Below are 72,089 nucleotides of genomic sequence, written 5' to 3' on the forward strand. Positions count from 1 at the left end.
GCGGGGTACACCCTGAACTGGTCGCCAGCCAATCACAGGGCACATATAGACAAACTCACATTCATACCTATGGACAATTTGGAGTCGCCAATTAACCTAGCATGTTTTTGGAATGTGGGAGGAAACCGGAGTACCCGGAGAAAACCCACGCATGCACGGGGAGAACATGCAAACTCCACACAGAGATGCCTGAGGGTGGGATTGAACCCTGGTCTCCTAGCTGTGAGGTCTGTGCGCTAACCCCTAGACCACCGTGCCACACATTAAAATACAACATCCATACATTCATTCAGAAGCATATGAATTTATGTTTTTCTTTACCTAATTATGCATTTTTGGCCTTGTGCGACTTATACTCCGATTTATAGTCCAGAAAATATGGTAAAATTACCATTATTATATAATATCTAATAATAATAATAATACTTTTTATTTGTATAGCGCTTTTCAGAGTACTCAACGACACGCGTCTCGTTACAGTAAAGAAAAAAATAGAGTTGAGTAAAAATGCATTAAAATATAACATCCATACATTCATTCAGAAGCATATGAATTCATGTTTTTCTTTACCTAATTATGCATTTTTGGCCTTGCGTGACTTATACTCCGGAGCGACTTATAGTCCAGATGATACAGTATAATATATTTCCTTTATTATATAATTTCTAATAATAATAATAATACATTTTATTTGTATAGCGCTTTTCAATATGAATTTATGTTTTTCTTTACCTAATTATGCATTCTTGGCCTTGTGCAACTACTCCGGAGCGATTTATAATCCAGAAATATAATATTCTATATAATACAATATCTAATAATAATATAATAATAATAATATAATATCTAATAATAATACATTTTATTAATAAATATATTAATAATATATTGTTGTTAATATAATATATTAAATTTATTAATAAATGTTATAAATTTTTAATAAATTGTATTTGTATAGCGCTTTTCATAGTACTCAAAGACGCTTTACAGTGAAGAAAAAAATAGAGTTGAGTAAAAAATGTAAATGCATATGAATTTACATTATACATTCGTGCGGTTGTTTTTTCGTGTTTCTAATTGGACACAATGCACATACCAGCCAGTCTATGTATGTTTATGTGGACAGACATTTTTTTTTAAACAGTCGAAGAAAGAAGAGACTGAAACAACAACGTTGATGCCAGCTTGCTAAACGGCTGCTTAGTACATCACAGAACAAAACGTATTAATTCCCACCGCTGATGTACATCCAGTTGTTAACCTGTTGTGTAATTCCTCTGATGTAACACCTCATGAAAAAGAAATTGAGTCGCTCCCGACACTTTCATAACATTCCCGCCTCAGAATAAATGGGCTCCTTTATGAGAAAAGACACTCGGTTGTTAATGATTTTATAAGCAGAGAGCCCACCTGACATCCTTTTTCTATTACAGCGCGTTATTCAATTGTGGGACGCGCTGCAGGTGACCTAACCTATAAAAGGCCACTCCAGATGAAATTATCAGGGCTCCTTGAAATTTTATAAATACAGAATTGGCCTCAGAGGGGGGTGGCGTACACGGCGCTGATGCCTTCACCTTTAGCTTTGCATAAATCAATCTCGCCAAAGGTTAGAACACATCATGCGTCATACATCAATGCGGTTTTGAACGTCCTAACAATCATCAGCAAAAACACAACAAGAAGCATATGAGGTCGCAAGTAGGAAAAACACACAAAGTAAACAATGTAGCACACTTAAGATCATTTAATCTAATGAGGTCTTCCTAATAACGATGCTCGACCTGCCTACCAACAGCCAGCATACCGCTGATATCAACGAGTATCGATATACCAATATACCGATATTGTCCAGTACTTCATTGCAAATACTGATTGACAACCGCTTCCAATATTTTCAGCACTGCATTTCTGATATTGATATGAACCAATATCAGATATACAGATATCTTTTCCAGTACTTCATTATCAATACTAAGATCAACCAATTCCGACATTCCCAGCACTTCATTTCCGATATTGATGTTCAGAAATTGTAATTATACATGACTTATTTACCGATAGCAATATAAACCAATACCAATGCACCGTTTTTGTGCAGCACTTCATTACCAATAGCTATATCAACCAATATCGATATTTCCCAAATATAATTTTCGATACTGCTGTGAACCAATAGCGATATAATAAAATTGTCCAGCACTTCATTGCCAATACTGGTATCAACTGATACCGATTTTTAAATAATTCAATTTCTAATACTAATGTGCACTAATACAAATATATGGATATGGATATATGAACCAATACCAATACACAGACATCTTCTATAACAATACTGATATCAAATGATACCAATATTCCCAGGACTTCATTTACCGATACTGATATAAACCAATACCAATGTATTATATATTATATTGTCAAGCACATAATGACAGATGCCAACTGATGCTGGTATTTCCAGCACTTCATTTCCAATAGCAATCAAACCATAATGATATAGGCAAGAGCCAATATCGGAAAAGTACCATATACACCACCAGTCAAAAGTTTGGGATCACTTTTTGGGCCAGTCTGAGATATGGCTTTTTCTTGGCAGTCCTGCTATGGTGATGGCGTTTTTCTGTCCTTGTTAGACCCAGTTTGTGCTGCTCTCTGAAGGGAGTAGTTAACAGCATGGTAAGAGATTTTAGTTTTAGTTAGGATTTTTAGATGGCTTTTCTAATCATCTATTAGCCTTATAAAATGATGAACTTGGATTAGCAGCCATACCAGGAGATTGATGCAGAGGACTGACAGTTGTTGATAGTAGGCCTCTATGCAAAAATGTACATCCTTCTTTGAAAACCATCTCATTCATTTTCATTGTTTGTGAAATGGATACAAATGTTTGTGAAAAGGAAAAAAAAATTTTGTGAAATCCATGAAAATGTGTTTTTCTTTGGTAAACAAAAAAATTTGCACGTGATCCCAAACTTTTGAGCGGTAGTGTATATTTGAAACATGTTGATTTCAACAAAGTAGTCATTCAAAATTCCTGACCAATAGCCAACTAAAGTAACAAAATTCAAATCCAGGTAAATAACACTGGCAACAATACAAGACAAATAAAAATACATAATTTTAAGACATAATTAGTATCATTGGCTGACAAGGCCTTAGTCTTATCTCATATGACCATGTATACTTCAAGCCTTATTCATGTTTGTGTTTGGTGCTGCCTTAAAATTGGCATTGTCACAGCAATAGAATCGTGTTTACCCTTGAAAGAGCACAAGCTGTGTCCGTCGTGACATTTTGTTCCAGTGGGTTAACTAACAAGAGGTGGGAGGTATAAAAAAAGCCCCAATCAGTAAGACTTGTTGCTCTTTGCTGTGAACTTGGCCGGCAAAAAGCTCAGGAATATGGATTGGCTCATTCAAGTGTGTTCAATCCTGGTCGGGACAAATGCCTTCATAAGGCATTCAAGCATGACCTAAATGCATCTATGTATCGCATCCCATCTTTTGATAAATGGCTGTCTTGCAAATTTCAGTCTGTACATGTAGACGTGACTGAGAAATTATATTTTGGCTGTACTATGTATTCGATTTTCAGTTTTTTAAAGGCAATAGAACCTGGATTTTTTTTTTCCAAAATGTTTGTCCCTTTACTCTGTGGATAAAAAGGTTTGATATATAGTATTACTTTAACTCTTGCGACAAAAAATAATAATATTCTGATATTCTGTACCAGTTTTTTTTGTTTTTACTGTGAACTTTTTTGATATATTACTGGTAATAGAAAGTATTCCTTAAACCAAAACATGAAATCTCATCTAAGCAGGCTTGACCATCTTGCTTTCTTCATATTGCTTATTATCCTTATGAGCCGTAAGTGAGCTAGGATGGAATTATTTTGAATCCAACCAGAATATGTAAGGGTCAACCACTGGCAAGTAAGACAGTATTAAGATTGTTGTGGTTTTACGGTATATTAAATATTATCATGACACCTATAGATTCTGTCCGATAGCTCAGTTGAATAGCTTCTCATAGAAGGGCGTCGTGACACACACACTCACACAGCACAATCAGAGTGGTACATATATACTGGAAGAAGCAGACACACAATAGATGCATTGTTCCCACTCTCACACACAAATGTAACCTTCACTTTCAACTGCTTTATATAGAAACTCTGTATACTTTCATTGTGGGCTCTTTTGTCAAGCTTTCTTCTGGATGTTCAAGTCCAACGCTGTCACAGTATTTGATAACCTTTTTACTTGTGTGATCATCGACTACTTCTCCGATAGCAAGTCTTCCCAAGAACCGGGAAGAAAAAAGCTAACGGTCGAGAGAAACAATAGCCTTTACAGGTATGACAAGATAATTCCCTTGCTTGCTTTTTCACAACATTTTTCAACATTTTGTCTTGTTCAAAGCTGGGCAAATAAAAATGAATAATTAGTTCTAATAATTGGTTATAATTACTTCAAACCAGTTCATCAGCCGGCCCATTTAATTGGCCAATTATAGGCATGAGAGAATAATTGGACCAATAAAGACTGGACACAGATATTAAAACTTATTGGTTGGGGCATAGTTAATACTTAATACTCTACAACTCCCGGATTGTCAGCAGAGCTCAGCATCATCCTGGACTCTTGTCCCCCCGCCTCACAGTTGTTTCAGCGACTACTTTCTGGGAGGTGATACAGGGTACGGACAAACAGACTAAAAAACAGTTTCTTTCCTGCAGCCATCATCTCCCTCAACAATTTGTAACCAAGGCAACCAATCCTCTATTTATTATTTATTCTTCTAATTCTTATATTTTGTACTGTCATACTGTCTTGCACTGAAAATTGAGTTTTGCAATTTCATTCATTCATTAATTTTCTACCGCTTATCCTCACAGGGGTTGTGGGGGATGTCCAACCATGTCCAACCATTCACACTCACATTCATACCTATGGAAAATTTGGAGTCTCCAATTAACCTTGCATGTTTTTGGAATGTGGGAGGAAACCGGGGGAGAACATGCAAACTCCACACAGAGATGGCCAAGGGTGGGATTGAACTTGGGTCTTCTAGTTGTGAGGTCTGCACACTAACCACTCGATCGCCGTGCAGCCCTGCTGCAATTTCGTTCTACTATATGTAATATGACAATAAGGGGCATTCTGATTCTGATTTAATTTCCCCAAAAGTGACCAAAAACCTTAGAGGAAAAAAATTGGGATGAAGATTAACCCAGGTACTCCCAAAATGATTCCAAATTGAGGCTTCCTGGAAGTAGAACCGCTGCTCTTCAGTATTGAGAGGAGCCAGATGAGGTGGCATGTCCAACTGGTAGAAGACCTCAGGGACGTCCCAGGACATGTTGGACTATGTCTCTCAGCTGGTCTGGGAACGCCTTGGGATCCACTGGGAGGAACTGGACGAGGGAAGTCCCAGCTTAGACTCCTGTTCCTGCGACCCGATCTCGAATAAGCAGAAGATGGCAGATGGAAGGATTGTGGGGCCAGGTGTATCTGCTTTGAGACCAGCTGGTCTTGCAACCCAAAAAAAAAAATGTAAGTTCACTTTTCAACCCTTCCCTGTTGGACCATCTGTAGCCCAGCAAAGAGTCTTCCCATCAGGATGAACAAAAGCCAACATCATGTGTGTCAAAACAGATCAAAACAGAATTCCCAATGAAGACTCTGCTCAACTCTCATAGCTACCAAACTAGCACCAACAGCAGCCAAAGTGCCGAACAAAATTCTCCCACTTCTGAGTCTTAATTTCCATATCAATAAGCCGGGGACGCAAAAGAGAAACATTGCCAGAAGACCGTTGACGCAGTTTGTGATTTTTTTCCCCTGCTCAGGTGCCTTTTTTCTCAATACAAAGTACAGCAAATAAAGCTCCTGTGAGAGCTTTTACAAACCAATGAGAGAGCTCCCCCAAACGAAAGAAGCAGAGTAGGAAGGGTGCAATCAGTCCAGGTTTGTTCGAGTCAACATTACTTCCTTCCTTACAGTTTTTCGGAGAGACTCAGAGTGAGACATTCAGATGTTTTTCACCCAGCTCTTTCCCAGGACAGTCATGCCGAGCAATTCTAACAGTGTCATTCAAAGCAGCTGCCTCTCTCAGCAAACTGTACGCCTTGCCTCAGCAATTCAAACCGCCTCCACAGACTGCAATAAAGTCAACAAAGAAGGGAGCCTATTCATCAATGAATGTGTTTGTCGGCAAAAAGTCGGTTCTGAAAGGACCTCAGTGACACCTGAATGATGACTTGTTTTTTTGTTTTTTTTTTAGTTCACATTTCAATTCACCTGTTTCCCAACTTCCTCCAAGTAAACAAAACCTTGAAACAACATTTGGGAGCATTCGTATTCATAGGCCTGGCGTATGTGAATGCAAGGGCATGTATTTCAATTTGGCCAATAGCTTGACGAGTCTTAAAACTGATGAGTGTACTATTTAGAAGTAGTCTGCTCATTTCCTTCACAGAAAACATTTTAGTCAAGTTATGCCCCTTACCTTGAAACGTTCAGGGTGCATAGTATCCACATCTGGTTCAATTGCACAACAGGACTATTTCCACATTAAAACATTGGAAAAACACAACAATGACAAAACACAGCATAGAGAAACTGTCTCTGTTCATTTGAATTAATAACCTGGGAAAACTTGCTTAGGAACTGGTCCAAAGCACTCTATGTTGCAGAAGTACTTTTATAATCTGATATTTTACACAGCAGTCGATTACTTTGTTTGTATTTCGAGCCATTACAACAACATTGACGTTAATCACATTTAAATGGTGCAACAGCAAGCATGTAATAATAAGTGCAAAGTAAACAACAGCAAGAAGTATAGGGATTTTTAGGCAGTTGACCTAGTAGTTGGCAACAGACAGAATAAATTGAGGGACAAATACAACACTTGCATCATGTCGGCGCTAAACGAGCAACATGTGTGGGGTACGCAGTGGCGGAAATTGTACTTTCCACCACAACATCCAGACACATTTCTGTTGGTGTCTGCACGTAGATGACCTTTCGTCTTCACCGCAGTCCCACTGAGAACTCTGCAGACAATGACCCGCTCTATTCACATGTGGACTCCATTATACAGCAATCCAGTACAAGCATTTTGTTGAAGGCTTTTTCTTTCAATACTTTCTTTCGCTCCACCCCCCACCCCCCCAAACCCAACTACCATTGTTCATTTGCATTTACATTTTAAATTTTAAATATAAAACTTGTATACACTACCGCTCAAAAGTTTGGGATCACTTGCAAATTTCTTTGTTTTTCAAAGAAAAACACATTTTCATGCATTTCACAAACAATGTTTTCCATTTCACAACCAATTTAAAAAAATGAGATGATTTTCAAAGAAGGATCTACATTTTTTTATAGAGGCCTATTATCAACAAAGACCTGAATAAAAAAGTCTGTAGAAGGGGGACTTACACTATCGCTCAAAAGTTTGGAATCACTTGCAAATTTCTTTGTTTTCCAAAGAAAAACACATTTTCCTGCATTTCCCAAACATTTTTTTTCCATTTCACAAACATTTGTATCCATTTCACAAACAATGCAAATGAATGAGATGATTTTCAAAGAAGGATGTAAATTTTTGCATAGAGGCCTACTATCAACAACTGTCAGTCCTCTGCATCAATCTCCTGGTATGGCTGCTAATCCAAGTTCATCATTTTAGAAGGCTAATAGATGATTAGAAAAGCCATCTAAAAATTGGAAATAAAACTAAAATCTCTTACCATGCTGTTAACTACTCCCTTCAGAGAGCAGCACAAACTGGGTCTAACAAGGACAGAAAAACACTGCACAACTGTGCAAGAAGACAAATATCTGAGAGTGCGTAGTTTAAGACAAAGAGGCCTCACAGGTCGTCACCTGGCACCTGCACTAAATAGTAGCCGTCAAACACCAGTGTCAGTATCAACAGTGAAGCGGCGACTTCAGGATGCTGGACTTCATAGCAGGACTGCCAAGAAAAAGTCATATCTCAGACTGGCCCAAAAACATTTCCAAGTGATCCCAAACTTTTGAGCGGTAGTGTACGTACCCAGTTGTAATTAATGTTAACGTAAGTTGATGTATGTGCCCTGTGATTGGCTGGCGACCAGTCCAGAGTGTACCCCGCCTCTTGCCCGAAGACAGCTGGGATAGGCTCCAGCACCCCTCGTGAGGATAAGCGTTAGAAAATCAATGAATCTGCTAAGTTTCACTTTGCCTCATGTAACTATGGTGCGTTCAATGCACATGTCATTGCTTGGGGAAAACTTTTTTTTATTCATCGATTATTTGACAAAGTTAATTTGCAGGATCACAAATACCAAATGGATCTAGTAATAGCAACTGAGTGGTCAGATTATTGGCTGGAGGACCAGACTCGATATCCCGGTGGGCCTTATGTTGATTCAGGAGATGATTAAAAGATTGTCTAATATGTGCTAATTCCCCTTCTACTTCATTTAGCTATAATTCAGGTATAAGATACCACACAAGTTATTTACAGAAGGGAGGAGGTCATCCCTCCAAATATAAAGTGACTTGTTCTGTTCTTAGTGAAAAGCCTTGCAGGACAATGGGGACAAGAGGTTTTCTAAAGGTCACAAGCAACAGGAAGCTAGAAGCTCAATTCCATATACAGTACTATACGTTGCTAATCATTCCATATCATTGGTGTAACAACACTAACACTTTGTAGTGAGTATTCGGTGACCAAGTGGGTTGTGTTGCAAGTGTTTTTGTAAGCAGCAGATTAAAGATCGAGACAGGAAGGGCCAGGTTTAAGGAAACAGGAAAAGTGATGCAAGGAAATGAACTACGTCAGCAGCCAGCCCATTCCAGCCTGCTAAAAGCAAAATTCGGTACCAGCGCAATTATGGAGTGGTTGCTCGGGGCACCAATGAAACTCGTACTTTTGACAGGTATGTGAGTTCGCTTCACAGTCTCTAGCATCTTTACATGTTTTAATGTTGTTGTCTACAATACATTTTTCCTTAACATTAACACTGAGGCATAACAACAGTAATTAACCTGTTTAGTAGAAAATATTATAATGTAATTACAGCGACTTGAGTTGAATGTGTTTAGGTCACCTACAGTACAGCCATGAAAGCTTTTATATATATATATATATATATATATATATATATATATATATATATATATATATATATATATATATATATATATATATATATATATATATATATATATATATATATATATATATATATATATATATATATATATATATATATATATATATATATGTATATATATACTAAATCACAAAATGGTGTATTTTAAGACATACAGACGCGTGTTATGTGTTTGTGTTGGTGCAGCATGGCTCTCCAGTCTGATGGACCCCTGCCGATTGTCTGACATTTGTGAGTCTTGCCACAAACTTGCAACATGTAAGGCTTTCAACGGCTCCAACGAGGCTTGTTTTTGTAACAATGGATATACTGGAGATGGAACTACGTTTTGCAATGGTAAATATCAACCTACTTGTACCATTGTCTTCATGTTGAAGTGCATGTTTAAATGAGTGAGCCTCATTGTAAGATTTTACTTTTATTTTACTTTTATTTAACTATGTATCGCTGTCTACATCTGTAGGTTATATAGGCGGTATTTTGTTTAAGACTTTAAATTGTCACACATAGAATATGATGCTGTAAAATTAATGTTAACGCTTCTGGGGTAAGACGTTTTAAATTCGGAGGCCATATTCATAATAGGTGAATGAATGTTCCACACATTAGTATACATGTGAAATTACTATTACACCTAAAGTCACTCATTGGCTTGACATAATAAAGACAAATTATACATTTTTATTATACATAATTATATCATGGATAATTGGTTCCAGACGCAAAGTGAATTAACACCAAGTAGGATTCCTTATTTATGAATAGAGGGCAGAGAAATCCTCTTTATAGAGCCCTCCAGACATGAAATAACACCCCTATAGTCACTTGCATTACCAATATAGTAGACATAAGAGAAAATAATAATATATACTGACACATGTTAGCATTGGAGGAGTTCTTTGCTGTTTTTCATTCTTCCTGTTTCTGGACATTACTTCCTGCTGTGGCTATTGTCTCATTACTGTAACAATTACTGACACCTTGTGACCAGTGTAGAATGCTACAAATCATCACGTCTTTGAATGCATCTTCTCAATGCTTTATATTAATATTTTCATTCATTTAGCCATTTTTTTAAAGGTTTAATTTATTTATTTTTTTCATGTGGTTGAGTGAAGGCTGCATGGCGGACATGTGGTTGGCACGCAGGCCTCACAGCAAGGAGACCAGGGTTCAATTCCACCCTCTGCCATCTCTGTGTGGAGTTTGAATAAGAAATGCCTGTAATTTGACCATGAAACAGTGATGATTTATTATTTTCTTATTTATTATTATTCATAACAATAAATAAAATTTAAAAAATTAAAATAAAATAAAATTATTTATAATATTATATAATAATAATAATAATAATAATAATAATAATAATAATAATAATAATAATAATATTCATTATAATATATATTCATATTAGTATTATTAATAATAATAAGATTAATTATAATATATTATATAATAATAATAATAATAATAATATTCATTATAATATATATTCTTCTTCTTATTAATAATAATAAGATTCATTATAATATATTATTATTATTATTATTATTATTAGTAGTAGTAGTAGTAGTAGTAGTAGTATGTGAAGCCGAGAAATTTGAAAGGCAAAGTGTACAGTGTACCTATCAATATGTTTGTAGCGTTTATGAATCTATCTTTGGGAGTTTAAAATTGGAGGTACCGCTGAAGAGAGATACCGTCAGTTTTGTGCATCTTCTCGCTTCTGGAGTTTTGCACGTGTTTCCTGACGAAATGTAAACCCAACTGTAGCCACATAAACACTGGCAGATGATTTCTAGCATGAAGGGGGTTGAATAAAGTTCAGCGTAAAGTCTGTAACACCACCATCATAATTTCATGCTGCTAGCTGCCTTTGCTGTATAAACAGAGAAAAGAGACATTTTTTTGTGCTGATAACGCAGATGAAACATGAAAGTGAGCACGCAGGAGCGATTGCTTGGGCATGACCGACTGCTAAAGCATCCTGTGCATGCTGTTAGGTATTTCCCTTTTGTATCCTAGTCACCTATCATGAGGAGGCAGGATATCCCCTCTTGGACAACCTTTGTGCACAAAGTACAGATGAGAGTGTTTGTCATGCAGAAACACAAAAACAACAGTGGACGTTCAAGCCAGGTCACTTCCAGTAAAAGGTGAGGACAGAGACGGGTCACACGTCCACAAGGGACCCTCCCAGTCTTTGGACGGAACACAGATGAACAACAAAATCCCTAAAACATTCTGACTGTCATCAACACATAGACAAATCATTTACAACCCGGGGGGGACATTTCATGTTAAATATTTGCATGAACATGCCTTAGAGCCAAAACAAAAAGTGTTTTGTTAGAGACTGAAGACGTCCCATGCTACCACCGTTTCAGTTTTTGTATTTTTATCTTTAGCTTGCTACAAACAGCAAATCCCTCAAACTTTACAGACAAGAGAAAGGAAATAATCACAGCATATTACAAGAATGCCTTGCAAGTAGAGATGTGTGACTCAAAACATAGTTTTTTTTTTGTGGAAATAGTAAAAAAATCAAATCAACTCTCCTTTCTCCCTTCGCGACAAAGCTGCATCACGGGTATAATATAATTTTCACTGATTCACGGAAGCTCAACGAAGACTCGTCCTTCACTGACTCACGGGTACTGGACCAAGACTCGAGTTTCACTGATTCATGGGTGCTTGATGGAGACTCAGGTTTCATTGACATACTTGACAACGACAAAAGTGCTGGGTGTTGATTTACAGGATCTCGATGAAGACTCAAGTTTCACTGTCACACAGCGTAATATAGGGACTCAATTTTCACTGACTCACGGCTACTCGACCGAGACTTGAGTGTTACTGATTCACGGGTGTTTTACCAGGACTCGATTTTCACTGACTCACAGCTACTTGACCAAGACTTGAGTTTTACTGATTCACGGGTGTTTTACCGGGACTCTAGTTTCACTGACTCACGGCTACTCGACTAAGACTAGAGTTTTACTGATTCATGGGTGGTTTATTGGGACTCGAGTTTCATTGACTCACTGCTACTTGACCAAGACTCGAGTTTCACTGATTCATGGGTACTTGACGAAAATTCAAGTATCACCGACACATGGATACTCGATGGAGATTTGAGTTTCATTGACTCCATGAGTGCTCGACGGAGACATGACTCACGTTTCACTGGCATACAGGTGCCGGACAAAGACTCGAGTTTCACTGACTTACGGGTACTTGACAAAGACACAAGTGCTGGGTGCTTATTTACAGGATCTCGATGAAGACTCAAGTTTCACTGTCACACAGTGTTTTACAGGGACTCGATTTTCACTGACTCACAGCTACTTGACCAAGACTTGAGTTTTACTGATTCACGGGTGTTTTACCGGGACTCTAGTTTCACTGACTCACGGCTACTCGACCAAGACTTGAGTTTTACTGATTCACGGGTGTTTTACCGGGACTCGATTTCCACTGACTCACGGCTACTCGACCAAGACTCGAGTTTCACTGATTCGTGGGTGCTTGATGAAAATTTGAGTATCACCGACACATGGATACTCGATGGAGAATCGGGTTTCATTGACTCCATGGGTGCTCGACAGATAAATGATTCACAGGAGCTCAACGAAGACTCAAGTTTCACTGGCACACAGGTGCTGGACTGAGACTCAGTTTTCACTGACTCACGGGTACTCGATGAAGACTTGAGTTTTACAGACCAAGACTTGATTTTTACTGATTCACAGGTGTTTTACCGGGACTCGATTTTCACTGACTCACAGCTACTCGACCAAGACTTTCACTGATTCGTGGGTGCTTGATGAAAATTCGAGTATCACCGACACATGGATACTCAATGGATTACGAGTATTTGACAAAGACACTAGTGCTGGGTGCTGATTTACAGGATCTCGATGAAGACTCAAGTTTCATACACGTACTCGATTTTCAATGACTCACGGGTACTCGACCAAGACTTGAATTTTACTGATTCACGGGTGTTTTACCGGGACTCAAGTTTCATTGACTCACAGCTACTCAACCAAGACCTGACTTTTACTGATTCATGGGTGTTTTTCCAGTACTCAGTTATCACTGACTAATGGCTAGTCGACCAAGACTTGACTTTTACTGATTCATGGGTGTTTTACCGGGACCCGAGTTTCATTGACTCACAGGAACTCCACAAAGACTTGAGTTTGACTGACTCATGGGTACTTGATGAAGACTCAAATTTCTCGGACTCGCTGGTGCTTGACAAAGACTTGAGTTTTACCGACTCACAGGTACTTCACAAAGAATCAAGTTTGAGTTTCACTGAGAAAGACTCTAGTTTGACTGATTGCAAAAACTGGCAAACTAGATTCACACTGGGATATGTGTATTACTGTGTTAAGTTATTATGCAAATACATTTCTTGTAAGCCAACAGGCATCTGGTTAAAGAAAATGAACAGCAATAGATTTCGTTTGGAGTACAACTTTCCCATATTGTTATGCCCTTATAATATAATTTCTTGTCTCCAGGAATTAGCCAGCGATCATTCCAAATGATTAGATTTCTACACCATGTGACCGTGAAATAAACGTTGGTGTTTCTTGTCTAACTTGGTGTCCAACTCTTCTTTCTGCAGATGACAACGAATGCCAGAATGTGACCAACATCTGTGGGAACAGAGGTAACTGCACCAACACGGTAGGCAGCTACTACTGCACGTGTTTACCCGGATACAAGTCAACTGGACAGGCCGAGTTTCAGACAAACGATGGCACGGAGTGTGTAGGTAACGTACAAATGTCAGCCACTCCTATGTTAAATGTGTGTTTAATCATTTTTATTTGGATTGCGTGATAGCCATCACTTCACAACATTATCGGCTTGTGTGTGTACCAGAAGTTATTCGACTGACAACGCACTGAGCTATTAGACTGATTTCAGCAAATGAGCTACGCCATTAATGAAAGTTCTAAGAACTTGTGTAGCTGAGTAAGTCGTAAATCGAACCAATTCGCTGACCGCCTGTAAAGGCATTTGTAGCACACACAGCTGTTAGGTGTTAGTCGCTGGAGTTGTGTGTGAAAGTGCAAACTGGTTTTTCTTTCACTGAACTATGGAAGATAAACACGTTGGGAGGTGAGTTCACTTGCTTCCCAGCTGCTGTTGAGAGAATTCACTTGAGAACTTCGGCTCCATATGCGCCGTGAATGCCGCACCTTTGATGCAAATCTACAGTACAATACACAGTACAGTGCTGGTCTGTTTCCCAGCCCACACACAGAATGGAAAAATATTAAAAAGACTACTCGTTATGATGCGTTATTACGACGGAAAATAAATGAAATGAAGTTACCAATTACAATGGTTTGATTTAATTATGAGTAATTATAATGTTATTTTCTTTGCCATCACATTGTGTTTACTTTGAAAGAGAAGCTAAGATCTTTGTGTTCATTATTCAGACATTGATGAATGTGAGGGAGGACAAGCCTGCGGACCAAATTCTCACTGTCATAATACCAATGGATCTTTCTATTGCACCTGCCAGCGTGATTACATCCCGACTTCTGGCACCAAGCACTTTCATCCAGAGCGAGGTGGAAGATGTAAAGGTCAGTGCGAGAAGAATAGACATGCATATTCACCGCATTTGCTTATACTTGGGTTTAGATTTATGCACAGTTGCCTTCACGCTTGCACACAGAGCCTCTGAAACACCGCAACCCACATGACAATCCCAGTGGAAGTGTTGCTATTACGTAAATATGAGACTGTTTGATTGACTGTAATAACCCTTTTAGCGGAGGTCCACCTGGCAATCAAAAAGCTGCTTTGGGTAATTGTTGTTTTTCAGAGCATCCCCAAAAATACTGCCATGATAACATCGGGTGCATCACAAAAACTGTCAACAGAACACTTGAATATGTAAGTACTCCACTTTTGGTATTCAGTTCAATAGTGTAAACACAGCTGATTGCATCAGACAACCAATGGGAATGCAACTATCTTAACCCGAGGAAAATGATGCAACATGAGTACAAGCATGTTAAACTCCCATGCTCCCTAGGACCAACGTTTGAGACCCTGATTTGTAGCCCCAATATAAAAACACACTAAGTGACCTCGAACCCATAAGAGCACCACCGAATGTAAAACAAAATACTGTATGTCTCCATTTAGATGAGCAACCTCACTGAGCCCTTGAGTCTACTGAGTGAAATTGCTGAGCAGACGTCTGGCGAGTTGACCTCAGTGGAAGTGATCGCCTACGTGGAGGCCTTGAGTCGATCGACGTCGCTGGCAGCAGGGGCAAATGGTCTCACTGTCAAACCCGCTGTTGTCCACTTGACTCTCACAGTAATCCTCGCTCGCCTCCTCTCTTCTCTCTTCTTTTCTCATTCCCGGTTTGGTTTTTCTCACATTTTCTGATCAATGGTGCCTCTAAATAGAATTTAGATTCACCATCTAAATCTAAATGTTAAATGTATGGGCATTAATATAAACATTAAATTGAATAATGTTCATTCATTCATTCATTTTCTACGGCTTATCCTCATGAGGGTCGTGGGGGGTGTTGGAGCCTATCCCAGCTGTCTTCGAGCAGTACTAAAAATGTTACATATAGATTTTTATTTTTATTTTTATTTTTATTTTTATTTTTATTTTTATTTTTATTTTTATTTTTATTTTTATTTTTATTTTTATTTTTATTTTTATTTTTATACAATATTACATATAATGTAGCCGTGCAGCCCTAATTTACAAGAAACAAGATTAAAGTCCGGTCTATTGCAAGAAAACTTGATGACATGTTGCATTTACAATAAGGAAAACAGTCCGCACAAAACCTCACCCAATTTCCATCCACTATGCCACTAAAAACAGCCATATTTTCATTCTTATTTATTTTAAAATACACAGGATTAGTGGAAGGAATCTCCAGGTTTAACTGGAAACGATCTCTTTCTCAGAAATTAGTTAAAGCGGTGAACAACTTGGTGGAGAAGGAGGAGCTGGTGGCATGGAACAGGATTAAGGAAGCGCGCCGGGAACAAACCATCACCAAGCTGCTGCACTCTGTCGAGGAAAGCGCTCTCACTCTGGCCAATGGCCTGAAAACTCCAAATCAACTTCAAATCAAAGACACACAAATGGGTGAGAATTCAACGACTGATTTGGTTTCACCTGTCCGTCTGATGATGAATTGTTATCAAGGTATTTTTCTCACGTCAGTCCTCTTCCACAGAATTGAGACTCATCACTTTTGATGCCGGTCGTAAGACAGCCGCGTTGTCCTCCAATATGGGCGGTGACCTCATGACTCTAACACCAAAGATGAGACCAAAAGAGGAGAGGAATGGTAAGACTAGAATGGTTAAGTACCTTGGGGTCTTGTTCTGGAGTGAAGGAGGATTGGTGTAGCATCTGCAGTGATGTGGACTCTGCATCAGTCCATTGTGGTGGTGTCAATCTGGGGCGTCAATCAAAGGCCAAGATTGTCGGTACAAGTTGCGGAAATGAGGTTCCTCCGACCCAGATGAGTTGGTTTGGGCATCTGGTCATTCCATAGTTTGATTCCACATACTGCGATGCTATGGCTTTTTAATGTAGTCCTAGCATAGAAGTGTTTCAAATGTACTTCTTCCCTGAGATCATATTTCTCCTCTCTTGTAGAGAAGTATTGGATGACATTTTTAGCTAATTGGCTATTTTTAGCCTTATGCATTATTTTAACTATATCAGCAAGTTGAAGTATTTGTGATTTTAGAAATAAGGAGTTAGTATGTTCTCTGTAGGCGGCATTATGAATTATCCTAACTGACCTTTTTTTGCAGTACATTTAGCGAGTGAAGATTGCTTTTATAGTTATTAGCCCATATTTCCACACAATAAGTAAGATATGGTAGAACCAGAGAGCAATAAAGAGTGTGGAGTGATTTCTGATTGAGAACTAATTTTGCTTTGTTCATTATTGAAATATTGAACAAAGAAATAGAGGAGATCCCTACATTTCGAAGAGGTTACACCAAGAATGGCAAGTGCAGCCAGTATTTTCATCCATCCATCCATCCATTTTCTCAGTAGTCTCAGTGGGGAAGTCCAGGTTTTGGGCTCTGCAGCCACCTTATTCAGTTCCACTGGGAGGACGCCAAAGCGTTCCCAGGCCCAACTGTAAGACACGATCCCTCCATAGTGTTCTGGGTCTCAAGTATTTTGAAGTCACGAGACTAAAGTCTTGTCAGTTGAGTTGCAAGTCGTCAGGGCATGACTGACCGATAGGAGGTCTTGGCCTCAGAATCCGCTATGAGGAGCTGGACGAAGCAGCCGGGAAGAGGGAAGTCTGCTCCATGACTTGACCTTGACTAAATGGAAGAAGGATTTTTTTTGTGTGTATTCATTTATAAGACCATTTAACAGGAGGTTAGAATTGTCTAATGTTGGATCTCAGAGAGGAGATGATAGGTTGAGGTAGGACTCAAGTTTTGCTATTTACGGACCTTGCATTGTGTAACCTGTTCCCACACCATTGGAACCATTTTTTATGTCATGGTTGGAATGGTTGGTAATTATTAGTTGTGACATTACTCTGGTATACAAAGGCATGGCGGCTGGAGCAGTTACACAAATGTACGAGCCAGAAAAACACAAAGGCTGTCTAGGAAGCACAGCTTGGGCTAACATGGAATTACCATGATCGATGGAGAAAAAATGGAAACTTGCCCAAAAAGAAAAAAGAACAACAAAATCTTGGAATAATGTCCAATCTAGTATGTGTTGCGGCCAAGATATTGTATTAAAATTCTATGCTGATTGTTTACAGTACTAGTCTAGGCCCCACAGACAAGGGAACAAAAAGGTTTGACTCTTTTCCAATATTTGTTCAACTTGTGTTGTCCATCAGAAAGCGTGTCAGTGGTGTTTGTGCGATATGACAGCATGGCAGACATCCTGAAGCCAAGCATCGACCCGGGTGTCACTGACTACTCACGCTATTCAGAAACAGGGGAAATCACTGTCAACTCCCAAGTGGTGGCGGCTGCCGTCAAACCCGCTGATGCCTACCAGCTTGACCATGTCACCTTCACTCTGAGGCACGTCAAGGTAAAGACCCACGGACATGATGGCTTTCACTCCAAATGCATGATGCTTTCAATTTGCAGTGCAAGACTTTTTTATTGGGGTGGGGGGTCTGTGCATCTTTAGACTTCCTGTTGAGTTTACACATCACGCCTACTATAACATTTAAAATTACTGAAAAGTTACGGGCTGCACGGTGGTTGAGTGGTTAGCGCACAGACACAGCTAGGACATGAGGGTTCAATTCCACCCTCGGCCATCTCTGTGTGGAGTTTGCATGTTCTCCCCGTGCATGCGTGGGTTTTCTCCGGGTACTCCGGTGTCCTCCCACATTCCAAAAACATGCTAGGTTAACTCCAAATTGGCCACTCCAAATTGTCCATAGGTATGAATGTGAGTGTGAATGGTTGTTTGTCTATATGTGCCCTGTGATTGGCTGGCGACCATTCCAGGATGTACCCCGTCTCTCGCCTGAAGACAGCTGGGATAGGCTCCAGCACCATTCAGATTAAAGCATTCAGATCAGTGATAACGGTTGTTATGATTGAACACCAGCTGATTTATAGATATCAATGCAAATTTCTAATTAACCTAAGGTTTTATTTACGTGGAGTCATTTGGCCCCATAACTATAGACTAGCTTCTTGCTAGTTAGAACCAAAACAGAAGGCGTTCAAGGCCATTCCATGCTAATTAATCAGGCGTAGGACTCGATATGACTTTACTTACTGTGACCTTAGTCTTGTAAAAGTATGACTTTATGGTTTGATGAAACGGGATCAGTTTTCGGCCAACCACCATAAAGTCTGTGTCTGTGTCCTCTGAAGCCCATCGACACCAACTCTGATGTGACCAAGTGCGCCTTCTGGGAGTACACCACCGAAAACCTGCAGGGCCAATGGGCTATACATGGCTGCAAGACCGTACACACCAACAGCAATGTGACTACCTGCACCTGCAACCACCTCACCCACTTTGCTATCCTCATGTCCTCTGGGCGAGCCAATGTGAGGGGTTCTTAGTTTTGTTTAACAGGTGTTAACTCAGATTAATCTAGCAATTAATATTTATCCTTTCCTTTCTGTCCGTCAGTTGATGGCCCACCAAACAGTCCTGACTCGCATCACCCAGCTGGGGATGGTCATCTCCCTCATCTGTCTGTCCATGTGCATCTTCACTTTCTGGTTCTTCAGCGGGATCCAGAGCACCAGAACCACCATTCACAAGAACCTGTGCTGCAGTCTTTTCATGGCTGAGTTCATTTTCTTGGTGGGAATCAACATGAATAGACACAAGGTGACGATAATGAAGCCCATAATGTTATGAACAAAGACACAATGGCCACAGTAATAACTCAAAATTGACAATAGTAATTGAAATCAAAGCTTCAAGGAGACATCTGGAGATGTTTGCAGATGCAAAGAAAGAAGCATTGAGAGAAAAGAACAGCACAGAGACTGTATTCTGGAGGAGACTCGCTTCTGTTCTAAGGCTGGTCTCTAATCTGTGTACAGTCAAAACATTCTGAGCCAAATGTCTTGTCCGGCGTCCGAAACCTTGGTCAGTCGCAGGTCATGGGTCGTCCAACAGAACAATGATACCTTGTGACCTTCAGTTCACGTTGGCTTGTTTGCATTGTATCATGGAATTGAGTTTCTTCAAAAGATGTGACGGCGCTGGACCCTGTCAGCTGCCTCAAGTTTCTTTTCTAGAACCAAGACGTTTCTAGAAGTTTGGGTCGTCCAACAGAACAATGATAGAAAACACTACCAAAACTATTGTTGTTTTATGTAGAAAGTCTGAGCAATGAACCAAAATACCGATGGACAGTAGGGATGAGTACCAAAATTCAGCCTTGGACTTGAGTCACAATTTTGATGACTTTGGACTCCACTTGACAATGTCATCAAAGACTTGCAACTCAACTGACAGGACTTTAGTCTGGTGACTTCAAAATACTTGAGACCCAGAACACGATGGAGGGATTGTGTCTTACAGTTGGGCCTGGGATCCTCTCTATTTCTTTGTTCAATATTTCAATATTGAACAAAGCAAAATTTGTTCTCATTCAGAAATCACTCCACACTCTTTATTGCTCTCTGGTTCTACCATATCTTACTTATTGTGTGGAAATATGGGCTAATAACTATAAAAGCAATCTTCACTCGCTAAAAGTATCTCAAAAAAGGTCAGTAAGGATAATTCATAATGCCGCCTACAGAGAACATACTAACTCCTTATTTCTAAAATCACAAATACTTCAACTTGCTGATATAGTTCATCTTCAAACAGCTAAAATAATGCCTAAGGCAAAAAATAACCAATTTGCTAAAAATGTCATCCAATACTTCTCTACAAGAGAGGAGAAATATGATCTCAGTATGTGGAATCAAACTATGGAATGGATTGAGTAAGGAAATCAAACAATGCACAACGATGAGCCAATTCAAGAAACAATACAAGCAAAAATAAATACAAGGATGAAGAGTCTTGAACCAGTCATGATGTGCTATATATATCACTATATTGACACTTACTATGGTACCCATTATGTCATTGCATGGTCATATCACCTCGTACTTTGGTACGGGACAAAAAATTAAAATTAAAATTAAAATTAAAATTAAAATTAAAATTAAAATTAAAATTAAAATTAAAATTAAAATTAAAATTAAAATTAAAATTAAAATTAAAATTAAAATTAAAATTAAAATTAAAATTGATTTTTTTAAAATAATTAAAATGTATAAAATGAATGAAAGTATTAAATTAAAAAAATAAATTATATATGGAAAGCAGGAAGTGAACAAATGTAACAGTTACTAATTGTAAAAGTACCAGATGGAGGAGTAGGATTTAATAAGCTTTGCTTCTTCCTACTCATTTTGGACATGTGGAACTGTGAACTGATTATGGGATGCATTCAATTGTAATCTGATGCATGTTCAAATGAAATAAAACCATTACCATTTCTGATGGGGGGAAAAAACCCATCAGTTAAGTGAACCACCTGCAGAGGAACCTAGATGTAGAAATAAGGAAAAGAAAGCAAGACGAATAAACATACTAATGTCTCTCTGCAGGGATGTTAGCGATGAGGAACATGATGCTGTTTTCCTTTTCGTCGTGATTGAACGCCCCTCTCCAAATGGCGTCGTGCATCCAACTCTGTGGGCAGACGACTTCTCACGGATATGAAAGTCCTGCTTCCTTTTATGTATCATTTTCTACCGTCTCGTTATATAGCGATATCATTTAACTTTTATGGTTGCAAGGGAGCGTGTGGGACGAACACAAAAATCAAACCCTTTTATACGTTTCTCAGGTCATTCAAGAGGCCTGTCAGATGAAATAATCTCGCCCTTTCTCTTTGTCTGTTTCCTGGCAGCTCTTCTGCTCGGTTATTGCGGGGCTCCTGCACTATTTCTTCCTGGCGGCCTTTGCCTGGATGTGCATCGAGGGCATCCATCTGTACTTAATAGTGGTTGGCGTCATCTACAACAAAGGCTTCCTGCACCGCAACTTCTACATCTTCGGTTATGGAAGCCCGGCAGTGGTGGTCGCCATCTCGGCCACGTTGGGTTCCAAGTATTACGGCACGGATAAAATGTGAGCATTCATCTACATGTATTGAGCTCTCAGTCTATCTTCAATAAAAACTAAGGTGATGGCTGTTTATTAACTGGGTTTATTATTAAAAACTCTTTGAGTGTCTTCACATTCAAAGAGGAGTCAAGGCGGTATTGATTCAAATCAGATCACATAGAAGCTGAGATTGAGGGATAAAAAGGCAGGCAAAATTCAATTAATCAAGTCGGCTAAGTGAGACATCCTGCATTCGCATTTCAGGTGTTGGCTGAGCACAGAGAATCACTTCATCTGGAGCTTCATTGGACCCGCCTGTTTGATCATCCTGGTAAGCGTACTCGGGGCATGCCGCTTTTTATTGACTCGAACTGAAGCGTGATGTGATGCGATTGTGTTGATCTTCGTCACGCAGGTGAATTTACTCGCCTTCGGAGTGATCATCTATAAAGTCTACCGACACATGGTGGTGAAGAAGCCTGAAATAAGCCACTATGAGAACATCAGGTAGGATGATTACCGTATTTTCTGGATTATAAGTCACACTTTTTTCATAGGTTGGCTGTTCCTGCGACTTATACTCCAGAGCGACTTATAAATGAAAAAACTGTTTATGTTACATAAACACTAGACACCTTTTCTGTTCATGTTTATTTTTTGTGTAGCTGAATAACCATTGTGTTAGCATATCTTACACCTATTCAGCCTGTTCTCTGTTCTTTTAATATTAGAATAAATTACCCGACAAAAAAACTTATAGTCCAGTTCGACTTACACTATCGCAAATTGCAAATTTCTTTGTTTTCCAAAGAAAAACACATTTTCATGCATTTCACAAACATTTTTATCAATTTCACAAACAATGAAAATGAATGAGATGATTTTCAAAGAAGGATGTACATTTTTTGCAACCGTTTAACCAAAGAAATCAAGGATTTTTTTTTTTGCCTAAATTAAGCATTTAAGCATAAAAATGGCTACATGAACTAATCATACTAGTGACTATATGGATGTTATATCATGTCTAGAGGGCTCTAATAATGTTAAAAAGCGCTATATACGTAGATGGTTATAATTTCGAAGAAATTCTACTTTGTGGAAATTCACTTTGTGGGGGGGGGGGGGGTGCAACTGTTTAACCAAAGAAATCAAGGAATTATTATTATTTTTGCCTAAATTAAGCTTTTAAGCATGAAAATGGCTTACGCTGACGTTCTGATGACATGTTCAAAGACATGTCGTAACGTGTAGTATCGTATGTTAGTCATGCTAGTGACTATAGAGTGACTATAGGGATGTTATATCATGTCAAGAGGGCTCTAATAATGTTAAAAGCCCTATATAGACGGTTGTAATTTCTAAGAAATTCTACTTTGTGGAAATGCAATCATCACAGGGAAGGGGGGGGGGGGTCTGCAACCGTTTAACCAAAGAAATCAAGGAATTATAATTTTTTTCCTAAATTAATTTAAGCATTTAGGCATAAAAATGGCTACATGAACTAATCATGCTAGTGACTATAGGGATGTTATATCATATCTAGAGGGCTCTAATAATGTTAAAAAGCCCTTCATAGACGGTTATAATTTCTAAGGTGTCTGCAATCGTTTAACCAAAGAAATCAAGGAATGATTTGGATTTTTTTGCCTAAATGAAGCATTTAAGCATGAAAATGGTTACGTGAACTTAAAATACAAACATAAGGCGTTCAGATGACATGTTCAAAGACATGTCGTAACATGTAGTATTGTAAGTTAATCATGCTAGTGACTATAGGGATGTTATATCATGTCTAGAGGGCTCTAATCATGTTTAAAAGCCCTATATAGACGGTTATATTTTCAAAGGAATTGTACTTTGTGGAAATTAAGTCTCACAGGGAGGTGCAACCGATTTTTTATTGCCTAAAGTAAGCATTTAAGCATAAAAATGGCTACATGAACTAATCATGCTAGTGACTATAGGGGTGTTATATCATGTCTAGAGGGCTCTCATAATGTAAAAAAGCCATATATAGACGGTTATAATTTCTAAGAAATGAAGTTGTACTTTGTGGAAATTCACTCATCACAGGGGGGCCTGCAACCGTTTAACCAAAAAAATCAAGGAATTATTTTTTTTGCCCAAGTTAAGCATTTGAACGTAAAAATGGCTACATAAAGTAAAATACAAACATAAGGCGTTCAGATGACATGTTCAAAGACATGTCGTAACGTGTAGTATTGTAAGTTCATCATGCCTGTGACTATAGGGATGTTATATCATGTCTAGAGGGCTCTAATAATGTTGAAAAGCCCTATATAGACACAAAGCTTTGTGTTATTACTTATTTGGTGTAGTCCTGATTCTGATGAGTTATTAGTTAGCTTTACACTGACGACTCTGTACAATATATCAATATAGCCAAGTTCCGAGCCTATAGTATTGTATGTTGAAGATTTGCTGAAAGTTACGTTGTGCTTGTCCAACCAGGTCGTGTGCCCGCGGGGCCGTGGCGCTGCTCTTTGTGCTGGGCGCCACGTGGGCCTTCGGAGTGCTGCACATCCTCTACGAGAGCACGCTGACGGCTTATCTCTTCACCATCACCAACGCCTTCCAGGGCATGTTCATCTTCATCTTCCTCTGTGTGCTCTCCAGAAAGGTAACATCTCATTACATCTCGTTGTTTCATTCTTTGACATGTTTTGTCTTCACCATGCATTCCTATAACAGAGCAGAAAACGTGACGTTCACTATCCTGGACAAAAGTGGACTTTTATTGAATGAATTGATATATTGTGGCTGGAAATTGATCACCAAAATAGCGACTTTAAAGACTGTAGTGCGGTTTTTCAATAGGATATATCATGGGTTCGCAAACTCAGGGCCCACTTGAAAACCTAAAAATGTCTGCGGCCCAACTTTGTCCAATAAAGAGTACATAGACAAAATGCTGCGTTCTCAGAGCACTTAACTTTACTAAAATTAAAATTAAAATTAAAATTAAAATTAAAATTAAAATTAAAATTAAAATTAAAATTAAAATTAAAATTAAAATTAAAATTAAAATTAAAATTAAAATTAAAATTAAAATTAAAATTAAAATTAAAATTAAAATTAAATATTTACTATTAATTATTAGAATATTCATATTAATGTATTCATTTTATACTGTTTATCCTATCAAATATTAATAATATTATATATAATAATATAATTAATAATAATTATATAATACTATATATATTAATATTATATATAATTTTATAATATTATATATATTATTACTATACATAATATTATAATAATATTATATATATTATATATATATTATATATATTATATTTAATATTATATTCATTCATTCATTCATTTTCTACTGCTTATCCTATTAAATATTAATAATATTATATAGAATACTATATATATTTATATTACATATAATTTTATTATACATAATATTATAATATGATATTTATATTAATATTATTAATAATATTTTATTATCATAAAAAGTATGTATTCAAGACTGGCATGATGACCAGAGAGCTACGTTCCAATCATAAACTGTATAAAGTTGCTAAAATATTGTGACAGGTCACTCAAGAGGTTATTACTTAGGCCTATAAATATTTTTTTTTTATCATGCAATAAATATTCTACAATAAAAATAATAACAAAAAAATAATATTTGCAAAATGTTGCAAATATTCCCGCACAGTCTTTCTTATTGTACAATATTGCATCTAACAAGATATTAAAGATGAAACATGAAGAATTTGTCAATTTCTTTCCTCACTGATAATTATTTCACATTATTTCACTACAGTGAATAAAAATATATAATTACTTTCCATAAAATGTGTCTGAAGCGGATTAACTAGATTTACATGATTACTTATGGGAAAGATTGTTTTGGTTTCCGTACATTTTGGAATCAAACCCAAGGTTTGACCGTACAGTAATCCCTCACCACTACAGGTTCCAATTCCTTGTTTTTTCAAACACTTATTAATAAATCTTTATTATTGTGTGTTTTGTTTTTTTCCAGATTCAAGAGGAGTACTACAGGCTTTTCAAGAACATACCATGCTGTTTCGAATGCCTTCGATGAATCCAAGCCTTTTGTCTGTCAGTTCGATTCCCATTCCCACACATTCTGCTCAGAGTAACTCAACAACACATTTTTAATACCTGATGTTGGTCATGAATGCATTCTTATAGCATAGCACACCTGTACTTGAACTACGCCTATGTTTAAATGTTAAATTAATAATAAAAATCGTCAAACTAAGCTCTCTTATGTGCTGACTTGCTCTGACCAGTCCACGGAAAGAAAGAGGATGCCGCCATCTAGTGGTCAGATAATAATTAACGCCCGAAGTATTCAGTGAAAACATATTTACATATATCATCATGTTTTATTTTTTTACTTGACGGATTCCTTTCACAATCCGACTAATATTTTTTAAATATGATTGTTATTGTAGATATTAGTCGTATATTAATGACTACCGTGCTTCAGGATGTACCTGCTGTTGCCGTTCACATGTAGTTAGACTTTCCGTCGCTAGATGGGAGCAGAGTACCAAATATGGAAGTCGCTCATGTACTGTAACCTGACCTTCATAATGATATTTCATTTCAATTCAATTATTGTGGTGCCTTCAGTCACAAAAGCCAACGTATTTCAAGAGTGATTGCAACATTGATTGACATGATTGTGGGTTTAGTTGTTATTGTTGTTTACACTCCTTTTAATAGTTGATGCTGTTGTGTTTTCTAAAAATACAAATATTTACTTTCTTGTCGACTTCGATGTCATGATGTTATAAGGTTTTCCACAACCAAATATTCCTAAAATTACAACTTTATTTTTTGTTATATTATATATATATTTGTTATGTATTATATTGTATAATTATTATTATTATTATTATTATTATTATTATGGTGATGATTGTTATTATTATTTATTATTATTATTATTATAATTCTTATTATATTATTTAAAAGAACAACTTAATATACAAATATTCCTAAAATTACAACTTTAGTTTTGGTTTTGTTATTATATATTATATGTTATATGTTATATATTATATATTATATATTATATGTTATATGTTATATATTATATATTATATATTATATATTATATATTATATATTATATATTATATATTATATATTATATATTATATATTATATATTATTAAAAAACTGCTTTTATTCATAATTAAATATATGCAATCCAAATTAATTTTTTCTGCATAATATTGGTATATCTTCAGAATAAAAAAATACAATTTTATTTTCATTTTGTTTATTTCTTAATATTTCTTAATTCTTTAATATTTAGTATGTTATTATTCGTCATAATATTGAGACATGATTATTTCCATACAATTCCAACTTGTTTTCCTGATATATTAAAATGTTTTTCTGCTAATATTTTAACTTTATCCTCAACCGATTACTAGTGTTTTTTTGTTTTTTTTTTGTTTTTGGTATTGTTTAACTTTCGTGTCATTATATTTTTAGAATGTGTCACGGGCCAATGAAAAATAAACATCTGCGGGCCGCAAATGACCCTCAACCGCACTTTGGAAACCCCTGCTGTATACCATATGTTTGCAAAGGTTTCTTCATGTGTGAAACTAAATGAAAATAGTATTTTATAATTAGGAGAGGCACATGAAAAATACATTTTTTGGTGTATTGTGGTTTTTAACCACTAACTCTTGAAATAAACAGCTGGGATCTACTGTCCAATTTTGGAAAAAAAAAATCCATATCCAGATATCATTGTGGTCGTACTGAAGTGGACATTAGCATCTTTGTAGAAGAATATCTGATCACAAGATTCCTAATTCTGTGCATTCAAGATGATTAGATTCATTCAGAGCCGTTATTTATTTATTTTCTCCCTTCAATGTCTGCTGATTATGTGCCGTGTCACTCTGACCATGTCAGTGTGACTGCCTTGCAGCCGAGTGCATGTTTGCTTTGCATCAGCGGCTTCCAAACTGGATGCGACCTGTCCAGCAGGGTCAATGAAACCAGGTTCCCTCATCAAAAAAAACACCCGTCTATATAAAGCACTGATGTGAAACATGTGCTTGCACCCGCATTGACCATGAGGGGGCTCGTCCTCTGCTGCCTTGTCGCCCTGGCCAGTGAGTCCTCCTCATAAATAATATTTATATACTGCATGTTCACACATTCTAACAGGTTGTTTATATTCTTTGTAGCATGTCAGAGTGTCCGTTATGGTGAGTATTTCACACCTTTATATCATGAAAGGATCCTTCAACCAGTAACTCCTTCCAGACTTCAGCCTGAACCCCAAGAAAACCTACGAGTACAGATATGAGGGACTGGTCAGTTTTGGTCTGGGGATGCCCAACATGGCGGAGTCCAGGGCCAAGATAACGTGCAAGGTCAAGATTATCGGCGTGACTGCACAGACTTTCCTTCTTCAGGTAAGGCTGGGAAAATATGGGCTCCTTTTTTCATCTACGAGTCTACGAGACAAAATGCACAAAAAACCAAAGGAAACACATTTGTGATAATATGAACCCATTGCTAATGGAGAATGTGTACTGAAACTCTAGATCATAAATGGTATTAACCGGACTAGGCAAAAAAACCCATCAGGTGCTAAGTGAATGCACAGTCCATCTCCTGCAACCAGTGCATGAAAGTGATATTGTGCAAATGTCATATAAGTCAGGGATCTCAAACACGCAGCCCGCGGGCCAAATTTAAAGGAAAATAACTAAAATTAAAGGAAATAACTTGATTTCTACCGTTTAGGTCGCTAGCTCTCTAGTTTGCGAGTTAGCATGTGTCTCAAGACCGTGCAGTTGCGCAATATGTTGTAAATAAAAAGAGTATAAATGTGACTATAGTCGTGTTTTGTCATGTCTACAGGGCTCTAATAATGATTTGTTCATTTTAATCAGAAAAAAATAATTTGTCTACCCACCAACTATATGTGGTTTCTTAAGTTTTTATTATTTGCTGTTTTATTATTATTATTATATGTATTTATTTATTACTGATTGATTGATTTTCTTTATTATTAATTTGTTTATTTATTTTTCATCTTATTTTGTGTAGAAAAATAAAAATTAAGATATTTGAGAACTGTCGAATGTTTTATCAGAGCTTTTCTTGTAGAAATTTAGAACCAAGTTTTTTAATTTTTTTTTTTTTTTGAAAACCTGATGCTGCCTAGTCTCACCCAGACCCAAGCTCCAGTGGCCCCCAAGTAAATTGAGTTTGAGACCCCTGCTATAAATAATGTTGCATCTTGACAGATGCTCCTTTTAAATTTCCACCATGTGTTGATTTCCAAAGCTAGCAGCAGCGCTCACTTCCAACAACACAAGCAGATTTTATTTTTGACTTTTTCTGTATACAGTTTTTGCTGCAATTATGACAATTTGCTGCGACTCTTAATTCATACTGGTGAATTTATTACCAAATTAATAAATGATTAGAAAAGCCATCTAAAAATCTAAACTAAAACTAAAATCTCGTACCATGCTGTTAACTACTCCCTTCAGAGAGCAGCACAAACTGGGTCTAACAAGGACAGAAAAACGCTGCACAACTGTGCAAGAAGACAAATATCTGAGAGTGTGTAGTTTAAGACAAAGACGCCTCACAGGTCGTCACCTGGCAGCTGCACTAAATAGTATTATTTAAATATATTGAGTGGTTAGCGCACAGACCTCACAGCTAGGAGACCAGGGTTCAATCCCACCCTCGGCCATCTGTGTGTGGAGTTTGCATGTTCTCCCCGTGCATGCGTGGGTTTTCTCCGGGTACTCCGGTTTCCTCCCACATTCCAAAAACATGCTAGGTTAATTAGCCACTCCAAATTGTCCATAGGTATGAATGTGAGTGTGAATGGTTGTTTGTCTATATGTGCCCTGTGATTGGCTGGACAACAGTCCAGGGTGTACCCCGACTCTGGGAGACTGCTGGGATAGGCTCCAGCACACCCGCGACCCTCGTGAGGAAAAGCGATAGAAAATGAATGAATGAATGAAATATATTATATAATAAATATATTACATTAATTTTTTAATTATTATAAGTTTTTGAATGACTATTCTGTTCACCTTGCATGTCACAAAATACCATAAATATGAATCTTTTATAAATGCTTTTGGACACGTTTTTAAAAGTTTAAGTTCAATTCGGGTGCCGGCTTGGGTGATAGACAGACCTGAAGGGTGCTGGTTCGATCTGTGACAATGTCAAAGTATCCTTGGCCAAGATACCGAACCCCCAGTTGCTCCTGATGTTGCATCATCTGTAGGTTTGAGTACCTTAAAGGTAGAAAAGTTCATTACAGGTGAAAGTCGGTTTACCATTTGGCATCGGTATTAGATCATAGGTAACTGGTACCCAATAAAAATGACCAGTCCAGTTTGGAGAACCCTGATCTAATCTACGGTCCGCATGACCAACTTGTGGTTTTTCGGAGAGACAAACCACGATGATGTCAGTCAGCCTTAAGTTGAGTGTCGTCTTAAGATGATCTTCTTCTGTTGAAAGATTTCCGATTTGGCCTTCGAGGAGTTTAACGGCTTCCCAGGGAAAACCAGCTTCACCGCTGCACCCAAACTCACGCAGCGCATCTCAGCCCAGCTCGTCAAACCCTTCATGTTCGACTTTGCCGGCGGGCATGTGGGCAACATCCACGCCTCAGCTGAGGTATCCGACACCGTTGTCAACATCATTAGAGGCGTCCTCAGCTTCTTCCATGTCACCGTCAAGACCACCCAGAGAGTGTACGAGCTGGAGGAGGTGAGCATGAACCGAGTCGCAGTCCACGTTTTTTTTTGTTAGTCACGTCCAATTTTGCTAAAATGGGATTTTCCTTCCAGGTTGGAATTCATGGCATGTGTCAGAGCAACTACGCCATCGAAGAGAACCAGGAAACGAGGGACATGACCGTCACTCAGGTTGTGGATGTCACTAACTGCAGGGAGAAGGCAGCAAAGTACAGCGGCATGGCGACGGCTGTGCTCGACGACATTGCTAAACAGGTTTGCATGAAGTTGACAGGAAAAGAAAGCATGTTAGGTCACTTTTAGGAAGCAGGTCAATCAATCATAATGATTAGATATCATGGAACCTCTAAAATAAAGTGTAATAGTGGTCAAGTTAGAGAAATGTTCTAAACAGTCAAATGGATTCTGGAGATTTCAGGGGTCCAAAAAAAGTCATACATTTCTGATGACCAGAAAATGGTGAAAAAACACAAATAACTGATACAGCCATAAAAAATATGAATTTTTACAAGCCATACTTCTCCACCTACAAATTCTCCTGGCTGTGCTTGATTCTGAATCAGAGCTTTTCTTCCTGTCACTCACACACCAGTGACCTGGAAAGCATGCATCTGCATGTATCATACTATAAGCCATCTTGGCTGCACGGCGGTCGAGTGGTTATCGTTGGTTAGCGTGGTTAGTGGTTAGCGCACAGACCTCACAACTAGGAGACCCGAGTTCAATTCCACCCTCGGCAATCTCTGTGTGGAGTTTGCATGCGTGGGTTTTCTCCGGGTACTCCGGTTTCCTCCCACATTCCAAAAACATGCTAGGTTAATTAGCCACTCCAAATTGTCCATAGGTATGAATGTGAGTGTGAATGGTTGTTTGTCTATATGTGCCCTGTGATTGGCTGATTAGGCTCCAGCACCCCCGCGACCCTTTTGAGGACAAGCGGTAGAAAATGAATGAATGAATGAATGAATTAGTCAATCACACCCAAAGTCCCCTGGGATAGGTTCCAGCTCACAATTTGTGTCGTCCTCTCCAGAAAGGGAGCTCCATCGTTTCAACCATGAGATACGTATACACGATCAAAGCAACAAGCGAGGGAGGTCAGATTTCCCGGGCTCGCGGCTTGGAGCAACAACTCTTCAGTCCTTTCAATGTGAAGGGTGGAAGCTTCAAGATGAAAGCCGCGTAAGACATGAATGCATCTTCCTTCCCCGCTGAGACTTTTGTACGAATTATTTCTGATTTCTGATTATTTAACTCTTCATCACGCAGTAAGGAAATCATACTGCTGGATGTGACCGACACACCTTCAGCTGTGACCGTTAGTCCCATGGAAAACCGAGGCAACATTGTCTACAAGTTTATGGATGCAACAGCTCATCTTCCCATCGTCATGCAGAACTTGGATGATCCGGTGTCAAAGGTGAGGATTATCATTTAACGTCATTTTGTCCGTAGTAAAATTAGGTTAACCATACTTGATTTGGTTGCACGGCGGTCGAGTGGTTAGCAAACCTCACAGGAAGGAGACCCGAGTTCAATCCCACCCTCGGCCATCTCTGTGCGGAGTTTGCATGTTCTCCCCGTGCATGTGTGGGTTTCCTCCCACATTAACCTAGCAAAACATTAACCTAGCATGTTTAACCCACATTCCAAAAACATGCTAGGTTAATTAGCGACTCCAAATTGTCCATAGGTATGAATGCGAGTGTGAATGATTGTTTGTCTATATGTGCCCTGTGATTGGCTGGCCACCAGTCCAGGGTGTACCCCGCCTCTCGCCCGAAGACAGCTGGGATAGGCTCCAGCACCCCCGCGACCCTCGTGAGGATAAGCGGTAGAAAAGGAATGAATGAATGGTAGAGGTGTGTGTTTGAGGGTTTGAGCCCAAGTGTGTACTAAGTACTTTGACTTTGACTTTGACTTTGTCCTATTATAGCTACCATATTTGGTAATATGAGTGTTATTTCATGTATAAAAGGATGTAATATAATTTAAAAAAAATTAGAAGGTCACAAACAAGTTTTCTATGCTCTAACTGTAAAATTATTTGATTTCTGAATAAAAATCCTACTTAAATTCACTCATCATGGTTGGGTCTGAAAGGAATTATCTGTGATACAGATAATTGCTGTATACCTAGCTAAATCAAACTGTAGAATAGAGATACGACTATATGACCGAAGACAGCTGGGATAGGCTCCAGCACCCCTGCGACCCATGTGAGGATATGAATGAATGAAAATGAAAATACCATCCATAGCCATCCCTCGCCAAATAAATGACCAATAATAAAAACAATTTTCTTTCTTGGAAAAAAAAAAAGACAGTATGCATCCTCAGAAAAGAGGATGTTTGGTCACCCCATAGTTAATACACTGAATCCGAAACTGTCAAAAAATGTACGGTTTCCATTATAATACTTGTTTTCGCAGGCTGTTGAGTTGGTGAAACGACTGGCTGTAGCCAATGCCTACCAAATCGACAGCTCGACATCCGAGGACACGATAAAGCTCTATCAACTCCTTCGCATGGTGCCTTGCGAAGGACTAGAAGTTATGTGGAGGCAGTTTGCCGCAAACGACGAGCACAGGTGGGGTACCGGGAAGTCATATGTTGAGAAAGAAACATCCAAATGACACGGCGGTGATTGGTCGCCTCGCCAATTGCCGGTGCCCTCGAGTGCCTGCGGTTAATGCGCCTTACAAGTCAGATCCACTTCAACAGATTGAGTAATTATAGATAATCCTCTTTCATATTAAAATGTCTTCAGTCTGACACTGATTAAAGATGCCTTATCACGCTGGGTGTGATTGCAGAAAGGTTAATGCAAAAAGCAGCTTTCCATTCAAAATAAGGACGCTATTGACATCTTATATTTCATACCAAGTATTACTAGTGACTCCTGACTTTAATCTCTCCAAGACCATCTAATTTCATTACTTTTAAGGATAATCTTTGACATGAAGGATTAGGAATGCTTAATCAGGTTCCTCCGCCTTCATTAGACGATGGTTTCTGGACACCGTTGTGGAAGTCAGCGACGCCAGAATCCTGAAGTTCCTAGAGACCAGGTTCCACGCCGGAGACTTATCTGCATCCGAAGCCGTGCAGACGCTCTTGCTGGCATTCCATCACCTCAAGGCTATTCCGGAACTGGTTGAGATGGCTAAAGTGAGGATGGAGAAAAAGAAAGAATTCATCCTTGGATTCGATGAAGATCTGCTTTTCTTCTCAGATGTTCCTGAGCGTGCCGTTCAGCAAGTCCAACGTCTATGTGTGGCACACGGTGGTGCTTTCTTATGGCTCGTTGGTGTACAAGTACTGTGCAAACTACACACCTTGTCCACTGGATGCTGTTCAGGTATGAAAAATACCCTTTAGAGCAGGGGTGGGCAAACTACGGCCCGGGGGCCACATGCGGCCCACCAAGTGTATTCTGAGTATTTCAACTTTTAACATACAACAACATGACTTGCAAGTCCGATGTCTTATTTAGTAAAAAAAAAAAAACAAAAAAAAACAACCCAACAAAACTGTAAAATCAAATGACATAGTTTGATGTGGTCTGATGATTAAAGGGACATGAGAACATACAGCTGATAGTATAACAGTTTTACAGATGAAATTAGACAAATAATTCAAGGAAAATTATAAGCATAAAATAATGTGTGTGTGTGTGTGTGTGTGTGTGTGTGTTAAACATACACTACCGCTCAAAAGTTTGGGATCACTTTTTTTTGCCAGTCTTGTGCATCGTTTTTCTGTCCTTGTTAGACCCAGTTTGTGCTGCTCTCTGAAGGGAGTAGTTAACAGCATGGTAAGATATTTTAGTTTTAGTTACGATTTTTAGATGGCTTTTCTAATCATCTATTAGCCTTATAAAATGATGAACTTGGATTAGCAGCCATACCAGGAGATTGATGCAGAGGACTGACAGTTGTTGATAGTAGGCCTCTATGCAAAAATGTACATCCTTCTTTGAAAATCATCTCATTCATCTTCATTGTTTGGGACATTGATACAAATGTGTTTTTCTTTGGAAAACAAAGACATTTGCAAGTGATCCCAAACGTTTGATCGGTAGTGTATGTTCTGCCCCCCGGACAATTTTGTTGTCCAAAATATTTGCCCACCCCTGCTTTAGAGGGTTTCACTTTGGACTACAATAACAATAACAAATCTGGAATTTTAAATATTTAGTTTATTGATTTATAAGCTTAACATAAATTAATTTTAAATACATTTATATATTTTTTAGTAATTAATAGAAATAATAAATGTAAATAGAAATGAATCTTAATTCACACACGCAAGCGGTGTCTTCTTCCAGACAGGAGACACATTTAGAGGAAAAACTGTCACGCCCTGTGTGGGTTCGCACGTGACAGGTTGAGTTTGAGTTACCTTCTTGGGCTTATTTTGGTATTTAACTTCCTGTTTTGCCCTGTCTTCGTTCGTTGTCATAGTCACCCACACCTGTCCCTAATTGCAGTGTCCATTTAGTTCAGGTGTGTGCTTCTCCCTGTGTGGGGATCATTGCCGTTTGTCCATCTGCTACCTGAGTTGCTTTTTCTTCTTCTGCTGTTGCACAGAAAAAATATTATTTACCTGCATTTGGTCCTGCTCTCTGCATCCTGGGGTCGAACCATAAAGCAATGAAGCCGAACCGTGACAAAAACACTTATGATTACTCAGCATAACCATGAAAAGTATATTATATTATAATGAGATGGGGAACAACTTGGAAAGGAAAGGAAAAACGAATAAAATGACTTCATTCGACCCAGTAAAAGTTGTACTTGTACATGTACAGAGCCTTCTCCATCGTTGCCCCCACCCTCTGGAACTCTTTGCCCCGACCTTCCCACCTTCAAAAAACAACTAAAAACCCACCTGTTTAAATCATGTTTTTAATTTCTGACTTTTTATACCTGACTGCTGCGCCCCGCCCCGCTTTTAGCTTTGTTTTTAGCTCTGAATGAATGTATGAATATTGTATTTTAATGCATCGTTTACTATGTTTTTACTCAACTCTATTTTTTTATTCCTTATTTCTTCACTGTAAAGCGTCTTTGAGTACTCTGAAATGCGCTAAAAAATAAAATGTATTATTATTATGTATTATGTACATGTCATATGTAAATGTATTGTTATGATGACACTCAAAGATTCCATGCCCTTCCCCAGCCGCTGCTTGACTTGGCCACAGAGAGTTTCAGGAATAAAAACGAGGATGACATGGTTCTGGCTCTCAGGGCTCTGGGCAATGCGGGCCATCCAGGCAGCATTAAAACCATCATGCGCTTCCTGCCGGGAGTGGCTGCAAACCCGGTCGATCTCCCGCCACGTGTGCTGAATGCTGCGGTGCAATCCATGAGGCTGATTGCGCCACGAGACCCCCACACTGTAAGAACATAAGAACATAACCGCGGCATCACAGGGTCATGCATACCCTGGTACACATACCAAAGAAGAATTGGGTATTTGACTATGCCAGTGGGTGCTGAAAGCTTTAAGCTGGACCCCCCCCAACCATGCCAACTTTCTCATGATAATATTCTACTTTTCAGATCCAAGACATCAGCATGAGTCTTTTCCTGCAAAAGGAGCTTCCTACCGAGATGCGCATGTTGGCCTTTATAATCCTCTTTGACACAAAGCCGCCAATGGCGCTGGTGTCCACTGTGACTGCGCATCTACAGGAGGAAAAGGACCTTCATGTTGTTAGTTTTGCGTATTCCTATCTGAGAAGCATGGCCAGATCCAGAACTCCCGACAATACTTTCCTGTAGGTGGGGTGATTAAAACGTAGCAATATGGCTTAGTGAAGCTGTTCAATGTTGTTTGCTTTTGTTGTGTTTTTCATGCAAAGGTCTACTGCCTGCAGCATTGCTGTGAAAATCCTGGCCCCGAAATATGGTCGCCTGAGCTATCACTTCAGCAGGGCAGTTCGCTTCGACTGGTTTAATGGTATTTTTGCATTTGGCAATATCGCTAATGTTTCCTTTCATCTTCAGGTAATTTTTTCTTTTTTTTTTGTAGACGATTTCCTCATCGGAACAGCAGCAGAAGGCTTCATGCTCAAAAATGCAAGAGAAATCTTCCCCACTGAAGTCACCATGAAAGGGAAACTTTATTTCATTGGTAGAATTCTGCAGCTTCTGGAGGTAGGTAGCTCTGGAATATTCATTCAAGACAGAAATCTTCCGTCATGAGAATTATGGTATCAGGCCGATACCAGGGCATCTGTACAAACTACAGTTCAATCTAAATTTTAAAACATAGATATGAAAAAGTTACCAGTTATCTGCATCATATCTGTATTCAGAAGCAGAAAGTTATCAGTACACTGTAAAAAAAAAATTAGCTTTTAGTTCCATCATCTTATTTTTGTGCATCAGGTCAACTAAATTTTGCCAAAAAGTTGAGACAACTAGAAATGTTAAGTTTTGATCCCCCCGACTAATGAAATAGTTTGTCAACTTTGAAAAGTGGGTGTGGCCAACTTGTACATATTGTTCTTATGCTAATGTTTTAAAAATATGTTTTAAAGACAAAACATTAAAGTTTTAATGTTTTCAAAATACATTTTTCCAGACATTTTTTTACTTTAATCCAAATTTTTGTTTGGTAGCCTTTTGTTTTGTAACAAAAATATTGTTCTCATGCTAATGTTTTAAAAATATGTTTTAAAGACAAAACCTTAAATTTTTAATGTTTCCAAAATAAATTGTTCCAGACATTTTTTTTTTACTTTTATCCAAATTTCTGTTTGGTAGCCTTTTGTTTTGTAACAAAATACTTGATTTAACATGGCATTTCTCGTTGTTATGATTTGTGTCAGATGTCAAGCCCGATGAAATCGAGCAAGTTATCTCACGTAATTTCAACACACAACTAAGTTTCTCCAACTTAAAAGACCAAGTTCACGTGACTTATTGATTTGTTGTGGGAACTTCATTTTTTTTAGGTAAAATAACCAAATATTTTGGTTGTATCAAATCAAGTAATCTCAACTCATTTTCAAATCAGGTTAACAAATTATTTAAATTAATTTCAATTTAATTGTGAGTTGAATTTATTTGAGCTAATTAGTTCGACTAAATCAAAAGTGAGTTGAAATTATTTGAGTTCTATTGTTGATACAACAAAAATATTTGACCTAATAAAGAAAGTTCCCAAAATAAAGCAATACTAAGTCACATGAACTTGATCTTTTAAGTTGGAGGAGCTTAGTTGTGAGTTGAAATTACCTCAAATAATTTGCTAGATTTAATCAAAATTTTAAGGCAGTGAGGTTACAAATTTTGAGTCAACTTGGATTTTTTTTTTTTACAGTGTATCGGTTTCAAGAAAAAGTGCATCTCTAGTAATTTCCCTTGTCTTTTATCAAGTTGGGTTTCCGCGCTGATGGAATCAAGGATATCTTTGGCTCCAGCATCCCAGGATTCAAAGGAGATTTTAGTTTGAGTGACTTTCAGGCTATTTATCATCAGGTTTGTGCAACATCCTTGCCTTTAACTCCGATTCACTATGACTTGCTGATACTTCCACTGTGTTGGTTTTTCAGCTCCAAAACTGGGAGACCCAACTCAAGGGCAACAAAACTCTTCTTCAAGTCTATTCTCGTGCTTCTGGACAAGAGTGGTTCTACGCTGACATCAACAGAGAGTTTGTTCGCAGTGTTATCGATGTGAGTGAAATTTATTACGATTAATGACCATTTCCATTGTATTTTGACACCAGCTTATAATTAGAAATTGGGTGGAGGTTTTTTTTTTTGACATCCGCACTTGTGCAAAAAAAGCATCCCGTAGTTTGCACTTACTGTGGTACTTGCAGGCTATTAGTCCATCCGGAGGCAAAGGTAGCCCGGTGTGGGCGGCCATTGAGAATTTACAGAAGGGAATTTCCTGGCATCGGACAAAGTCCTTCTTGATCTTTGAGGTTCGCTATTTCCAAGCTACCAGTCTTGGTCTACCACTGGAAATCAGCAAATATTACCACGCTCTCAATGGAATCACTGTCAATGGTGGGAACCAATGTTTTGACCACAAGATTCCCTTTTGAGGTCAATTCCAAGCTTTAATTGTTGTTGGTTTTTCTACAGCAAAAGCGGAAATAAATCCACCACCGACCGAGCGCCTTGGACAACTCTTGACATCGGAAATATCACTGGAGACGGATGGTTTTGTTGGGTAATCAACATGTTCCGTAAATACTATTTTGAAGTTCATTACTGTTTCTCAATTCAACATTTTTTTTTTCAGTTGCACAAAGGATTTCTGGGTGTTCTATGGGATCAACACAGAACTATTCCAAAGCGGTGCCGAGATGAAGAGCAAAATACCAACTGCTATTCCATGGAAGTTGTCTGGCAAGGTTAATGTCCGAGAAAAGAAATTTGTACTGGACGTCCCTTTGAGCAAAAAGGAAGTTCAACTCATCTCAGTCAGGTAAGATGCCAAAAACATACAACACCCGGCTCGACTTGGTTGTAACCATGCCGTGTGAGTTTTGTACAACTCAAGTTGTGCTGTGTGAGTGAAAGCCTTCCATCAGACGCTAATACACTAAAAATTCACTGACCTAATAGGCTGAATCTAGAAGGTCAAGCTGAATACAAGTGGAAGTCTATTTACCATTTACCCATTTCACTACAGTTGTGCACAACCAGTATGTTCTCCGCAGAGACTTTGAAGAACAAAAGGACACAACATCATCTAGTTGTTCCAAAGTGGCCTCAACAAGCTAATTAGCTAAATAAATTGGCATAAATAAGTTGGCATTAGTAGTAACTCACTGATTGTTTGCTGCATATCAGGCCAACGCATGAAAACAAGGTGTGTGAACATGTTGTTCAGAGTCTTTGGCTCTCTTTGTGTGCCCCAGCTGTTGCTTTGTGATTTTTGCTTACAAATGATTTGGCCCAATCAGGCCTGTTTAGTATTTCCAATTTGTTCGCTAGTTGAGTTTAAATAACATCTTCTTGGCTCCTGCGTTGGTGTGTTCAGTGATGTCAGGTTATTACACCGCACACCTTATGTTGAGCCATTTAGCTTTCTTATGGCTGTGAAAGGGACTGAATTAGAAAAAGGAAGAATTGGTATGAAATGAAGAGCAGTTTTTAGCCGAGTGGTGCCAAATCATCTGGCTCGCTATCAAGCGTCGTAATTCCCATCATCGCTGTTGCCTCAATCAGTGCTACGTTCATAATGACTGCTTTATGCATCATTGGGCTCTCGCTATGAAAGCATGGGGTCCGCCGAATATAACAAGAAATGAACATTTTCAACGAATTATTGACAGAGCGGGGGATTGGGAAGACAGCAGTTAAAAAAAAAAAAAGATAACATGAACATTTGTCCTGCTATTTTTCCACAAACAGCTCCAATGTTTACGCAGTCTCTCGGAACAACGAAGAGCCAGCGTTGTCTAAAATAACCCCCATGATGCCCAGCGCTATCGACTCGAATGACGAAGTTGTCCGAATGGATCCAGCAGTTGTCCAGCCTGAAACAGGAGCGGTATAAGACATTCCAGTGGGAGAAATCATTGAAATGAGTCCCGGGAAAGGCTAATATTGTTGTACCAAAACAGATGCCGAAGCCAAACACCTGGCATCCAAAGGTCAAAATGTGCACTGAGAGCAACATTTACGGGGCAGGTCTCTGCGTCGAATCCGAGCTGAGGAGAGAATATTACCACGAGGAGTACCCCTTGTACTATTTCCTCGGATACACCAATATGGCACTCAAAGCAGTCCCAGGTGAGAAGCACAACTACACAAAATGATACAAATTGCAAAGCCAGCACTGAAGGGAGAGGTCAGCCCACCCAGCCAAAGTCTAGCAAGGTACAAACGGTCTCTAAAGTGAAACCGAGTTCCGCTTCCTCATAAACCTGCTCTGGAGACAGTCCCAATGATCCAGAAACTAAGAAGATAGAATGAAAAAGGGGTGTCTATTTTTCAAGTTAAAGGTCTTGTGAGTGTATTATCTCAAGAAACATACAAGATACATACACTACCGCTCAAAAGTTTGGGATCATTTGGAAATGTTTTGGGCCAGCCTGAGATATGGCTTTTTCTTGGCAGTCCTGCTATGAAGTCCAGCATCCTGAAGTCGCCGCTTCACTGTTGATACTGACACTGATGTTTGATGGCTACTATTTAGTGCAGCTGCATCGTTTTCCTGTCCTTGTTAGACCCAGTTTGTGCTGCTCTCTGAAGGGAGTAGTTAACAGCATGGTAAGAGATTTTAGTTTTAGTTAGGATTTTTAGATGGCTTTTCTAATCATCTTTTAGCCTTATAAAATGATGAACTTGGATTAGCAGCCATACCAGGAGATTGATGCAGAGGACTGACAGTTGTTGATAGTAGGCCTCTATGCAAAAATGTACATCCTTCTTTGAAAATCATCTCATTCATTTTCATTGTTTGGGAAATGGATACAAATGTTGGTGAAATGCATGAAAATGTGTTTTTCTTTGGAAAACAAAGAAATTTACAAGTGATCCCAAACTTTTGCGCGATAGTGTACATACATGCTGTAATACTCATCCAGAACAGAGTGGAACATGTTCCATTCCTAACCCCCAACACAGCAGCCCTGACTACTAACTGTGGTGCACTTCCCATAGTTCAGACCAACAAAGCCGTCGACAAGATCCGCATTGAGGTGAATGCTGGACGGAGCCATCACCCGACCAGCACCCAAGAACTCCTTGAAACTCTGAGGAAGCTAACCAAGGTCTGGAAGGACCCCAGCAATGTTACATATTTGCCCTCACGTGATCCATTAAAATCTTTTGATACTCGGCTGTGTTTACAGGAAGCCGCTATGAAAGTTCAAATGTCCTCTGAGTCAGCATCAAGCGAAATCGACTCCAGTCGTCATGACACTGTAATGGAAATCGAGCTCAACTAAGAAATTACCATACAATAATATAATGCCATGCTTAGACATTTACATAATCAGCTGAACTCCTTGTTATGATCGGCACAGAGCCAACTTTCTCATTTCCTATGGTTCCACAGATGTTGAACTCAACACCTGAAGTTGTGTTCAGCATCCGAGCCCTCGCCATGGCGGGGAACCAGAAGCCTGAAGGTTATGACACAGCTGTTTACTACACGCCCGAGTCCAAACTTCAGAGTACCCAACTGATTGTGTCCCAGGTTGGAGATAGCACCAACTGGAAAATGTGTATGGACACTGCGTTGGATAATCGTGCGGAAGCAAAGGTAATGGTAATGGTTTTATTCCATTTGAACATGCATCAGATTACAATTGAATGCATCACACAATCAGTTCACAGTTCCACATGTCCAAAAGGAGTAGGAAGAAGCAAAGCTTATTAAATCCTACCCCTCCAGCTGGTACTTTTACAATCAGTAACTGTTACATTTGTTCACTTCCTGCTTTCCTGATAAGTTTTTAATTTTTTTTTTATCACAAGGTTCGAGGTGATACTAGAAGGTAGATTGCAAATCTTCATTCCGGAACATGCATTGTACTCCATTAAAAATGGTACTACAATTTCTGTATTCGATATAAGTAAGAATGGCGATTTTTCTAAATTCTCATGCCTGAAATATACTGTCAGAGTGTGGTGTTTATGCATTCATTTTCCATTTTCATTTTGCTGAAAGGGCTTTTTTATACAAAGAAATGCCTTTAATGAGACAGTTCCAACATGATATTTACATCATTAATCATTCATGTTGGAATTAAAAACTAACCCCTAAGCTGATTTAAAATTAAAGTAAGATCTCCTATTTCCAGCATAGAATTTGTCGATGTGTGTGAATGTTTTGTTGGTGCAAGAGTTTGCAGGTGTTGCTTGATATTACCAATGCAGAAATGTTTGCTAAATACTGTTTTTCCCAAGAAAAAAAGCCAGGAAAAACAGTCTTATATTTGGGATTTGGAAATGTATATTAGTCATCATTATAGTTTTCAGGACTAATCTTTGGAGGTTCAAATGTATTGGGTATTGGGAATATCGTGGTGTCCCATCAAATGTCATGTGTCGAACTTGGCTGTTGTCCTATGTTCGGTCCAGGCGCATATTAGATGGGGAGCTGAATGTCAGTCCTTTGAAATGTCACTGAGAGCTGATACGGCACGCCTGCCTGGTTCCAAGCCAACGCTCAAGGCCAAAGTACACTGGACCAGAATTCCAGACGACATGGTAGAGTTGGCCAGATGGTGAGTGTCAGCTGACAATATAGTAGGAGACTTCATTTGGTTTACAATTAAATGACCAAAACTGCTGTGTACTTTTGGCAGTGTCGAGACGTACATCCCAGGCATGGCTTTCCTTCTTGGCTTCAAGCAGCAGCATGAAAGAAATCCGAAGCAGGAAGTTTCCGCTTCACTTGTTGCATCCTCGGAAGACAGCATCAACGTGCGGATCCAATTCCCAGAGGTGGGCATGGACAAGCTCATATTTTTGCATCCTTACATTGTCATCCAGGAGGCGCACCTCTAGGCAAAAGATTATTTGTTCATACTGTATGTCAGTGTTTTTCAACCTTTTTTTGAGCCACGGCACGTCTTTACACCAATGACACGCGACAATGACATAATATTTGCAGAAAATGATTAATACATGTTAATTTAAAAAAAGTGATATGGAATAATTCCTCACGGCACACATGACGATTTCCCACGGCACACTTGTGTGCCACGGCACAGTTGGTGAAAATCACTGCTGTATGTTCTTCCATCTGAAATTGTATATTTCATAGATATTATTATAACAATTATTTACAATTACACTAATGTAGTACAAATTACGGAAGACACGGACACACAGAAGGTCTTGTGATATACTGTATCGACGAACGACTATCGATACTCGCAGTATTACCATATCATCATTTTATTGTTATTGTCAGCCAAGTACGATATAATATCGTGGGTTTGAGAATTCCAGTCCAAATATTTACTCAGATCATATTTCTGTCTTTTGATTAGTACACAGTCTACCGCCAGGCCATCCCAGTTCCCTTGCCACCTGCCAGTCTGCAGGATTTCAAATACAACACAACAATGGAGAACCTTGGATACATGTAATACCAAGTGAGCCAAAAGTCAATCTCATCTAGTGTGTGAGTTTGTGTGTGTGTGTGTTTCATGAACAACGCTTTGAGCGCTGTGAGACATTTCCTCACTTCCATGAAACTTTTCTTTTTTATTATTTCCTTGCAGAGAAAAAGCAGAGGAATGTTCCACCAAAAGACGCAACCAAATTCTCACCCCCGTGATGAAAGGGAGTCTCATTAAAGATGTATCAATAATCCCTTAAATGTCAGCGGTTTGGAAATAACTTATAAAAAGGTCCTGATTTATTGATTTAAGAGCATGTTAATATTTGAACATCCAACCATCTCTGGAGTAAATTCATGCCTGCTTCCCTGTGCTCATAATAATTGAATGACCAAAGAAAAATTACAATTCCAAACATATTCCCTTTCCTTTGTCAAGCCAAATACTCCACATTCACTTTTCCCTCATCCACAAATAATGATCCAAAAATGATACCAATATCAATACCAAGCTGAAAAGAAAGTCTGAGGCTTTGTGTTGTCCAAACACAATATCTGACACCAAACCGAACCATCAACTGACACGTTGGATGGTTCCTACCAAGAAGATGACCTGCTGTGTTTGATGAAGTGACCCAGCAGGACTGTTGTCAGATGGCACCAATGATTCCAGTAGCATAAGTCAATATTCCATTCCATATAAAGCTGTCTCAAATATGCAGAGATTATGAAAATCCTACATCTTTTCCACGTTTGAGCAATTGTTGATGGTTTATTCACTTGTCGCAACTACACAACACGCTCGACATTAGGTGCTACAGTTAGCTACATGTCAAAAATAATTCAAACATTAGCATGTTAGCTGAAAAAAAACATAAGTCAATATTCCATTTCATATAAAGCTGTCCCAAATATGCAGAGCTTATGTAAATCCTACATCTTTTCCAGTCTGAACAATTGTTGATGGTTTGTTCACTTGTCCCAACTACACAACACGCTCGACATTTAGCGCTACATTTAGCTACATAATGTAAAAAATAATTCAAACATTAGCATGTTAGCTGAAAAAAGAGCATAAGTCAATATTCCATTACATATAAAGCTGTCCCAAATATGCCGAACTTGTGAAAATCCTACATCTTTTCCACGTTTGAGCAATTGTTGATGGTTTATTCACTTGTCGCAACTACAGAACACGCTCAACATTTAGCGCTACAATTAGCTACATGTCAAAAATAATTCAAACATTAGCATGTTAGCTGAAAATAGAGCACAAGTCAATATTCCATTCCATATAAAGCTGTCCTAAATATGCAGAGCTTATGAAAATCCTACATTTGTTCTAGTCTGAACAATTGTTGATGGTTTGTTCACTTGTCACAACTACACAACACACTCGACATTAGGTGCTACAGTTAGCTACGTCATGTCAAACATTAGCATGTTAGCTGAAAAAAGAGCATAAGTCAATATTCCATTCTATATAAAGCTGTCCCAAATATGCAGAGCTTATGTAAATCCTACATCTTTTCCATGTCTGAACAATTGTTGATGGTTTGTTCACTTGTTGCAACTACACAACACGCTCGACATTAGGTGCTACAGTTAGCTACATCATGTCAAAAATAATTCAAACATTAGCATGTTAGCAGAAAAAAGAACAGCAAAGAATGAGATACGAGGTTTCAGTATCACATCGGACTTTCTGATGACATACAATAAAATAAAAAGGAGAACGGAATTGATCATTTTAATGACGCAAACACAACATTTAATGACAAAAGACTGGCTTGGCTTAATTTAGACCCTGCGGAATGAACTTAGGTTGACCTTTGTAATTGTATTAGCGTAATAGCTAAAAAACTAAAATCGATCATTTTTATGGCGAACTAGGACAATCGATTGCAACTATTTTGAGTTTTATAGGAGCATGTCGTCGATGATGTCATTGCTGGACAATGACGGTACCAGACCCCCCCGGCCTCTTTGATGGCCACGTCTGGCCCGTGTACTTGACAACAAAAGAACTTTGCTAGACAATGACATAATTACTAAAACATGCCAGCAGAATTGGTCATTTTAACAGCACAAACGTTTATGATTTATTTTGGGGGGGCTGATGACACCATCGCCTGAGTCTTTAATAACCCCCAAAATAGGACTGCACAAACGATTGTGACCCTCTTGATTTATTTTGGAGCATGCCGGCGCTCTGATGACAATCACACTTGAATCTTTAATAACGCAAAAAATATAACAGCACAAACTATCATTTTAACAGCACAAACGATCAAACATGTTGTTGTTATTCTGAAGCATGTCACTTGTACTGTATCTTTAGTACCTCTAAAAAAAATATAATAGCACAATCAAAAATTTTAAACAGCACAAATGATTGCAAATATATATTTTTTTAATTTTGGATGATGTAATCAATAGACAAAAAAAGAGAATACTGCACAAACATTTAAGCCTGTTAAAATATTGGGCATGGTTGCACGGCGGTCGAGTGGTTGGCGTGCAGACCTCACAGCTAGGACACTGGAGTTCAAGCCCACCCTCGGCCATCTCTGTGTGGAGTTTGCATGTTCTCCCCGTGCATGCGTGGGTTTTCTCCGGGTATTCCGGTTTCCTCCCACATTCCAAAAACATGCTAGGTTAATTGGTCACTCCAAATTGTCCATTGGTGAGGACAGGTGGCATAGAAAAAGAATGAAGGAGCATTTTTCTAAAGACACTCCCTTCAGTTCCGGCCATTTAAGACTGACCTTTCAAGGCACATATTGTGTCCTATGGTTCCCATCTTTCATCAGAAAAAATATTGTTTTTTTATTTATTTCCGTTCAGTAAACAGCAGTGGAACATACAGTAGGTAAGTTTCAGGAAAATATGAGTTCCCGACTAGAAAGGGAAAAAAATAGCCTTTTTTGTTAAAAGATACATTTTAAACACTTTCACTTTAACACATTTATTTTGTTTTTGTGACAGCTGTTATATCTAAACGGCGATACAAAAATGTAAACAACACAAAAAGGGGTTGTTTTACATCAAAACAAAAACATGCTAGATTAATTGGCGTCTCCAAATTGTCCATATGTATGAATGTGAGTGTGAATGGTTGTTTGTCTATATGTGCCCTGTGATTGGCTGGCCACCGGTCCAGGGTGTACCCCGCCTTTCGCCCGAAGACAGCTGGGATAGGCTCCAGCACCCCTCGCGATAAGCGGTAGAAAATGAATGAATTAATTAAATATTGGGCACACAACAGACACAATTTTTTTTCTTATAGGGTTGTGAAATATTACAATACAATACTAGTATGAGACATTCGAGAATGAAATGTGAACAAAAGTGGAAAAACGTAGTGGCAGTCACATGTGGACTTCAGAGCTATTATGCTGTCAATCATATGGATTGATAATCGCCGCATGGAACAATAAATGCCATCAGGACTACAAAGTAACATCGAAAAAGCGGCGCTACTGGCGGACCACGACCTCTAATCTTCAGTGAGAACACAGAACTCCACGATGATGATGCCGAAGAAGGACTGTCCGTCCTCACAAATCCACATCTCCTGCCAGATGGTCTTCCACTGCATTTCTACCAGCGCCATTATGTTTCATTTCAGTCTCTTATATGCTGTGTGCTGTCAAAAGATGCTTGCACGTGTTATGTCAGTCTGAAGCTCTGCCACCCCTCCTGTGTATTCTCCACACACACTGACCTCGGACTAACACGCTTTTGTTTTTTTTGCTGAGTGAACTCAACTGATAAGAAAACATTAGTGAATGACTGATCAGGTCATTTGGAGGAGGAGAGGTCAACACTTCCCTCCTCTTTCGCTGCACCATGCTCAGTGATGGAGATGAGCCTCATTAGGCAGCCGATAGAGTCTTCTGAGGGGAGCTGACAGCACAACAACGACTGCACACATACACGGGTTGACCAATTGTACCAATGCAAGTTTGTGTAAAGAGAAAGGTCAGAAAAGTTCTTGCAGATACTGAATAGGAATACAACAGGGGGCAGAAAGAGTTTGTTGATGGTTAAAAATAATGAATGCAACGATACTTTGATTCCTTTTACAGATTCTTATGAGTCGCTCACTCGAATCAATCGGGTACTCGATTCACTCATCTCAAAGAGCGGGCACAAAAACTCACACATACACTACCGCTTAAAAGTTTGGGATCACTTGGAAATTTTTTGGGCTTTTTCTTGGCAGTCCTGCTATGAAGTCCAGCATCCTGAAGTCGCCGCTTCACTGTTGATACTGACACTGGTGTTTGACGGCTACTATTTAGTGCAGCTGCCAGGTGACGACCTGTGAGGCGTCTTTGTCTTAAACTACAAACTCTCACATATTTGTGCAGTGTTTTTCTGTCCTTGTTAGACCCAGTTTGTGCTGCTCTCTGAAGGGAGTAGTTAACAGCATGGTAAGAGATTTTAGTTTTAGTTTAGATTTTTAGATGGCTTTTCTAATCATCTATTAGCCTTATAAAATGATGAACTTGGATTAGCAGCCATACCAGGAGATGGACTGACAGTTGTTGATAGTAGGCCTCTATGCAAAAATGTACATCCTTCTTTGAAAATCATCTCATTCATTTTCATTGTTTGTGAAATGGATACAAATGTTTGTGAAATGCATGAAAATGTGTTTTTCTTTGGAAAACAAAGAAATTTGCAAGTGATCCCAAACTTTTGAGTGGTAGTGTACGTATGTTTGTACAATAATCCCTCGATTATCTCAGTTAATTGGTTCTAGACCCGACTGTTAGAAGGCAATTTTATTTATAAATGGAATATATTCATAGGTGAAGCATAGAAAACCTTTTTACAGTCTTCTAAATACAATTTTTAAGATTATTAAAGCCCTCGAGACATGAACTAACACCCCTACAGGCACCTTTACACTGGTATTATACAATATTTTTTTATGTAATTGTTGTTTATCACTGACATAGTAGTAATAGTGGATCGATGTCATGTGTTAACTTGCTGTGGGTGTGTTGTGTTTAGTTTCGTTGCACCGTGAGCAAGTATGTTTGTGAAATGGAAAAAAATGTTTGTGAAATGCATGAAAATGTGAAATGAGAATGAAATTTGCAAGTAATCCCAAACTTTTTAGCAGTAGTGTACACAAAATGTTCGGGAGCCGATCTGTGCATGAGCACTGTGAGTCGAGTCAACTCGAACATCCGGAAGTTAGTGAAACTCCGGTCTTCTTGAAGAACAGGTGAGTCAGCCAAACATGAGTCTTTGTCTACCACCCGTGGACCAGTATCTTCGAGTATCTTGTCAGTGAAACTTGAGTCTGTCCAACATCTGTAAGTTAGCGAAACTCAAGTCTTCATCAAGCAGCCATGAGTCAGTGAAAGCACCTGTGAGTCAGTGGACCTCAGTCTTTGTGAAGTGACCCATGAGTCAGTGAAAGCACCTGTGAATCAGTGGACCTCAGTCTCTGTGAAGTGACCCATGAGTCAGTGAAAGCACCTGTGAATCAGTGGACCTCAGTCTCTGTGAAGTCACCCATGAATCAGTGAAACTCTATTCTTTGTTGAGTTAGCAAAACTTGAGTCTTGGCCACTCGTAAATCAGTGAAACTTGAGTCTTTCGGTACCCATAAGTCATTGAATGTGGAGTCGTCATCAAGCACTCATGAGTCGGTGAAACTTGAGTCTTCAATGAGCACATGTGAATCATTTGACCTCAGTCTTTGTCAAGTGACCCATGAGTCAGTGAAACTCTATTCTTTGTTGAGTTAGCAAAACTTGAGTCTTGGCCACTCATAAATCAGTGAAACTCGAGTCTTTGAGTACCCGTAAGTCATTGAATGTGGAGTCGTCATCAAGCACTCATGAGTCGGTAAAACTTGAGCCTTCAATCAGTGAGTCAGTGAACCTTGAGCCTTTGTCAAGTGACCCATAAGTCAGTAGAACATGAGTACCGGGAGTCAGTTAAACTGGAGTCTTTGTAAGAGCAATTATGTGTTATACACACACACACACACACACACACACACCTTTATAGTGTTGATCTGAATCATGATGTGGACGTCAAAGTTCATTTAACATGAGACTTATAGAGGAGCGTAGGCGTCACAATGAACCGAGTCAGCTAATGTTGCTATTTTACTTTGACGGGATGCGTTGTAGTAAAACATGAGCACATCAGTGAAGCCATCTTCTTATGATCTCACATAATTGCCTGTCTTGAAGCGGAAGAAGTGTATTTTTATTTCCATGAAAGATGTGAACATGTGTGACACGATCAGCACCTTGGAGAGCTCAGATGTCGTGTGCAGCTGCTAAATTTGACCTGATTTCACGCTGTCTTATATGAAAAAAAATTACTCTACTCATTAGTGGGAAGCAGGTGAAAGGTTGGGATGATGTGTAATAGTTCTATATTTGCATGGAGTTAAGAGTATGAATATCAGAAATATATTAATAAATTGCTGCTTTGAGGATGAATGGGGCCGATTAGTCATAGCGTATGTATATTTAAGCATATTTAAGCGTCAGTAATGTTACATTGATGAAGTACTGTACGACCACTCAAACACAATTAATTGTCTCTGACTAATTTTCTCCGATTATTTCTACTATATCGAGCAATGCAAGTGTCAAGGTGACTATAGGGGTGTTATTTCATGTCTAGAGGGCTCTGAACTGTTAAAAACTGTTACCATGTTTTCTATACTTTCACTATGGAAGTATTCAATTCATAAATAAGGAATCCTACTCTGCTGGAATTCACTTAATAATCAATTAACAGGATTAAGTAAAGTAGCCTTGAATAAAATGGTACAATATCCAGTACTAGGAAATAACCAATTTACTCCCATTGGTAATAGGCACCACTGAGTGGTGAGAAACGCTAATCTATATAATAGGAATTGGCATGGTAATTAATTAGTCCATTACCTGCTCATTCCCACTCTGATAAATGTGGAAAAATCAGAAAAAAATGAATTAAACTGACAGTAGGTTGAAAATAAAGCCTGAATTTCTGAAAAATAGACGTGGGAGGTGTAAACTTGATTATTATTATTATTTTATGATTATACTAAAATAGAATGCGGCTAAAAAATTTGATGTTCGCACTTTAGCATAACATAGCAATGCTAGTGTTGCTAACGTTTGTGTCCACCAGTCCAAGTCATAAAAGAAATTATGATTAATCAATTAATTGATTGCTAATTTTCATAGTAGTTATTTAGAAATGCACATAATTTGTAATTTGTTTGTTTATGTAGAATAACCGTATTTTAAAGGCTGTTTGCACTTTAGCGTCACATAGCAATGCTAGTGTTGCTAACGTTTGTGTCCTCCAGTTCAAGTCATATAAGAAATTATGATTAATCAATTAATTGATTGCTACATTTTTTAGCAGTTATTGAGAAACGCACATAATTTGTGCTTTGTTTGTTTATGTAGAATAACCACATTTTGAAGGCTTTAGCGTCACTTTAGCGTCACATAGCAATGCTAGTGTTGCTAACGTTTGTGTCCTCCAGTCCAAGTCATAAAATAAATTATGATTAATCAATTATTTGATTGCTAATTTTCAGAGTAGTTATTGAGAATCGCACCTAATTTGTGATTTTTTGTTTATATAGAATAACCACATTTTAAAGGCTGTTTGCACTTAGCGTCACATAGCAATGCTAGTGTTGCTAAAGTTTGTGTCCTCCAGTACAAGTCATATAAGAAATGATGATTAATCAATTAATTGATTGCTAAATTTTATAGCAGTTATTGAGAAACGCACATAATTTGTGCTTTGTTTGTTTATGTAGAATAACCGCATTTTGAAGGCTGTTTGCACTTTAGCGTCACATAGCAATGCTAGTGTTGCTAACGTTTGTGTCCACCAGTCCAAGTCATATAAGAATTTGTGATTAATCAATTAATTGATTGCTCATTTTCATAGTAGTTATTAAAAAATGCACATAATTAGTGCTTTGTTTGTTTATGTAGAATAACCGCATTTTAAAAGCTGTTTGTGGGCTGTTTCACGATACATCGTCATGTTTATAGATCGTTTATCTCCTACTGGTCAGTGAATCTAGACGGCACAACAAAGGCTGCATGCAGTCAGATGGCCATGAGGGGGCACTGTTGTTCTTACTAGTGTCGGAGCCTGAAGTTGTGGAGGCCTCTTTTTTTTCCTCTAAATATTTTTACTGCTTGTGAAAAATTGATGTCGTCGTGCTCGGATCATTGCAATTCTTCTGTTACACTTGACCCAGAAATTCACATATACACAATAAAATGAGTGTCATGTCGCTGACTGATGAAAGATGTAAAACCCAACCACAGCCTGGCCGGCAAGGGGGTACCTTTTTTTGTAGGGATGTTATATAACCACCTCATACATCCACATCCCTTGTCTGGAAGCTATTTCAGGAGACTTTTCTATTTTAACAAACTAAAAAAAAGAAGAAGAATTCATTTGCATGGTTCAGTACTGCTGGTTTCAATCAGGAAGGTGGCGTGAAGGATTAAAAAATAAATCACCAAGAGAGCAAACTCAGAAACAGAATGTCAAATGAAAGAGTTGACTGAAAAGGCATTGAAGTTGTTTTAAGCTTTCCTGGCTAAGAATATTTTCTTAAAGACTGTTTCACCCCTTAAAAGAGGGTGGCTGGTCCTCCCTGCCTGTGAAATGCAGTCGCCATAGCAACCTCACCGTTTATCGAGATTGCACGCTCCAAAGAGACTCCACTGATGTTTTGGACGCACACACACACACACGTACACACACACCACTTAACTACACAAACATGCACAGCAACATAAATGCACATTACCAGGCATGGCGGTCTGCTTTTGTTTTGACCTCTAAACCACCCCGGAAGTCAGGTGAAAACGTAAACATATGCAGCTGGACGACATGCGCTCACACTGGTAAGCAGCTGGCAGGGTAATTACAGATTAGCTGCACGACTGGTGGCGTGTTGGTCCCATTCCGAATTTGCACGATGGAAGTCATGTAGCAAATAAAGCACATCTCATCTGGATTTGCTGCAGTTAAAAGGTCCGTTCAAGTACACCACGATGTAGTACACCACGATGTTGGCCCACTCATCTTACAGTAGATCACAACCGATTCCTGACAGCTGCTTCCCTGGTTCCAATCACCTCGTACTTCGGTACGGGACAAAAAATTACAAAATTTAAAAAAAAAAAAAAAAACCTTAAACTGTATTATGGAAAGCAGGAAGTGAACAAATGTAACAGTTACTGATTGTAAAAGTACCAGATGGAGGGGTAGGATTTAATAAGCTTTGCTTCTTCCTACTCCTTTTGGACATGTGGAACTGGGAACTGATTATGGGATGCACTCAATTGTAATATGATGCATGTTCAAATGAAATAAAACCATTACCATTACCATTACCAAGCAGTTAAAGTACATTCCTGGCAACCACCAAGAGCACATATCGCTAATACTGTAGTCAGACTGCATTCTGAATATATTGTTGCAATATCCTTACCTTATTCACATCACTTCATACCGCCAAGGAAAACAAACTTAGGTTTCTGGACGGAACATAAGGTACAACTAGGTCAACCAAATAAGAGGGTGCCAACCCATGACATATTTTGTAAGCAGGTAACAGAACCTTAAGGTTCTTAAGGTTAGGTTAGACAAAACTGGCCTAGAATTAGAAATACTCTCAGGGCCGACGTTTGGTTTGTTTGAGTTGAGGTCGAATCACCGCAGTCTTGAAAGCCGTGAGCATAGTGCCGATTGATTTATAATATTTTAGATCGAAGGAGCTAAATTTGGGAACAGCTCTTTAACCAGTTTCCCAGGAAGTGCGTCAAGCAGGCATGTAGTTCCTCCAAATAGGAAAAGCTAGTAGGACGAAGAATAGAAGTATTGACAACAGTAGTCTTGGCGGCTGACAAGTTTAACTAACGTGGCAAAGTGTCATTATTTTCATTCCTGATGAGCTCAATTTTATTTGTAGACAATTTCATAAAATCAGGAGCTATTAGAAGAGGTCTTCTCAAGTTATGTAAGTACACTACCGCTCAAAAGTTTGGGATGACTTGGAAATGTTTTTGGGCCAGTCTGAGATATGGCTTTTTCTTGGCAGTCCTGCTATGAAGTCCAGCATCCTGAAGTCGCCGCTTCACTGTTGATACTGACACTGGTGTTTGACGGCTACTATTTAGTGCAGGTGACGACGTTTTTCTGTTCTTGTTAGACCCAGTTTGTGCTGAGAGTAGTTAACAGCATGGTAAGAGATTTTAGTTTTAGTTTAGATGGCTTTTCTAATCATCTATTAGCCTTATAAAATGATGAACTTGGATTAGCAGCCATACCAGGAGATTGATGCAGAGGACTGACAGTTGTTGATAGTAGGCCTCTATGCAAAAATGTACAACCAGGTGACGACCTGTGAGGCGTCTTTGTCTTAAACTACAGACTCCCTGATATTTGTCTTCTTGCACAGTTCTGCAGCGTTTTTCTGTCCTTGTTAGACCCAGTTTGTGCTGCTCTCTGAAGGGAGTAGTTAACAGCATGGTAAGAGATTTTTGTTTAGTTGTCTTTGAAAATCATCTGATTCATTGTCATTGTTTGTGAAATGGATAAAAATTGTTTGTGAAATGCAGGAAATTTGGTTTTTCTTTGGAAAATAAAGAAATTTGCAAGTGATCCCAAATTTTAGGGTATTAGTATTAGTATTAGTATTTAGGCTTATTTTTATTAAGGTCAATTAATCCAGAAAAATTATTGTTTTTTGCAGACTACCCCCTATGCCTGATGGAAGTTTAGTCGCACTGACGTCCAACATGTTAACATTCCTCACACCTTTTCCAAAAGTGTCCGACACACCAAATTCCCATCCGTACTTTTAGCCTAGCCTCTATAATATAAATACTCACAAGCTTTTGGCTGACTCTGATGTATAAGGCTTTTTTCGTTACTCCACAGCAGCTGAAGCCATGGGAGTCGGGGGGGACTCATATTGCCTGCTGACACCAACAGAAACGCACTCATGTCACTGTGGGGAATGTTTTTTGTAGGCTTTTCGTCCATTTCAATCCTGAAAGGAGAACCCATGCAGAAAAGTTTTGCGACTCGGACTGTTGAGAGTTTGAGACGGATAGGAGAGACAACCAAAGACCCGCAGGGAAGAAGGCAGATGACAATTTGGTGCCGTGGAGTTTTTGTCACCTCATGCTGGCTGCTTTCGAATAATAGAGAAGCTCCGTTAAGTAATGGTAAAGTTATGTAGCGGAAAGGAGCAGAGACACGATATACTGTAGTTTCCTGAAAAGTACTTAAACAACTACCAAAAGAAAGTACGGTCTGTGACAAAAAATTTGAAATTAAAAATTTCAAAAAATTAAAAATTAAAAATTTCAGTCAGATGGCCATGAGGGGGTACTGTTGCTCTTACCAGTGACGGGAGCCTGAAGTTGTGGAGGCCACTTTTTTACGGTCTGTGAAATTAAAAAAATGAAAAAATTAAAATTTGTGCTTACATGTAAATTCAGCAGCATACTAGTCGGAGAAACATTGGAAAACAGCTTCAAAAATCCAGGAACAGCTGACCTGAGGGATACGCGATTCTGCATTGACACCTCTAATGTGAATTGCGCATTTGAAATCAATATGGACGTAACTGTGTGAATTTGGGGTTAATGTCAATGTTTGTCTTTACGTGTTTATAAATATTCAAATATTCCATCAACCCATCGGAACATCAGAACATTACCATGCGCTGTATCCGGGGCCTCAGGGCTTAAACTCTTCAACTTAAACTACTGAATGTGGTCAACGGAGGCGACCAAATTTGGAGGCATCTTGGAAAGCCTTACATGGAACAATGTCATAATTAGACGTGATACATGATAGCATTCCTAATGTTATGATTTTAAGTTCCCGGAAAACTATACTATGTGGGATATAACGCCAACCCAGACACAAAATCCACACGCATGATTCCCAGACCTTGTAGGCCCTGTGCTATGGCCACTGACGGATGGTCCCGACCCAGAGGGCACTCACTGAAGACATGAATGAGACAGATTGATTGATTGCTGGGGGGGCAGGGATGGACTGTCGGTCAGCCTTGGCGGATGGTTTTACACGGATGTTTGACACGGCAAAGCCTGGCTCTTACACGTCTGACATCACCTGAGTTAAATCTCCTTGCTTGAATGAAGTTCAACTCATCAGATATCCCAGTAGGTTGTTTCAGCCGTAGTTACCAACTCGTTTGGTCACCTGATTCCACGAATAGATACACGGACAAACGGGACTAGTTTGTTCGATGCAATACAAATAGACCGAGACATCCATTCATTTTCTATGCCGATTATCCTAGCAGACTGGTCACAGTCACATATAGAACATAAGTATAAGTGGTATAGAACATAAACACACCTGAGTTTGATTAGGGCCACACGTATGTACGCTAGCCTATTTATCATGTTAACAATGGTAGACTGTTGATTTACTGAAGGACTTATAAATAATGCCTCTAGTTACTTCAAAATACTTTAATGGTAACAGCATTTCCTTTTTATTGGGTCACCGTATATTACAGGAATCACATTTTTAAATAAAATCTAAAATAAAATACTATAAAAGGAGTGTACAGGTACTGTAGGGGTGTTAGAATCACATCTAGAGGGCTCTAATGTTAAAAACAGTATTTAGAAGGTTGTAAAGAGGTTTTCCTCACTCTTAATTATGGATCTGGAACTAATTAACCGTGGTATTGCTGTACTTCCTGTTGTAGCATCATCAATGGATCATGACTGACACTTAGTGACCAGTGTAGAATATGACATCACGTCTTTGAGTGTGTCTTCAGAATGCCTTATATTTGTAATTTACTTAATTGAGTTATTGTTATGCTCAAAAATACTGTTTCATTTTGTTTAAATATACATATTTTAACTCATAATAGGCCGTATTCGATCACAAAGCAGTGATGGTTCATTAATATATTTTTCTCGAATGAAACAACACAGAGTGAAGCCTCAAAATCAAGAAATGTCCAGATTCATGTTCTTTGTTCCTCACTAACTTTTCCTGCCACAAGTAAAGTCTGTTGCTAAAAGTGACAGCCTGATATGCCCTGCTGCCCGTTGCCTGGCAACCAACCCCGCCTCAGCGAGTGAGCCTCCCTGATGGAGCTTCGTGGAAAGCAGACGTCTTATCTCAGCAGTCGTGCCACCTCAAAGCAGGGGAGTGTTACTCTCTGCTGGCATCAGGAAAAAGAGCTAGTGTGTGTTACAGTGCTCAAAGGCTCGCAGGAAGTTCAACCTTTTTTTTTTAAACACAGCACACGGGCTGTTTGTAGCTAACTCAGTACTTCCAGCCTCCATTGATCATTTTAGCTCCGTCCATTTAATTCACATTAAACACTTATGATTGACAAGTTTCATAGTGAATAATTGTTTTGTGTGTTTTTTTGTACATTTTCCCTGATATTGTCTCCAGAAACTGAGCATGTGTGCCTGCCTGTCATTTTTGCAACCCAATACTACGGTTTGATGAAGCGATGATGAGTCAACTTCATTTGATACGCGGTTAATGAGAAACGGCATCATGAATTAATGTGTCGCACTTTTTTTTTTTTTTTTGAGAAATGACAACAGTTCTCTTTTGCGGCCACCAAACATTTGTACACACGCTCAAAGACGTGCCTGGCGAGTTTTACTGCAGATCTTCTGTCATGTTTGTTCTCAGCAATGCCAAGTGATTAAAGTAGCGGGTAAGTCGCACTTCCAGACAAGCACTTCCTCACACTAGTAGTCTGACACCAAGACGTTATTGGAAATACATCCATAGTCAATTCAAAACTTTGAAACCATATTTGGACATTTTTTATTTTTTAAGCCCTAAACTGGATCCTCATTTAAATCACTTGTTTAGGATATGGGCAAACGTATAAATAACAGATTGACGCACATTGAGGCTGCTGATCAGGGTGTTTCTCGTTCTGTACGACCGGCACGGCGAAACCGATCCTCCGGTGTTGCGACCGGAGGTAGCAAGTTGTCGCTCTCTCGCCCTGGACGCAGTCATGTTGTGACATTCATGCAGGTTTCTGATTGTGGGTTGGGAATAAATATATCATCTTAGCTCAAACCAGCCTCAACCATAGCCAGTGACCAGAGACGCGGCATAATTGCCGTTCACTGGACTAACAATACTGGCCTTTATATAGGACTCCAAAACCAATCCTCAAATTGTGCCCACTGAGTGTTGTGCAATGAGTATTTGGTCCAATTTTGCACAAAGACCAACCCATGTGCAACGAACCATTACGAATCATTATCTCAAGTCAACAATAAACCCAGAAAAAAAAATCAGCCAAGCACCGTTTCTGAAATACTGGGCACACAGAGATGGCTGAGGGTGGAATTGAACCCAGGTCTCCTAGCTGTGAGGTCTGCACGCTAACCACACAACCGCCATGCACATTCATTCATTCATTTTCTACCCCTTATCCTCATGAGGTTCACGGGGGTTCTGGAGCCTATCCCAGCTGTCTTCGGGCGAGAGGCGGGGTACACCCTGGACTGGTGGTCAGCCAATCACAGGGCACATACAGACAAACAACCATTCCCACTCACGCCAATTAACCTAGCATGTTTTTAGAATGGGGGAGGAAACCGGAGTACCCGGAGAAAACCCATGCAAACTCCACACAGAGAAGGCCGAGGGTGGAATTGAACCCGGGTCTCCTAGCTGTGTGGTCTGTGCGCTAACCACACGACGGCCGTACTGTGAGGTCTGCGCGCTAACCACACGACCACCGTGCAGCTGGTCGTGCAGACATTTGCTGCTGTCTGAGTATCTGAAACCTTATCCACGTGTTTTCTATACCACTTAGTGTAAACGCGAGTCAATCACATGGCATGACAGGCACCTTGTCATAGTAAGGTTTATGAAGCCTCATGCAAGTCCTCATGCAAATCACAAACAAGCGCCACAAGCCTTAATTGTTTCCTAAAGAAACAGTGCTAAAAACCCATCCTCTAAAAATTAAATTCAGGAATAACTAATTAAAGCCCCCCTACATGTGTTTGAAGCAAGACAGAGTGTACTCACTTAATGTATTGTGCTTGATGTTGAAGTATGTTTATTCAATTCCATTTGATGTGTGGCATAATTACCATCTTCTTTCTTCCCCAGCTCACCGCCTCACACATTGGCTCAAAGGACCTCAAGAATGAACAGATGGAGATTCTTTCAGAGGAGTCTGTGGACAGTCCGCTGGGGACGCCGGGAAACACTTCTTTCGCGAGAGTAAAGATTTTTGGAAAAGTACAGCAAAGTAGCCTTGTTAAGTTGAATGGACTCAAAAACCAAACTAAATCGAATTCCGTAAAGATTTCCAAATCGGCTTCACACGTGGGTGGGATTTAGCGATCAATTACCGATAAGTTGTTGCTTCACGATTATAAAACTTAGAGGATATCTGTATTACATGTACGCTAGCTGTTTTTCCTCCATAACAGCAACATGGCTGACAAAAACGATTCACAAGGATTCTTGTGACAAAGGGCTTACTGTACATTTATCATGGATTCTTACGGATGCTACTGAGACTGATGAAAATATTGTGTCCAAGATTAGAAAGGCGAGTATAGTACATGAGTTTTATGGCTTTGACAACTTTTACACGTACACACATTTTGCTTCTGCATCGTCCCGCAGTTTGTTGTGGAAATACTTAGTTGTATTCAATGTTAGAAATATGATGATATGGCACTCATGGAAATAAATGTTCAAATCTGTGGCTTGCATGGCTCTTTTTGCCAAAAAAAGAAAAAAGGTTCCCGCCGCTCTTAAATGCCCACAACCATGAATTTATTTGGTCTCCTAATACACTACCGCTCAAAAGTTTGGGATCACTTGGAAAGTTTTTGTGCCAGTCTGAGATATGGCTTTTTCTTGGCAGTCCTGCTATGAAGTCCAGCATCCTGAAGTCGCCGCTTCACTGTTGATACTGACACTGGTGTTTGACGGCTACTATTTAGTGCAGCTGCCAGATGACAACGTTTTTCTGTCCCTGTTAGACCCAGTTTGTGCTTCTTATCTGATTCATTTTCATTGTTTGTGAAATGGATAAAAATGTTTGCGAAATGGAAAAAATAGTATGTGAAATGCATGAAAATGTGTTTTTCCTTGGAAAACAAAGAAATTTGCAAGTGATCCCAAACTTTTGAATGGCAGTGTATGGTATTTGATTAATGGTTTTTGATTTTAAAACCTATCTGTAGTCCTCCATCATCAGCACAGTTGTACAGCGTTTTTCTGTCCTTGTTAGACCCAGTTTGTGCTGCTCTCTGAAGGGAGTAGTTAACAGCATGGTAAGAGATTTTAGTTTTAGTTTAGATTTTTAGATGGCTTTTCTAATCATCTATTAGCCTTATAAAATGATGAACTTGGATTAGCAGCCATACCAGGAGATTGATGCAGAGGACTGACAGTTGTTGATAGTAGGCCTCTATGCAAAAATGTACATCCTTCTTTGAAAATCATCTCATTCATTTTCATTGTTTGGGAAATGGAAAAAAATGTTTGTGAAATGCATGAAAATGTGTTTTTCTTTGGAAAACAAAGAAATTTGCAAGTGATCTTAAACTTTTAAGCGGTAGTGTATATTTTGATAAGTGTGGGGATTATTTCATTAATTTCCAATGAGTTTTCTTGAGGAGCTGACCTCTTCACGGAAGCAGCTTGATAAAGAGACTCCACAATGTCTTCAAATATTCATGCCCAACTACTTCACCAGGCACTAAGAAGATAAAAAGCTTAAGCCAAAAGGAGAAATTCTATTAAGACTCGCCAAGGTGCTTCGAAAACAAGCACACTGAAAAGCGTGTTGTCTTAACCTTCGGGACCGGAGTTGAACTCGGGTCGCGTCCCTGCGAGGCCAAATGTCAAAGACCATTTCACCCCTTCCTTCACCTTTGTTTAAAACGTACTTGCTAGGACTGCACACCTGACTTGTTATCTCATGTACAGCACCTCACACCCCAAAAGCTCTTTGAATAAATATTGGCGACTAATCCGAAGAGGCTCATTAGAAAAAGTTATCCGCTTTCATCTCCCCCCTCCCATCGTTATGATGCAACAAGGAAATATCTCTGCAACCTCTATGATGTGAACTGAACTGTGAACTACTCATGTAAGGAATAGCTTGGAGTGGGCGAGGAAAAGGTTATTTCAACTCATTTCCTATTTTTTTGGAGACTTTACATTCGAGCATTTCTAAAGAACACAGATCATGGGTAAGGGTTTAGGGCAGGGTTCTCCTCACCTTTTCCCCAGAGGGCCACATAGTGACAAATTAAAATATTGCAACTTTTCTATTTTGTAAAGCAACACACGTAGCAACCGGCCGTAGGTTGGGACGGAGAAAAGTGTAAGAAATAAAACGACAGGGAAAAATGATGCACTGATATGGAAAATTACATATTTAATTCTAGGAATAATAAAACACAATCCTCAAAACCACGCTAAAAAAACTGAAGCAAAAATTACAAAAACCCATCAGAAAACAGCCAGAGTGACGCACCACACAAGGCAAAAAAACACAATTAGCAACAAAACGGCTGAGCAATAATCACAAATAACAAAAAGCACTTCTAGTTTGGTCTCCCACACACACAGCAATGATTGAAAGCACAAAGGGCTGAGGCAAAAGAGTGGATTTAGAGAAAAATCCGATAAGGTGTTTGGGTATGGACGCCGATAACCGGAGTTTTAGGTTTGTATGTTTTGACAGAAACAGAAACAACATGGATGTCCTCAGAACTGTCTTGGTTTTAGCTATTTTTAGCTTTAAACATTTTCTTACATCTTGTTGACTTTGGATTCCAAACATTTCGATCAGTCCACACGAACCACTTGTGTTTTAAATTTTCAGAAGTGACAGGATGTGGTTCGCATTGCAAGGTTGTGTGGACGCCATTTTTTTGTTTTCATATACAGAGAGGGGAAAATATGCGGTTTTAAAAACATCCTACTATGTGTGGACTTTATGTCAGTTCCAGATGATTGCAAATCCACCTGGGATGCACCTTGCAGGTGTGTCTCCACTTTGCAAAGGGGGGGCAACATGCAACCAACTCAAAAACATTTATTTCTCCTAATATTTTGACTTTGTTCCCATGATATTCAAAATTTTTCCTCAATGAAAATTTCCCCCAAATACAACTTTATTTAGGTTTGTTCGTCTCTCATATTATGACTTTAACAACCATATTTTTTGTTTAATATTTCAACACTATACTACTAAAATGATTAATTGTCCTGAAAATATAACAGGATTATTCTCATACAATTGCCACTTTTTTTCTTGTTAGAAGACAAAGTTTTTGTCTTCATATTTTGACTTTATTATTGGAAGAATGACAGCTTTTTTTTTTTACCATTACTGCTGCTGTAAAATTTTCCAACTATTTCAACTTTCTTCATATAAACGTTCTTCTCAAATAATGATTGTAAATTTGTAAATTAATTGTATAGTTTTACCTTGTAATGTTTTGACTTTATTCTTGTTATATTACCACCCCCCCAACATTAAAAACTATTTTTTATTTAGGCTAATATTTCAACTTAATTCGACTAAAATTACTGCACTAAAATGATTATTTTTGCACATATTGTGAGTTTATTCTCTTAAAATAATAGCAGTTTTTTTCCATTTCGGCGATTTTAAATCTCTCCTTGTAAATCACGTAATTATGACTTCATTGCCTTAATGTTATCACTTTGTCCCCAACATATTAAAAAATACCTCATTTCTTTTATTACAACTTTTACATATTTTTTCAACTTACCACAATGTTGTTTTTTCAAAAGGTACAACTTTTTTTTCTGAATATATTGACTTTATTCTTGTAAAATTACTGCTGATTTGACAATTTTTGCAGTTTTGTTGTTGAACTTTTCTTAAATTATATTTTTTAGTGTTCAGGGCACGTCTGGATTACGATAATATTCAATAGTATTATAATTAGGAGTCAAACAGCTTCTCAAAGAAGCCTTCTTGTAACACACACTCACATAGCACAATCAGAGTTGTGTAACAGTTGTATACTGTTTGAGTGATGGAAAAATAACAAGCTTAACTCTCACTACTCGGGCTTAACTTTCACTTTCTCAAGGGGCACGGCTATATATAAGTTGTTTCGTCCGAGCTTTTCGTCCATCTTTCTTGTCAACACGGTCCCAAGAGCCAGGAAGGAAGGCCAAAGAGAAGAAATAGTCCACTTGCATTGGGGCCGAGACGTGGCGTTCCTGTTGTTGTGTGTTGTGAGTGGCTAAGGCAACGTCAGATATACCTCTAATTGCTGTAGTCGAGTTTATTTTCCATCCACAGTCGTAAAAGGAATCAGTGTTCCAACATTAACATTGTACAAGTACTGCACACAACGTGAGAGGGTGTCCTGGCAGGTCCACAGTAAAATATGACACATCACAAGAGCAGGAGCTGTGGAGTAATGGCAGAGGTGCTGTTTTGCCTTATTACAAACCAGTGTACTATCAAATTGGTTTTGAAGTTGTTAGTTTAAGGCAGTGGTTCTCAATTATTTTCTGTCATGCCCCCTCAAGGGGACAGAAATTTGTTCACGCCCCATTGGGGCTTGAGGAGGCATTGTGTTGATTAGTTTGAGCACCGATTTGGCACCGGTATCGGACAAAATGGCAAGGATATCCAACCCTGAAACCCACTTTTTGAGAAGTACTGCTTTAAAGTGAGTTTACAACGCATTGTTGCCAAAGGCTTTGCAAAAGGACCTTCTTTATCCTGTCATTACTATCATGACCTCCATTTAGCACCGCTCTGCAGCTACCACAAGTTTTCCTTCATAACCTTCCAGAGAGCCAATGACATGCCCTGTGTGTCCTTCAGTGAGCAGCCTTCCCCAGGAGCTTATTATTTAGAGCATGGGTGTCCAAAGTGCAGCCCGAGGGCCATTCTAAAAATGTCATGTACCAAGAAAACTAAAAAAATAAAAACACAACAACAGCACAAATGGAAAAAGACAGCTGTAATTTTACAAGAAAAAGACACATAAAAAAAACGCCATCATTTTCATAATTCATAAGTCATAATTTTACAAGAATAAGAGGGTAGAATATGGGAATAAAGTAAAAATATGATGGGAATAAAGTCATAATATTATGGAAAAAGTATGAAGCAAGATACTGTATGACTGTCCAAAGTGAGGGACCATTTGTGGCATTTTGTGTGTTTTTCTTTTTATTAAAAGGAAAAACAGCAGCAAAATAAAAAATAATAATAAATAATTTAAAAAAATATAAATTATAAATAAAATAAATAATTTTATGAAAATAATGTCAAAATCTTAAAAGAAAAACATGAAATATAATGAGAGTCATAATTTTATGAGAATAAGGCTGTAATGTTTTTTTTAATTATGTCATTTTAGTCATATAAAGTTGGAATATTAAAGAAAAACATTATTTTGCAATATGTTTCAAAACACTGTAATTTTTGGAACATTTGTTTGTGGAAAAAGTCTGAATAATATGGCAATAAAGTCATATTACAAAAAGAAAATTTTGAAAGTCTCATTCAACACCATAAGACATACGATTTTTATAAACTCGAACACCCGATCCTATGAAGCAACGTATTTACATCTTTTACCTGTTTTGTGTGAGAGGCAAAAAGAGTTGACAATTCAACTCCCCACTAATGGATTTTACTTCAGAACAATTTGAAGCCATAAAAACGGCCACAAGGTGGCAGTGCATGAGAGTGCGTGGAGGAGTGTAGCGTGCAGAAGGTTACACATTGTAGGGAAATTGAACACACACACTCCAGTTCCAAATGTGAAAATAGATCACGGTGTTATATTTGAAAATAAATTATTTTAGTTATTATTATTATAAATTATTATAGTTATTTTCAGGTAAAACAACCCCCTTTTTCAAGTTATTTGTGTTGGTATAATTGTTTAGATATTGGTGCTGACACAAAAGCAAAAAATATTTGCATCAAAGTGAAAGTTGGTTTTCTCTCCTTTTTGTTGGGAACTGATATTTTCTTGAAACGTACCGATGTTCTACTGCTGATTATTACAGAATGGAAAAAGATAGAAACAAACATTTTTCTTCTGATGAAAGACGGTAGTCTAATGTTTCTTTTGGTAGGTTGCATGTCTAAATAGCCGTAAAACACAATATTCATATGCCTTGAAAGATCATGCTAATAATGGACTTTTTCACCTATATCACAACAATAGCCATGTTTACATGAGCTTTTCTCTTTCCGAATGGAATCTTTCCGAATGACCTTTCCGAAAAGCAACGGTATACATGGAAAGGAATATTCCAGTCGTGTGTCTACATGCGCCGCTATAATCAACCAGAAAAGTCAAAAGTCAACACCAACATCACGTGATACCGACTTCCTCGAGTTTTTCTTTCACTTGTTGGAATAACTCCGTATTGACAGTTTTTCCTTCATCCAGTCTTGAAATTTAGTTTGGATCAAAAACAAACTTTCCGCAGCAGTCCAGTGCCGATTGCTCGCCTCCATTTTTTTAAATCGAAGAACATCTCCAGCTGCGTGTTACGTCATATCTCAGCATTCGCTGAAAGAATGCACCCGGGAACAGGAAAAGATAAAGTTCAATCTTGCTAATATTTTATAATTACATGTTTTATATAGATATGTATTTTCTTTTTTAATAAAACTGGACTTGTGAATGGCGTATAGAAGGGTTTAGATTTTGTTCCACAGATGGCACTAATGCACACGAAAGCTGCTTGCCAACCGCCAATAAACAACAGAAGAGGAAAAATACGAGGAAGAAGAACACACCCTGACAACTTTCCGTTTGAGCGGGTACAAGATACCTCAATCGGATTGGGGAAAGGAATATTCCACCCCTGGGAATCCGATTATATATTCATTCGGATTGGCACTTTTCTTTCGGAATGAGGTGTATACAAAGGTTACATTCTTTCCGTTTGAGCAAATAACCCGAATGGAATTGGAATATTTGGGTCCATGTATACGTGACTAATGAGATGCAATTTCTTGAAATGTATATTGTAATATATATGAAATTAAATGGAATGTATATACTTCTTAGTTCATCTATGTGTTGCTTTACAAAATATCAAAGTGGCAAAGTTTTGCATTCTTATTTTTGGATGAGAAAATAACAACAATCATGGTCACTTTACACTTGAAGTACACATAAGGGATTGCATAAAGCTTGGAGGTCCAACCCGAACCACCCAACCGCACCCAGAGGTCCCCCACCGCTCCTTCCATCTGCCATGTTACACTTCTGTTCCTCCTGCCCACAGGAGGAAATTTAAAAATACCCCGTGTGGCACGGAGCGTCAAAAACAAAGGTGAGACTTTCAGGTCACACGCCGAGACGGTGAGGTTAAAATGTCTTGACAAGAGCGCTGATGCCCACCTGCGTCTTTGTTAGTGCGGCCATGTTTTTAAATCAGCCAATTGCGTGCGGCACTCAACCACTTACACAGCTTCATACCGGCACTCTCGCTTCCTATTTCATGTGCTTTTTTTCCTTCATTACCAACGGCGATGTCGTTGTACACAAAAACACAGCTCCAAAGATGCCAAACCTCCATGTTTCCTCCTCAGGAGGCCGAAATCACTCCAATTTACCAGATTAGAGATCCTGTCTCGTCACAAATAACAATGCATTTTTCTTTGCTGTTTTTCCCGCCACAAAGAGTGCATGCACACATAATGCATCTACTCCACTCTCGTGTAAATTGTGAATTAATGAGCGCACTCACACTACCTCACCCAGCACTAATGGGTGTCGTGTGCCGTCTTTATGGAGTACGCACTAAAAGGTCCATCCACAAGCACCCGGCACAGATGTGTCATGTCAGTCATGAAGGGATTCTGTCCCCAATTCTGAATTCATGGAAGCATGGAGGTGCATTGTGTGGGCTGATGGACCTGGAACCAATTAAGGATGATGAAGGAAAGATGACCGTATTGACGACACGGACCATTACGCTTCATGTACAGTTATTTTCCATGGATGTTTCTGTTGGAAAATTCAGTTGTCTCAGCTTTGCAATATTTTGGATTCCACCTGGACCTGCATCTAATCTTACTCGATCTGCAACAATTTGAAATATTTTCACCTACCAAAAACATTGTTTCTTCCAGAGGAATTTGGACTTGACTCAACATTGAAGAAAGTCGCCTCTTCTTGTGCACTGAGTCTTGATGCTCCATCAAGGTCTCGATCCTACAGCAGATTTACATATATATGTTTTTACAATAATCCCTCGTTTATCTCAATTAATTGGTTCCAGATCCGACTATTAGAAGGCAATTTTATTCATAAATGGAATATTTTCATAGGTGTGAAGCATAGAAAACCTTTTTACAGTCTTCTAAATACAATTTTTAAGATTATTAGAGCCCTAGAGACATGAACTAACACCCCTATAGGCACCTTTACACTGGTATTATACAATATTTTGGACATTGTGGTTTGGTTTATCACCGACATAGTAGTAATAGTTGATTTATATCATGCGTTAACTTGCTGTGGATGTGTTGTGTTTAGTTTCGTTGCATCGTGAGCAAGTATGTTATTCTGTTTGAAGACCACCTATACACTACAGCTCAAAAGTTTGGAAAATTGTGGAAATTTGGAAATTTTCTGGGCCAGTCTGAGATCTGGCTTTTTCTTGGCAGTCCTGCTATGAAGTCCAGCATCCTGAAGTCGCCGCTTCACTGTTGATACTGACACTGGTGTTTGACGGCTACTATTTAGTGCAGCTGCATTGTTTTTCTGTCCTTGTTAGACCCAGTTTGTGCTGCTCTCTGAAGGGAGTAGTTAACAGCATGGTAAGAGATTTTAGTTTTAGTTTGGATTTTTAGATGGCTTTTCTAATCATCTATTAGCCTTATAAAATGATGAACTTGGATTAGCAGCCATACCAGGAGATTGATGCAGAGGACTGACAGTTGTTGATAGTAGGCCTCTATGCAAAAATGTACATCCTTCTTTGAAAATCATCTCATTCATTTTCATTGTTTGTGAAATGGAAAAAAATGTTTGGGAAATGCATGAAAATGTGTTTTTCTTTGGAAAACCAAGAAATTTGCAACTTTTGAGCGGTAGTGTACGTATGTTTGTACAATAATCCCTCGTTTATCTCAGTTAATTGGTGCTAGACCCGACTGTTAGAAGGCAATTTTATTTATAAATGGAATATTGTCATAGGTGAAGCATAGAAAACCTTTTTACAGTCTTCTAAATAAAATGTTGAAGATTATTAGAGCCCTCTAGACATTAACTAACACCCCTACAGGTGCCTTTACACTTTAATTATACAATATTTTTACTTAGTTGTGTTTTATCACCGACATAGTAGTAATAGTTGATTTATGTCATGCGTTAACTTGCTGTGGATGTGTTGTGTTTAGTTTCGTTGCACCGTGAGCAAATATGTCATTCTGTTTGATATTTTCCTGATGGAGTGAAAGAGGCGCTGATGTTGTTTGGGTTAGAAATTGCAGTTTTGATAGTAGTATAGCTCCGTGTGTTGTGTCACATGCTTCTAAATTAATGTTGTGATAATGTTAGAAACTATCGCAACCCGCTACTTCCTACACTGCATGACGTCTGGAATAAAAGTAAATAATGATGAGAGACGAAGCAACAGGCGCAGCTTCTTTTTATTTAACCTGGAGACTCAGCAGAAAAAAACACACAGCAGGAAAATGATACAAAAGACAGGAATAAACACAAAGTGGAGAATAAAATACGCTACCTGGGTAGAACCCCAGGGTGGCTGGGATGCTGATTGGCTGGCATCATGCACCAGTTCAAACCACGAAAACCAGTATATTTTATTACTACAAATGGACAATTTTTCACAATACCTTGACAGTGTTTGTGTCATTGCTTCCAAGTGGAGCAGAAGCTGTGATGCATTGAAGTTGTTTTTTAGCCTGTGGAGGGGGGGCAACCCCAAAGTGCTCCATTGATCCCGCCTGCCAGGATGCTCCAACGGGAGACTCCACCAAACGGGAAAAAGACTCATCTGCAATTTGATCTTTTCAATGGATGAATTGCCAAGAATTTCAAGCCTGAGTGAATATTGATAAGAAACACCCTCTGCAGAGTCGCGGTTATTTTTCACCTACATAATCCGTGCATGTGGGGCCATTAAAAAGATGCATCTGGTCCTCGGTTGAATTATTATAATTACAGATGGATTTCCGCGTGAGTGTTGATCACAGCCACAGAGCTTTTAAAAGCTCATTCATTTGCGCTCTTTAATGGATAAATCAGACTAAGTGATGCAGGACTACAAGAGAAACACAAACATTGTTAGTGTTTAGGCTTTCATTTGACTTTCTTTATGTATGCAAGCTCCCCACGTAAGTCATGTGGGTTGGATAGCTTTTGTTCTCAATAAAGAGTAAGAGTAAATATATTCAAACAGCCTTGTAATGTTTTGTTAGAATAAAATGTAGATAGAATGAATATAACGTTAGTTATCACCCTTATATCCATTTGCTTAGACAATAGAAAGTGTTTGAATGTGCTGAAGAGGGAATGTTCCTGTGACCCTGATCAGAGACCCCCAGCGACCCCCAGCGACCCCGAGCGACCCCCAGGTCCTGGAGGTGCCTGGATACGCCAACAGCAACACTGCATATGTTCATGTTAATCCTGCAAGAATGTGTCAAGATAAGAAGTCATAAAACAATAAAAGTAATTACTCTCACATATACACACACACACATAGACAAATAAATACAGCTCGTGCAACTGCCCCCCCCCCCCCTTAGAGTTGCACGACCATGTAGTAGGGACCCCCGAAAAGAGAGTATGTGGTTTCACTCTCCTCGCTGCGAGTAACTTTGAATATTGTTGTCTGTCTCTTCTGTATTTCTGTATTTAAGTGTTTTAACAAGTGTCACAGGCGTTTGAACCTGACATGTTTCAATCTTCCAGGGTGATGCTGACATCAGGCGACGTCTCCTCTAGTCCGAGAAGAAGATTGCAGGGCGATCATTTTTGACACAATACCAGAAATTGAGGCCCAATCAGCTGGAGTTTCATTGAGCGACCAATGAGCGGACAGGATGTTATTCACTACTCTCTTGCAGGTAAATATTAATTAATTCATTCATTCATTTTCTACTGCTTATCCTCACGAGGGTCGCGGGGGTGCTGGAGCCTATCCCAGCTGTCTTCGGTCATATAGTCGTATCTATATTCTATGGTTTGATTTAGCTAGGTATACAGCAATCCCTCACTTATCATGGTTAATTCCTTTCAGACCCAACCATGATGAGTGAATTTAAGTAGGATTTTTATTCATAAATCAAATATTTTTACAGTTAGAGCATAGAAAACCTGTTTGTGACCTTCGAAAGATATAATAAGACAAAGTCAAAGTCTACTTAGTACACACTTGGGCTCAAACCCGCTACCACACACCTCTACCATTCATTCATTCATTTTCTACTGCCTATTCTCACAAGGGTTGCAGGGGTGCTGGAGCCTATCCCAGCTGTCTTCAATTATATAGTCATATCTCTATTCTACGGTTTGATTTAGATCGGTATACAGCAATCCCTCACTTATCAAGGTTAAATCCTTTCAGATCCAACCATGATGAGTGAATTTAAGTAGGATTTTTATTCATGAATCAAATATTTTTACAGTTAGAGCATAGAAAAGAGCATAGAAAACCTTCTAAATATATATTTTTAATTATATTAGATCCCTCTTGACATGAAATAACACTCATATTACCAAATGTGGTAGATATAATAAGACAAAGTCAAAGTCTACTTAGTACACACTTGGGCTCAAACCCGCAACCACACACCTCTACCATTCATTCATTTTCTACCGCTTATCCTCATGAGGGTCACGGAGGTGCTGGAGCCTATCCCAGCTGTCTTCGGTCATATAGTCGTATCTCTATTCTACGGTTTGATTTAGCTAGGTATACAGCAATCCCTCATTTATCACGGTTAATTCTTTTCAGACCCAACCATGATGAGTGAATTTAAGTAGGATTTTTATTCATAAATCAAATATTTTTACAGTTAGAGCATAGAAAACCTGTTTGTGACCTTCTTAATATATATATTTTTTAAATATATTACATCCCTCTAGACATGAAATAACACTCATATTACCAAATATGGTAGATATAATAAGACAAAGTCAAAGTCTACTTAGTACACACTTGGGCTCAAACCCTCTCACTCGAAGACAGCTGGGATAGGCTCCAGCATCCCCCGCGACCCTCGTGAGGATAAGCAGTAGAAAATGAATGAATGAATGAATAAATGAATACAGCTACATGGTTATTTGCTGCGTGCACAGAACATACTAATAAATAAATAAATACATTAAAACCCTTATTTAAAAAAAGAAAAAAAAATCAAATTTGCTGATTGAGTAAATTTTCAAACAGTTAAAATAATGCATAAAGCTAACAATAACCCATTACCCAAAAATGTCATACAAAACTTTTCTACAAGAGAGGCTAAAACCTAAATAAGATCAAGCATTTCAGTAAGTGGAATGAAATTAACTTCAAATTAAAAAAAAGTGCAGTTTTTTTGAAGGAGTCATTTAGTGAGGTTTACATAACATGCTATCACACGGCCACACGAGCTGGGATCCATTACATACGTCAGTAAGTATCTGGTTTCTAATTTTCCTTGAGGGCTCCACGTAATTCATTATTCAGCAATTACCAATCCCAATAAATCCCATTTGGCAAAATCCATTTCAAAGTCATACATTTCAAGTATTTAAGGTGACAAAGGAAAACTCTAATGATTCCTAAAGTAGCGAGCGTGCTCCTGAGAGAATTCTTTGTGGCTGCGGAGCATGACAAAGCTTTGCTGCGCTGAATTCACTCAGCATTGGTCACGTTGTCCGGCGCTCTGCTCTCAATCCAGGTCAGTGCGGGATGCGCTTGACTTGAACAGGCTGAAGCATCCATACCGGAGGAAGGTGGAAGAAAAGTCTTGTTAAGCTGGGGAAAACGTGCTCCAGCCGGGCACAAAAAGTGTGACAGACAAGCCTGGGGAGGGAGGAGGACTTCGCACTGAAAGGCTGATTTTCACCCTGTGCTTGACAGCACCCGCTCAAGGATACCGCAAACACACACACACACACACACACACACACCGAGTGGCAGGGTTTCTACCCATGTGATAGCTGTTTTCTATTTCATATTGAGTCACTTGTGAATAAAAGTGTAAAAAAAAGTCTCAGCTATAATTGTTTGGTTTTTGCAAGGTGGGTGTAGGTCAGGCATGTCGAAACTTTTTCCGGTGAGGACCAGTAAAAAATGGAAGGATGCAA

At 38.7% G+C, this 72,089-nt stretch overlaps 2 protein-coding genes across 2 annotated transcripts; both read left to right on the forward strand.

The window, feature by feature from the left end:
* The first annotated feature begins 8,837 nt into the window (after positions 1 to 8,837).
* Positions 8,838 to 26,603, forward strand: adgrl4 (adhesion G protein-coupled receptor L4). The gene is made up of 16 exons (XM_058074214.1): positions 8,838 to 8,943; positions 9,367 to 9,516; positions 13,820 to 13,969; positions 14,646 to 14,795; positions 15,038 to 15,108; positions 15,364 to 15,540; positions 16,155 to 16,338; positions 16,430 to 16,543; positions 18,086 to 18,285; positions 19,089 to 19,268; positions 19,354 to 19,557; positions 21,650 to 21,870; positions 22,111 to 22,177; positions 22,262 to 22,353; positions 24,319 to 24,487; positions 25,877 to 26,603. The coding sequence occupies exons 1-16, from the start codon at positions 8,898 to 8,900 to the stop codon at positions 25,937 to 25,939; spliced, it is 2,238 nt and encodes a 745-aa protein (XP_057930197.1). The 5' UTR covers positions 8,838 to 8,897; the 3' UTR covers positions 25,940 to 26,603.
* Positions 26,604 to 27,963: 1,360 nt separating this feature from the next.
* Positions 27,964 to 43,988, forward strand: vtg3 (vitellogenin 3, phosvitinless). Its single transcript, XM_058074093.1, has 28 exons — positions 27,964 to 28,003; positions 28,079 to 28,099; positions 28,158 to 28,309; positions 30,399 to 30,650; positions 30,731 to 30,892; positions 31,671 to 31,819; positions 31,907 to 32,057; positions 33,070 to 33,227; positions 33,643 to 33,808; positions 33,873 to 33,998; positions 35,825 to 36,043; positions 36,208 to 36,425; positions 36,510 to 36,607; positions 36,680 to 36,804; positions 38,032 to 38,133; positions 38,208 to 38,330; positions 38,480 to 38,669; positions 38,748 to 38,835; positions 38,908 to 39,093; positions 40,026 to 40,164; positions 40,247 to 40,406; positions 41,280 to 41,389; positions 41,471 to 41,542; positions 41,677 to 41,883; positions 42,705 to 42,850; positions 42,932 to 43,070; positions 43,622 to 43,726; positions 43,856 to 43,988. The coding sequence occupies exons 1-27, from the start codon at positions 27,964 to 27,966 to the stop codon at positions 43,718 to 43,720; spliced, it is 3,798 nt and encodes a 1,265-aa protein (XP_057930076.1). The 3' UTR covers positions 43,721 to 43,726; positions 43,856 to 43,988.
* Positions 43,989 to 72,089: the final 28,101 nt, after the last annotated feature.

The sequence above is a fragment of the Doryrhamphus excisus genome, chromosome 5, assembly GCF_030265055.1.
Source record: "Doryrhamphus excisus isolate RoL2022-K1 chromosome 5, RoL_Dexc_1.0, whole genome shotgun sequence".
In the NCBI taxonomy this organism is placed as follows: Eukaryota; Metazoa; Chordata; class Actinopteri; order Syngnathiformes; family Syngnathidae; genus Doryrhamphus; species Doryrhamphus excisus.

What these genes read in the sequence shown, in the direction of transcription:
- vtg3 (XM_058074093.1), top strand. Translation starts at nt 27,964, where the DNA reads ATGAGGGGGCTCGTCCTCTGCTGCCTTGTCGCCCTGGCCA. An exon ending in GTTCAACTCATCTCAGTCAG is followed by an intron (nt 39,094 to 40,025) that starts GTAAGATGCCAA and finishes TTCCACAAACAG; the next exon opens with CTCCAATGTTTACGCAGTCT. An exon ending in GGCACTCAAAGCAGTCCCAG is followed by an intron (nt 40,407 to 41,279) that starts GTGAGAAGCACA and finishes CACTTCCCATAG; the next exon opens with TTCAGACCAACAAAGCCGTC.
- adgrl4 (XM_058074214.1), top strand. Translation starts at nt 8,898, where the DNA reads ATGGAGTGGTTGCTCGGGGCACCAATGAAACTCGTACTTTTGACAG. An exon ending in TGGAACTACGTTTTGCAATG is followed by an intron (nt 9,517 to 13,819) that starts GTAAATATCAAC and finishes TTCTTTCTGCAG; the next exon opens with ATGACAACGAATGCCAGAAT. An exon ending in GCGAGGTGGAAGATGTAAAG is followed by an intron (nt 14,796 to 15,037) that starts GTCAGTGCGAGA and finishes GTTGTTTTTCAG; the next exon opens with AGCATCCCCAAAAATACTGC.